This window comes from Nerophis lumbriciformis, linkage group LG28 (genome assembly GCF_033978685.3).
Source record: "Nerophis lumbriciformis linkage group LG28, RoL_Nlum_v2.1, whole genome shotgun sequence".
NCBI lineage: Eukaryota > Metazoa > Chordata > Actinopteri > Syngnathiformes > Syngnathidae > Nerophis > Nerophis lumbriciformis.
In genome coordinates, this window is record NC_084575.2 from 34,192,704 (window position 1) to 34,264,792 (window position 72,089).

General features: G+C 43.5%; 3 protein-coding genes across 10 annotated transcripts in view; 2 read left to right on the forward strand and 1 right to left on the reverse strand.

Moving 5' to 3' along the window:
• The first annotated feature begins 1,087 nt into the window (after positions 1 to 1,087).
• On the forward strand, positions 1,088 to 9,734 carry LOC133571067 (growth/differentiation factor 8-like). Of its 2 annotated transcripts, none has more exons than XM_061924076.1 (3): positions 1,088 to 1,418; positions 3,773 to 4,134; positions 8,965 to 9,734. In XM_061924076.1, the coding sequence occupies exons 1-3, from the start codon at positions 1,091 to 1,093 to the stop codon at positions 9,343 to 9,345; spliced, it is 1,071 nt and encodes a 356-aa protein (XP_061780060.1). In that variant the 5' UTR covers positions 1,088 to 1,090; the 3' UTR covers positions 9,346 to 9,734. The 2 variants fall into 2 exon arrangements, with proteins under 2 accessions (XP_061780060.1, XP_061780059.1); XM_061924075.1 differs by having other exon boundaries at positions 1,091 to 1,418; positions 3,776 to 4,134.
• A 19,709-nt stretch (positions 9,735 to 29,443) lies between these two features.
• On the reverse strand, positions 29,444 to 53,908 carry LOC133571068 (sodium/hydrogen exchanger 2-like). Its single transcript, XM_061924077.1, has 13 exons — positions 53,619 to 53,908; positions 51,331 to 51,656; positions 43,873 to 44,010; positions 43,273 to 43,523; positions 37,952 to 38,169; positions 37,684 to 37,883; positions 37,532 to 37,621; positions 37,395 to 37,465; positions 37,144 to 37,311; positions 34,173 to 34,278; positions 33,977 to 34,093; positions 33,798 to 33,891; positions 29,444 to 29,893 (listed from the first exon to the last, which is right to left on the reverse strand). Exons 1-13 carry the CDS (start codon positions 53,884 to 53,886, stop codon positions 29,559 to 29,561), a joined length of 2,382 nt encoding a protein of 793 aa, XP_061780061.1. The 5' UTR covers positions 53,887 to 53,908; the 3' UTR covers positions 29,444 to 29,558.
• Positions 53,909 to 61,824: 7,916 nt separating this feature from the next.
• The window catches only part of inpp4ab (inositol polyphosphate-4-phosphatase type I Ab), a 130,225-nt gene continuing 119,960 nt past the window's right edge, over positions 61,825 to 72,089 (forward strand). For all 7 annotated transcript variants that reach the window (XM_061924087.2, XM_061924088.1, XM_061924086.1 and 4 more), the window contains exons 1-2: positions 61,825 to 61,925; positions 65,430 to 65,489. The gene's annotated coding sequence lies outside the window, so the exon portion shown is untranslated. The remainder of the gene's footprint in view (positions 61,926 to 65,429; positions 65,490 to 72,089) is intronic.

A 72,089-nucleotide genomic window follows, 5' to 3' on the forward strand; every position in this document is an offset into this window, starting at 1 on the left:
TGTCATGGTGCACGTATTGGAGTGTTGTGTTGGGTTTCGTGAATGGTTGGTAGCTGTTATTTCTCAGGTTGAAAGTGACGTCAAGGAAGTTGACGGTTTGCTTGTTGGCTTCAATCGTGATCCGTAGGCCGTTCTCTTTGAAAATTTGGCATATGCGCTTCTTGGTATTCTCGCTGCTCCTTGGCGAGGCGCGACACACTGCCAGTCCGTCATCACGGTAAATACCAAGGTTCAGATTGAGGCTAGCGAGCTGGGAGAGGAGGAAACTCCCAACGAGTTCACACGTTTCTGCTCCGTCAAAACTTCCCATAGTGACGTCAAATGTTGCATTGTTCTTTTTTTGCCATGGTGTACTGTCGTGGATGAGAATGGAGTTTTTTGCGTGGATGATGATGTTTCTTTCGTTGCCTGTGTATATATATATATATATATATATATATATATATATATATATATATATATATATATATATATATATATATATATATATATATATATATATATATATATGTATATATATATATATACATATATATATATATGTATGTGTGGGAAAAAATTTATGTATGTGTGGGAAAAAATCACAAGACTACTTCATCTCTACAGGTCTGTTTCATGAGGGGTTACCTCAATCTCCTGATGATTGAGGGAACCCCTCATGAAACAGACCTGTAGAGATGAAGTAGTCTTGTGATTTTTTCCGACACATACATATATTGCGCTCTACCACGGTATCGAGCACTATTTTTTGGATAATCTTATTAAGACATACATATGTATATATATATATATATATATATATATATATATATATATATATATATATACATATATATATATATATATATATATATATATATATATATATATATATATATATATATATATATGTGTGTGTATATATATATATATTCAGTGCAATTCTGTTGTAAGCAAGATCTTTCAGGCAGCATGTTAAACATCACTACCTCTTTAAATCTGCCTTCTGTTTAAAAAGTGGACCCTCCTAGCAGCCAATCATAGAGTCCAGAGCGCAGAGCCACACTCACATGAGATAGTGCCGCCGCACCAAGCACTTTGTCTCTCCAAGATGCTCCTCTTGCTGGCTCTAGCCACCGTCCTCTCCGCAGGCTCCTCGAGGGAGCTAAACCGGACCTCCAAGCTGCCGGCAGACAGCACGGAGCAGTGCTCGGCGTGCGAGTTCAGGGAACACAGCAAGCAGATGAGACTCTACAGCATCAAGTCCCAGATCCTCAGCATCCTGCGGCTGGAGCAGGCGCCCAACATTAGCAGGGACATGATCCAGCAGCTGCTGCCTAAAGCGCCACCTCTGACGCAGCTCCTGGACCAGTACGATCCGCGGGTGGAGGAAGAGGACCACGCCACCACAGAAACAATCATTACCATGGCAACCAAGTGTAACTAACTATTGTTGTTCTGATGTATAAATCCTGGGTGTGTACCAAAGTATGTTATGACCTGGATATGCAAAAGTTTTCTACAAGATTTGCATTTCACTTTTCCTTCCGTCGGAGCTCCAGCAAAGCCACAAGGCATCTTATTTTAACGTCTACAACTATCGTAAACTGCAAGGCAACTTATGTGATTATTCCATATAGCGGGAATAAACTAGGGCTGCAGCTAACGATTATTTTTCTATCGATTAATCTATAGATTATTTTTTCGATTAATCGGTTAATCTATAGATTATTTTTTCGATTAATCTATAGATTATTTTTCCTTTTACCGATTTTTTTTTTATTTAAAATGAAGAGGAATAAATAAATGTAGGCCAGTTTTTTCAAAAGGCATGGCTTTTATTTACAAAAAAAAAAGTATGGCCACTCAGTCAACATTGACAACAACATGACAAAATATTCTGTAACAATGTAAACATTTAAAACTTTTAACATTTAACACAATTAAAAGTATCTTATTTGCTTTTTAATGTGCAAATATAAAAGTAAACATCCAGTGCAAATCTTAATATTCTGGAATAGTATAAGCATTTCAAAAGTAAAAGTATTGCTTATTTTGCTTTAAAATGTGCAAAAATAAAGATAAACATCCAATACAAAAAAGTGCAAAACGGAAATATTCTGTAACAAGTGTAAACATTTCAACAAAAGTAAAAGTATTGCTTATTTGCTAAAATGTGCAAAAATAAAGCTAAACATCCAATACAAAAAAGTGTACAGTGTAAACATTTCAACAAAAGTAAAAGTATTGCTTATTTGCTAAAATGTGCAAAAATAAAGCTAAACATCCAATACAAAAAAGTGTACAGTGTAAACATTTCAACAAAAGTAAAAGTATTGCTTATTTTGCTTAATAACACAACAATGATAGTATGATTAAAGTGAAAGTTAATTGTTGGTTTGTACATAGTATATGTAACTGTTAATGTTGTAAAAGGTATTTGCACAACTAATTAACGTTAGCGTTTGTGACACGTCTTGTGCCGTGGGGTTCTTTCAGGACCGACAGACTGAACGCCAGACGGCTTTGCCAGGTTTACAATCTTTTCATTTTACACAAAGTCTTTTCTCTTCCAACTGCGCGGATCGCGCACCTGGGCACGATTGCGGCGTCGCTCCCGGCACGCCCCGCCTCGCTCGCCGCCGCCGCCTCTCCACAGCGTTAAAGAGGAGCGCGTCTTTGTAAACACTGAACAGGCACGCCAAACGCGCCTCTCAGAGCGAAACGGTGCTTTAGTTTATGAATTTACAACGCAGATACAAATGACACATTCATGTTTTTGTGTAATAATGACAACGTATACGCACGCGGACGATTGACTTGTTGATGGTGATGGCAAGAACGCTGTCGGGGGTTTTCTTTTCAAATGTTCCTTCATAGCCGTTGTGCTGCTATGATAGGCCATTTCCGCTCGACACAGTGTGCATACAACAACATTATTAGGCCGTTTATTGAAATACTCCCACACTTTTGACGACTTTTGGCGTGCTTTTTTCCCCTCGCTCGCATCGTCTGCTTTGCGCTCCGCCATGACAGTAAAGTAGAGTGACGTAAATATGCGACGCGCCGACGCACAAAAACGGCGTCGACGTATTTACGTAACCGATGACGTCGATGACGTCGACTACGTCGACGCGTCGTTTCAGCCTTAGAATAAACACAATAGCATTATCCTTAAGACAGTGGTTCTTAACCTTGTTGGAGGTACCGAGCCCCACCAGTTTCATATCCGCATTCACGGAACTCGAACCGTAATCATAAAATGATGTTATTACATTAAAGAAATACTAATAAAGATATATTTTACAAACAGAAACTTACAGGAATGTACACATGATCCCATGTTTACATCTCATTGTGCAACATGTGAATGTTTTGGTGGGAACTAAATGCGATATCTGAAAGGGGTACACATTATTTCCAAAATAGGACCCCCACCCAGACATATAATACTAGTACACAGCTCATGAAAATACTAGTACACAGCTCATGAAAAAGGTCTGATGTCGCTCACATGTGTTCCACCGAATGCTCAAGGAGTTTTTGCGTTTGCTCACACATATGGAAAATTAGAGGGAACGTTGTTTGGGGGTATCCATAAGTACGTCGACAGGGAGAAGTTTGTGTTTGCATAATGAGTCGGGCGTGTCTTGACCTACGCGGCGGAGGCTCTGCCGAACCCCTAGGGTTCGATCGAACCCAGATTGAGAACCACTGCCTTAAGAGAATGTACTGCATGATGCCATGTATTGATATGTCATTGAACATTTGCCATCTGGATGATGTCTTTCAGCAGACGCGACGGGTATGTTGTCTTATTGCCTGTTCAGTCTCAGTCCGAAGATCCATCCTGAGAACATCCTGAGCGCTCAGCTGTGGGTTCACCTGCGGCCGGTCGACATGGTCACCACGGTCTTCCTGCAGATCTCACGCCTCAAACCCGACAAGGAGGGAAACAATACCCGGGTCAGAGTGCGCTCTTTGAAGGTCGACACTGACGCCGGCGCCGGTTCCTGGCAGAGCATCGACATTAAGTCTCTGCTTCAAGCGTGGCTGCGTCAACCGGAGAGCAACTACGGCATCGACATCAACGCTTTTAACCCCCAAGGAGAAGACCTGGCAGTCACGTCCGCAGAACCTGGAGAGGAAGGCCTGGTGAGTGCATGTTACTTACTGAGCTGAGGGTCTAGCCCAGGAACGTCAAACTGGTTAAGTGTTCATTAAAAACAAGGCAGAGGGGAGCATGCTTCACCAGTATCACACATCAAACACCACTTCACACAAGTTACAACATCACATGGTTGGGTTTGCACAATTGAACTTGAACAATATCAATGATTGTTCATTCATTTAGAGCAGGGATGTCAAACTGGTTTCCTTTGAGGGCCACATGGCAGTTATGGCTTCCATCTGAGGGTCGCTTGTAAATAGTAAATGGTAAACGGGTTATACTTGTAGAGCGCTTTTCTACCTTCAAAGTACTGTTGCGTTTTGGACCAGTTGTTCCTCCCAGGGAATTCAAGTCACAATTCGCTCCCAAGCTCTTTACGACACTTTAAAGCTGAGTTGAAAAACCACCAGAGACAGAATAGGTATTTTGTTGTATATTCTCAAAGCTTTGCCAATATACATTATGAGACCAGTCAAACCCTAGAACATTCTATTGCGCCTCCCAAAATGGTCTGTCTTCCCGATCCCACTACCCTCTCTCTCGTCCCATCTCTGTAGACAAAACAAATGCTAGTCAAAACACATTCCAAAGAACTCAAGGTTAACACACATAGTATACATGCTGACAGAGCATCAAGAGAAGAAATGGAAAACACGAGCTGTTTTCAAATATGACTAAGAAATGAAAGAAGTACAACTTAAATTCGGATATATGTAAATATCTGCCTCCGACAGTACTCAAAGCGCTTTGACACTATTTCCACATTCACCCATTCACACATGACTAGGTTGGTAGGAGCTGGTGATCGAACCAGGAACCCTCAGGTTGCTGGCACGGCCACTCTCCCAACCGCGCCATGCCGGTAACAGTGAATAATGTGTGAATTTGCCTCTGGATTTCATTATTAACAATATAAATTGTTTTAAGTACACTGTCGATTTTACATGAAAAATGTAACATTTACAAAATGTTTCTGTAAAATATAGTGGGGTTTTTTGTGGGTTTTTTAAAGCATTTTACGGTAAATGCAAAAACAGTACAACTGTTTTTAGGGGGGGTTTTACGGAAAAAAGCTGGCAGCTTAGTTGCCACAATATTTTAATCAAAAAACTAGAACGATATGGCATCAGAGGGTTAGTTTTAAACTGGATAAGAAGTTATCTAATGAACAGGAAACAATACGTGAAGGTAGGCGAACACACCTCTACAACGCTAAATATATCCTGTGGTGTACCTCAGGGATCAATACTAGGACCTAAATTATTCAATCTATATATAAATGACATTTGTAAAGTTACAAAAGATTTAAAGTTAGTATTATTTGCGGATGATACAACAGCGTTTTGTTCAGGAGAGAACACACAGAAGATACTACAAATAATAACAGAAGAAATGAACAAATTAAAAAGATGCTTTGACAAAAACAGACTATCGTTGAATATCAGTAAGACTAAAATAATGCTATTTGGTAACAGTAGAAGAGAAAGTCAAACACAAATACAAATAGACGGAATAGAAATTGAAAGAGTAAATGAAACCAAATTTCTTGGTATAATGATTGATGATAAATTGAACCGGAAATCTCACGTAAAAAATATACAACATAAAGTAGCAAGAAACACGTCAATAATGAATAAAGCAAAACATGTTCTAGACAAAAAAATCACTTCATATTCTCTACTGCTCACTAGTGTTACCATATCTGAGTTATTGTGCAGAAATATGGGGAAATAACTACAAAAGTACACTTCATTCATTAACGGTGTTACAAAAAAGATCAGTTATAATAATACATCATGTTGGATATAGAGAACACACAAATCCTTTATTTATTGAATCAAAGATACTGAAATTCTACGACATAGTGAATTTGCAAACAGCTAAAATTAGACACAAAGCAAACTATAACCTGCTACCCAAGAATATACAACAATTCTTCTCAAAAAAAGAGGAGAAATATAATCTTAGGGAGAAATGTAATTCAAAACATTTGTATGCACGTACAACACTTAAGACCTTCAGTATATCAGTATGTGGAATTAAATGATGGAATGGATTAAGCAAAGCAATCAAACAATGTACTAATATGATCCACTTCAAGAAACTCTTCAAACTTAAAGTGTTTACAAAGTACAAAGAAGAAGAACCATGATAAACATTCTGAATTTATTTAACTCATCCATTCTTTCATTCTTTCACTCACAAAATAATCTTACTTATCTCAACATATGAAATGTAACTTACTTCACCAATTATTATTTATTTACTTATTTTATTGTGATTACTTATGGAGTATATTGTGAATACATTGAGAACAGGAAGTGAACACAAGTTTTAGCAACTGTTATGTAAAAGAAAAGGGGTAGGATTAAATAAGCTCTGCTTCTTCCTACTCCTTTTCGAACATGTTGAATAGAGAAACAGGAGATTGTGATGTATCATGTTGTATGATTGCATGTTCGAAATAAACTCAAACTCAAACTCAAACTCAGAATGTTTGTGTTAGATTGACATTGGTTTTTACAACATTATATTGTTCATGGAAAAACAGTACTAGTAAGTTTTAGTTTTTTTTACTCTGGCAACTTAGCTGCCAGTTTTTCTATCGTAAAAACAAATGTACCGTCTTTCCATTTACAGTAATACACCGTTAAAAACAAAAACCGTAGATTTTACAGTCAAAAACTGTACAAAAACTACAGTAGTAGTTTTTTTCAACTGTAATTTGATGGGTAGTTTGCTGTAAAGTTAAGTATCTTTATTTATTTTTATTTAGACAAAAACATGTTTGCAAGTATGATAATATACTGTAATATATGTTGCAATATTGGATAATACACGTTTAAAAGGTATGCAATTTCAAGCAGTACATTTATTTTTTCTGTCAAAATGAAAAAAAACAATTACATTTAGTGAGGATATATCAAGTACTTTATTGACACGTATCATTTCCAGGTGTTTGCGGACCAAGGCTGCCCTTTGTCACCGATTCTGTTCATAACTTTTATGGACAGAATTTCTAGGCGCAGTCAAGGCGTTGAGGGGATCTGGTTTGGTGGCTGCAGGATTAGGTCACTGCTATTTGCAGATGATGTGGTCCTGATGGCTTCATCTGGCCAGGATCTTCAGGTCTCGCTGGATCGGTTCGCAGCCGAGTGTGAAGCGACTGGAATGAGAATCAGCACCTCCAAGTCCGAGTCCATGGTTCTCGCCCGGAAAAGGGTGGAGTGCCATCTCCGGGTTGGGGAGGAGATCTTTCCCCAAGTGGAGGAGTTCAAGTACCTCGGAGTCTTGTTCACGAGTGAGGGAAGAGTGGATCGTGAGATTGACAGGCGGATCGGTGCGGTGTCTTCAGTAATGCGGACGCTGTATCGATCCGTTGTGGTGAAGAAGGAGCTGAGCCGGAAGGCAAAGCTCTCAATTTACCGGTCGATCTACGTTCCCATCCTCACCTATGGTCATGAGCTTTGGGTTATGACCGAAAGGACAAGATCACGGGTACAAGCGGCCGAAATGAGTTTCCTCCGCCGGGTGGCGGGGCTCTCCCTTAGAGATAGGGTGAGAAGCTCTGTCATCCGGGGGGAGCTCAAAGTAAAGCCGCTGCTCCTCCACATCGAGAGGAGCCAGATGAGGTGGTTCGGGCATCTGGTCAGGATGCCACCCGAACGCCTCCCTAGGGAGGTGTTTAGGGCACGTCCGACCGGTAGGAGGCCGCGGGGAAGACCCAGGACATGTTGGGAAGACTATGTCTCTCGGCTGGCCTGGGAACGCCTCGGGGTCCCACAGGAAGAGCTGGACGAAGTGGCTGGGGAGAGGGAAGTCTGGGCTTCCCTGCTTAGGCTGCTGCCCCCGCGACCCGACCTCGGATAAGCGGAAGAAGATGGATGGATGGATGGATGCGGGCCAGATAAAATGATGTCGCAAGCCAGATCTGGAGTTTGACCTTGAGTTTGATGTACACAGATGCCTGGAGGGCGCCAACTTTCCAATGTACCGTATTTTTCGGTGTACCCCGCCTTCTGCCTGAATGCAGCTGAGATAGGCTCCAGCACCCCTCGCAACCCCAAAAGAGACAAGCGGTAGAAAATGGATGGATGAACAACCTGACCATGTAAGGAGATGTTAGTGTGTAAGTGACTGGGAAGACAACCGTAACTTGTAGGTTGACGTTAAGATGATAATAATAATAATAATAATAACTGGGATTTATATAGCGCTTTTCTAAGTACCCAAAGTCGCTTTACATGTAGAACCCATCAATCATTCACACCTGGTGATGGTAAGCTACTTTCATAGCCACAGCTGCCCTGGGGTAGACTGACGGAAGCGTGGCTGCAATTTGCGCCAACGGCCCCTCCGACCACCACCTATCATTCATCATTCAATTCACCGGTGTGAGTGGCACCGGGGGCAAAGGGTGAAGTGTCCCGCCCAAGGACACAACGGCAGCGATTTTTGGATGGTAAGAGGCGGGGAGCGAACCTGCAACCCTTAGGTTTCTGGCACGGTTGCTCTACCCACTACGCCATGCCGCCCCATATAACGTGGAGTCTCTCCTCCAGGATAGAGCTATAACTTTTGCGTTCCGAAGTCGGAATTTATTGCCTCTTCTCGTGAGAGAGCTAATTCCAGTCCACATACGAATGTCCGACTAAGGCGCCTTTATTTATTATGGGCTCAACCATTGTTTACTTAAACCTGGTGGTTGGCTTTCTCCAAGTTGAATGTAGAACATAATATGAGTTAATGAATTCACTTCAAAGGTTTTTGGACATGACAATCTGTAACAGAAACAATGATTCCTTTCTTCCCAGCAACCGTTCATCGAGATCAAGATCCTGGACAGTCCAAAGAGGTCCCGGCGCGACTCGGGCCTAAACTGCAACGAAGAGTCCGCTGAGACGCGCTGCTGTCGTTATCCGCTCACCGTGGACTTTGAGGAGTTCGGCTGGGACTGGATCATCGCACCGAAGCGCTATCGAGCCAACTACTGCTCGGGGGAGTGCGAGTTCCTGCACCTGCAGCAGTACCCGCACGCGCACCTGGTGAACAAGGCCAACCCGCGGGGCACGGCCGGGCCCTGCTGCACGCCCACCAAGATGTCGCCCATCAACATGCTCTACTTTAACCGCAAGGAGCAGATCATTTACGGAAAGATCCCCTCCATGGTGGTGGACCACTGCGGCTGCTCCTGATGTGCACACTCCATGCAACACTTAGCTTGTGGATTTGTAGGGTTTTAAAAAATCAAACTATATGCAAGGACACAGTATTTGTTTTAGTGCATTTTGGATTCACACGTTGACTGTGAGCTCCACGACGCCGTGACGGACCCCCCGCTGCTTCCGATCTCTTCTGATTTGAGCTTTGGCCAAAAGAAAGTCTGCATGATGTCCAACATGTGCTTTTATTTGAAAAACAACGAACTGAATGCCCTTTCATTCCCTGCGCATGTTTACAAACCCCTTGCTGGGAATCACACACCATTCATTTATCAGGACATCCAGCAGGTTGTGCACAATTTATAAGATGAGATCACTAAGGAAGCAATTTCCTCTGTACAATGACATTTTCTAACATTTCTTTGGGCTTCACAATAAATGACAAACACACAAAAGAAACAATATAAAAGATATAGGTTAGATGTTAATATAAACGGAATACAATGATTTGCAAATCATTTCCCAACTCATATGGAAACGGGGTTTGTATATAGAAATGGTAGTGCAGTACTATATGAGCTAAACCCGAAAACATATTCATTGAACTTTATGCAATAAAACAAACAATGCAGAAAGTAGAATAAACACGGCAAAAAAAGAGAAATGAAATATACAGTAGAATAAAGAATGTACAGTATATGTACAGTGGTGACACAAAGTATAAATTGAGTAATGTGCAGTTGCAGCTGTGACAATATAATCCCTCTGTTGCAGTTGGAGGTCAATCAAAGGCGGAAAAAAAAAATGCCTGTCAGCAGTTTCAATACAAACTAAAGTTGTTTATTTTCCCAAGACATCCGCCGGTAAGAAGTAAAGAGGAGTAGCGTCTACAATACAATTTTGATATTTATTTTTACAGGCCAAAACCAACCTAAGTGGACATTACTTACAGTGGCGATCAAAAGTGTACATACACTTGTAAAGAACATCATGTCATGGCTGTCTTGACTTTACAATCATTTCTTATTTTTTTGTGATGTAGTGATTGGAGCTAGGGCTGCAGCTAACGATTATTTTTCTATCGATTAATCTATAGATTATTTTTTCGATTAATCGGTTAATCTATAGATTTTTTTTTTCGATTAATCTATAGATTATTTTTCCTTTTACCGATTATTTTTTTTATTTAAAATGAAGAGGAAAAAATAAATGTAGGCCAGTTTTTTCAAAAGGCATGGCTTTTATTTACAAAAAAAAAGTATGGCCACTCAGTCAACATTGACAACAACATGACAAAATATTCTGTAACAATGTAAACATTTAAAACTTTTAACATTTAACAAAATTAAAAGTAGCTTATTTGCTTTTTAATGTGCAAATATAAAAGTAAACATCCAGTGCAAATCTTAATATTCTGGAATAGTATAAGCATTTAAAAAGTAAAAGTATTGCTTATTTTGCTTTAAAATGTGCAAAAATAAAGATAAACATCCAATACAAAAAAGTGCAAAACGGAAATATTCTGTAACAAGTGTAAACATTTCAACAAAAGTAAAAGTATTGCTTATTTGCTAAAATGTGCAAAAATAAAGCTAAACATCCAATACAAAAAAGTGTACAGTGTAAACATTTCAACAAAAGTAAAAGTATTGCTTATTTTGCTTAATAACACAACAATGATAGTATGATTAAAGTGAAAGTTAATTGTTGGTTTGTACATAGTATATGTAACTGTTAATGTTGTAAAAGGTATTTGCACAACTAATTAACGTTAGCGTTTGTGACACGTCTTGTGCCGTGGGGTTCTTTCAGGACCGACAGACTGAACGCCAGACGGCTTTGCCAGGTTTACAATCTTTTAATTTTAAACAAAGTCTTTTCTCTTCCAACTCTTTTCTCTTTCTTTCCTCGCTTTTCAGCTCCTCTTGCTCGCTCGCTCGTCGTCCCCTGTCTCCCGGCGCGCCCCGCCTCGCCGCTCGCTCGCCGCCGCCGCCGCCGCCTCTCCACAGCGTTAAAGAGGAGCGCGTCTTTGTAAACACTGAACAGGCACGCCAAACGCGCCTCTCAGAGCAAACGGTGCTTTAGTTTATGAATTTACAACGCAGATGCAAATGACACATTCATGTTTTTGTGTAATAATGACAACGTATACGCACGCGGACGATTGACTTGTTGATGGTAATGGCAAGAACGCTGTCGGGGGTTTTCTTTTCAAATGTTCCTTCATAGCCGTTGTGCTGCTATGATAGGCCATTTCCGCTCGACACAGTGTGCATACAACAACATTATTAGGCCGTTTATTGAAATACTCCCACACTTTTGACGACTTTTGGCGTGCTTTTTTCCCCTCGCTCGCATCGTCTGCTTTGCGCTCCGCCATGACAGTAGTGTGACGTAAATATGCGACGCGCCGACGCACAAAAACGGCGTCGACGTATTTACGTAACCGATGACGTCGACTACGTCGACGCGTCGTTTCAGCCTTAATTGGAGCACATACTTGTTGGTCACAAAAAACATTCATGAAGTTTGCTTCTTTTATGAATTTATTATGGCTCTACTGAAAATGTGAGGGTCAAAAGTATACATACAGCAATGTTAATATTTGCTTACATGTCCCTTGGCAAGTTTACCTGCAATAAGGCACTTTTGGTAGCCATCCACAAGCTTCTGCTTCAATTTTTGACCACTCCTCTTGACAAAATTAGTGCACTTCAACTAAATGTGTTGCTTTTCTGTCATTATTTCATCTGACCACAGAACTTTCCTCCAGAAGGTCTTATCTTTGTCCATGCGATGTCAGATGAAACAAAAATGGAGCTGTATGGCCTCAATACCCAGCAATATGTTTCGAGGAGAAAAAGGCAAGGCCTTTAATCCCAGGAACACCATTCCTAACATCAAGCATGGTGGTGGTAGTATTATGCTCTGGACCTGTTTCATACCTGCCAACTTTTGAAATCAGAAAACCCTAGTAGCCAGGGTCCAAGGGCCGCAGGCCCCGGTAGGTCCAGGACAAAGTCCTGGTGGGGGGTTCTTTCGCCCCTTGACGCAAAATGATTATTAGCATTCAGACAGGTTAAAATGTTGCTAAAACCATCACTTTTCTATCAGTCACAGTGACTTTTCAAAACAAAAATATTACAGCAAAAATCATATGGGTTGATTGACATGTTTATTCTGTAAGCTAACTTCAATAGTTTGAAATTATTTTGACAGTTAATGCCAGTTATCCTGTCAACCTTTCACAAGACTTCAATTTGTTCATTGAAAGTATAAACACTTTTTACAGTAAACAAATGGTAAAACAGTACTAAACAATTCCATTAAAAAAAAAATTGGTGTCATTATTAACTTTCTGTCCAAGCTTGTATAATCTACTGCCTTGTTCAATTGTAAAAAATATTCTGTGCCTAAAATTCACATTTCTATCACAATTATCATACTGTAAACATGGTAAGCTAACTTCATTAAAATTAATAGTCCTGTCAATAGCATGGAATTACAATTCAAATGTAGTTTTTTTGTAAGCCTTTCAAAAGAATTCAAAATATGAAAAATGAATGAAAATTAATTGAAGCCATCAGACACTTGAAAAGTGGCACATCACATCTCTAATGTAATCATTTGAACTTTTCAACAGAAATAGCACTGCAAAAATATTAAGGACATACTTCTGTATTTTGGTAGTTATGCTGTCAACATTTAACAAGATTTCTTCAACTTGGACTTGAAAGCATAAATAGTATAAACACTTTTAACAGTATAACAGTACTAAACAATTCCAATAGATAACATTGGTGTCATTACCTTTTTGTTTGCTCAATTATTGCCTCCGTAAATAAAACTTTGGCATTTATCACATCCAAAGAATCTGTTTGGGCGACGAAAAACGTTGACATTTTTCCACTTGTATCGCTAGCAACGGCATTAGACTTGTGTTTTTTTGTCCCAACGTGGTCTTTTACATCGCTAATTCCTCCGTGTCCGATCGAAAAATCTTGTCTGCACAAGGTGCAATTCGCGTAGTTTTCACCCTTTTTGGAACGGATAATTATTCCCGGATAGGCTTTTGAATATTCTTCACGGAATGACTGCAGTTTTCTTTTCGGTTTAAGACTCGTTTGCGATGTTTCTCCGGCTGATTCCATGATCGTTCGCTCGTTTGGAAACAATGGCCTCGTGCTTGGCAGCGGTGCTATAAATAGCCTCGCGCATGGCATTCGGAATGGCTCGATAGGAAGTTACGGGAAGCAGTGTCGATTGTCATTGTTGTTACGCGATTTCGTGAATAAAACTTTAAAAAAAAATTTTTTTTTTAATTAATGAAAAACCGTATTTTTTATCACTGCAACCGTAACCCGGAATAGGTTGATGAAAACCGTACTAATTACGGGAAAACCGGAGTAGTTGGCAGGTATGCTGTTTTGCTGCCAATGGAACTGCCGCTTTAAATGGGACAATGAAAAAGGAGGATTACCTCCAAATTCTTCAGGACAAGCTAAAATCATCAGCCCGGAGGTTGGGTCTTGGGCGCAGTTGGGTGTTCCAACAGGACGATGACCCCAAACACACCTCAAAAGTGGTAAAGGAATGGCTAAATCGGGCTAGAATGAAGGTTTTAGAAAGGCCTTCCCAAAGTCCTGACTTAATAAACGTGTGGACAATGCTGAAGAAACAAGTCCATGTCAGAAAACCGACAACTTTAGCTGAACTGCACCAATTTTGTGGTCAAAATTTCAAGCAGAAGCTTGTGGATGGCTACCAAAAGTGCCTTATTGCAGTGAAACTTGCCAAGGAACATGTAAGCAAATATTAACATTGCTGTATGTAGGGTTAGGGTTAGGGTTAGGGTTTTTTTTCATAGTTTGGCCGGGGGGTGCGACTTATACTCAGGAGCGACTTATGTGTGAAATGATGAACACATTACCGTAAAAAATATCAAATAATATTATTGATCTCATTCACGTAAGAGACTAGACGTATAAGATTTCATGGGATTTAGCCATTAGGAGTGACAGATTGTTTGGTAAACGTATAGCATGTTCTATATGTTATAGTTATTTGAATGACTCTTACCATAATATGTTACGTTAACATACCAGTTGGTTATTTATGCCTCATATAACGTACACTTATTCAGCCTGTTGTTCACTATTCTTCATTTATTTTAAATTGCCTTTCAAATGTCTATTCTTGGTGTTGGCTTTTATCAAATACATTTCCCCAAAAAATGCGACTTATACTCCAGTGCGACTTATATATATTTTTTTCCTTCTTTGTTATGCACTTTCGGCAGGTGCGACTTATACTCCGGAGCGACTTATACTCCGAAAAATACGGTGTATATGGACATAAACTGAGAAGTTGGTACACTTTGACTGCAAACTGAGACCCGGAACTGGCGAAAAAGACCCGAAAAGAGTGACTGATTCTTCATTTAAACATGGAATATATCAGCATCCCAACAGTTGGCATCTCAGTGAGAGCAGACATTGTACAGTGAGTGATGTTTTGTTATGTTTGTTTGACCGAAGTCTGCAGTAATCAGTGATGTTGTCGAAGGAAAAAGCGGACGTAGTAATGCGTCTGTGAAATTAAAGCGCCACAGTATGCTTGAATTGAGCAATATACGTAAATATTAAATGTTATTATACATGTGCATGTTACTACATTACGTATATACTTGCGTCATGTATATATAACACCTCAATGGTGTTTCTTTATTATGCATTTTCGGCCGGTGCGACTTATACTCCGGAGCGACTTATACTCCGAAAAATACGGTACTTTTGACCCAGCACATTTGCTCACATTTTCAGTAGAGCCATAATAAATTCATAAAAGAAGCAAACTTCATGAATGTTTTTTGTGACCAACAAGTATGTGCTCCAATCACTACATCACAAAAAAATAGAAATTATTGTAAAGTCAAGACAGCCATGACATGATGTTCTTTACAAGTCTATGTACACTTTTGATCACCACTGTATGTTAACATGTTACACAGCCTGTATGCATTCTTCAGCTTCCGACAGGAAACAATTCCAGGTGTAACAATTGATCGATATATCGATTTATAGTCCTAAATTCATACTTGCCAACCTTGAGACCTCCGATTTCGGGAGGTGGGGGGCGTGGTCAGGGGTGGGGCGGGGCGTGGTTAAGAGGGGAGGAGTATATTGACAGCTAGAATTCACCAAGTCAAGTATTTCATACATACATACATACATATATATATATATATATATATATATATATATTAGAGATGCGCGGATAGGCAATTATTTCATCCGCAACCGCATCAGAAAGTCGTCAACCATCCGCAATCCACCCGATCTAACATTTGATCAGAACCGCATCCGCCCGCCATCCGCCCGCACCCGCCCGTTGTTATATATCTAATATAGACGATGCAAGGCATTAGTGAGGTTATAAAGCTTTTGCCTGTTTAAGAAAGGAGACTGATCCAATGCAGCACAGACATTCGCGTGCCACGCTGTCACAACCCAGACGCACACCAATGCGCAATCATATGGGAGCCGCGCTGAGCGCACCTCCAAGCGCGTCTCGCTGCCGGCGACGGCCGGGTATATGGGCCCGACGCTCCAGCGCCATCCATTTTCAGGGCTAGTTGATTCGGCAGGTGGGTTGTTACACACTCCTTAGCGGGTTCCGGCTTCCATGGCCACCGTCCTGCTGTCTATATCAACCAGGGTGAGCCCCACCCCTTTCGGGAGCGCACTGCGCGCGGAGTGACCCCTGTTACGCGCCCCCGGCAACAGGGGTGGCGGGCAGGTAAGCTGCGCGGGCGGAGCGCGCGGAGTGACCCCTGTTACGAGCCCCCGGCCACGGGGGTGGCGGGCAGGTAAGCTGCTTACCTGCTGCGCGTGACGCCGGCCGCGGCGAAGGTTGACGAGGCGGGGTGTCGGTGCGGTGGGCGCGGTGGTGACCCTGGACGTGCGTCGGGCCCTTCTCGCGGATCGCCTCAGCTACGGCTCCCGGTGGGGCCCTCTCGGGGGAAGGGGCCTCGGTCCCGGACCCCGGCGAGGCGTCCCTTCTCCGCTCCGTAAAAGTGTCCATCTCTTTTTCTTTTTTTTCTTCTGTTGTGGCATATGCTGCAGGTGCCTGCTCGTTTTTCGTATGTGGGTAACAACATTTAACTATGTATATATATTTCCCAATTGGTTTAACTGCCACCCGCCTGAATCTATTTAAAATCTAATTTTTTTTAATTTCAACCGCCCGACCCGACCCGACCCGACCCGACCCGACCCGACCCGCGGATAAAATCTAATTTTTTAAAATTTCATCCGCCCGATCCGCGGATAATCCGCGGACTCCGCGGTTGTGCCCGCAAACCGCGCATCTCTAATATATATATATATATATATATTATATATATATATATATCCTGAAAATATGCAAACAAAACTGTGTTTAGGTAATTGATACTTCAAACTTGCATAAATAAATCTTAAGGAATATAACATAACTTGGCTTCTGAGAGCTTCAAAATGTAATGAATAAAATGCTAAAGTTGTTGATAAACAAGCAATTATTTTAATAATTAAATATGGTCATTTTAAATGAATTATGATCATTTAAAATTAATTATTTCAAATATGTTTATTTTAATGTATAATTCTATGGCTGGATGTAATAAGGAGTCAGAAAAAATACAAATAAAAATACAATTAATTTTGATGTTTTTAGAAAAATATAGTAAAAATGTATTTCGTTTTTTTTTTTTTTTTTAATTAATAAATATATCTATTTTTAGGTAAGATAAAGATAATAATACAATTTATCTCTAGTCTGGATGATTTAGTTCTTGTCACCCTGTTGTCCTCCCGTCTGAAAAAAGGCTGTCCTCACTCAGGTCCGCATGGAGCTGGAGGGGGCGTGGCCTCCAGCTCCGGCTGAAAATCGGGAGATTTTCGGGAGAATATTTGTCCCGGGAGGTTTTTGGGAGAGGCGCTGAATTTCGGGAGTCTCCCGGAAAATTCGGGAGGGTTGGCAAGTATGCCTAAATTACAAGTATAAGTCGGTCCGGAGTATAAGTCGCACCGGCCGAAAATGCACAATAAAGAAGGAAAAAAACATATATAAGTCGCACTGGAGTATAAGTCGCATTTTTGGGGGAAATGTATTTGATAAAAGCCAACAGCAAGAATAGACATTTGAAAGGCAATTTAAAATAAATAAAGAATAGTGAACAACAGGCTGAATAAGTGTACGTTATATGAGGCATAAATAACCAACTGGTATGTTAACGTAACATATTATGGTACTACTACTGTAGTTTTTGTACAGTTTTTGACTGTAAAATCTACGGTTTTTGTTTTTAACGGTGTATTACTGTAAATGGAAAGACGGTACATTTGTTTTTACGATAGAAAAACTGGCAGCTAAGTTGCCAAAATAAAAAATAAAAACTTACTAGTTCTGTTTTTCCATGAACAATATAATGTAGTAAAAACCAATGTCAATCTAACACAAACATTCTGGCAACTAAGCTGCCAGCTTTTTCCGTAAAACCACCCCAAAAAAACAGTGGTACTGTTTTTGCATTTACCTAAAATGTTTAAAAAACAACACAAAAACAAAAAAACACTATATTTTACAGTAACATTTTGTAAACGTTAAATTTTTTTCATGTAAAATCGACAGTGTACTTAAAACAATTTATATTGTTAATAATGAAATCCAGAGGCAAATTGTGGTTGTCATTTCCTCCTTCTCTTTGCCTTCAAACATGGCACCCATCACTTCAGTCAAGCATTATTTAATTATTTCTGCATCAGAGAATGGCTTCTTGTGTTTACCCAAAACCCATGCCACTCTGAGTGAGCGCTCTGTTGCTATTTGTTGTTGTGTCATAGATTTAACAACAATCTTGCTTGATGTTTCATATGACTTTTTCAGCCTTGTGATTTCTTTTTTTCTTAGCTCTGAATCATGAAGAAATGTCTCTTCAAATTCGCAGTGCTCTTTCAGATAGTGACGTTTCAGATTTTCACATTTCACCAGAGCAACAGTACAGTTGCATATTAGACACATTGGTCTGGTACTTGCAGTAGGTAGGATGAAAACATATTGCTCTGTCCATTCTTCCTTGAAACGTCGGTTTTCCCTGTCCACCTTTCTTTTACCAGCCTGAGCCAACTTGGAGCATGCCATTGTGATTTGATTCACATTCAGTGACTGATGAGCAGTGTTGGGACTGTAACGCCGTTACTATCGGCAGTAACTAGTAATCTAACGCGTTATTTTTTTATATTCAGTAACTCCGTTACCGTTACTACATGACAGAGGTGGGACCAAGTCATTGCTTTGCAAGTCACAAGTAAGTCTCAAGTCTTTGCCCTCAAGTCCGAGTCAAGTCCCGAGTCAAGACAGGGCAAGTCCGAGTCAAGTCCAAAGTCAAGACTGGAAAGTCTCAAGTCAAGTCCCAAGTCCTGCATTTTGAGTTTCGAGTCCTTTCAAGTCGTTTAACCACAGACTAATATATTTACACAGATTGTGTATGCTTTTAAAACGCTGTATTTATTTATTAAAACAAGTGCATTTGAAATTGCAGGGAAAAAAATAGTGCTGACATTGCACTTCAAAATAGCACTATTAACCAGTCATTTTAAACATGTAACTCATTCCTTTACAGAATAAACACATTTGAAAAAAACAAGTGCAACTGTACTTATTTGCACAAAAGTGTTAACATTGTATTTTAATGGCATATTGCATTGTAACTAGTTCCACAGCAGTTTCTATCCTTTTTCTTACCTTATCTCATTGATCTAATCTCATACTGTATGTGTGTTTATGTTAAAGTAAAGTTAAAGTAAAGTTAAAGTACCAATGATTGTCACACACACACTAGGTGTGGTGAAATTTGTCCTCTGCATTTGACCCATCCCCTTTGATCACCCCCTGGGAGGTGAGGGGAGCAGTGGGCAGCAGCAGTGCCGCGCCTGGGAATCATTTTTGGTGATTTAACCCCCAATTCCAACCCTTGATGCTGAGTGCCAAGCAGGGAGGTAATGGATCCCATTTTTATAGTCTTTGGTATGACTCGGCCGGGGTTTGAACTCACAACCTACCGATCTCAGGACGGACACTCTAACCACTAGGCCACTGAGTAGGTGTAGTATGTGTGCGTACACATGAAAAACATAACAAATATATGAACATAACAATGAACAGAGTTGTACTTTTTAGATGTCAGGACCCTATGCAATATGTACACATATTCTTAATATAGTATACATTTTAACTGACCTTTATTTGACTATGTTTGTCTTTTTGTAGGTGGCTAAAATACGCGGTGCTGCTGACTGCCGTCTAACGTTACGTTACTGTGTGTGATACATTGACTAATGTTACGTTACTGTGTGTGATACATTGACTAACGTAATGTTACTGTGTGTGATACATTGACTAACGTAATGTTACTGTGTGTGATACATTGACTAACGTAATGTTACTGTGTGTGATACATTGACTAACGTTACGTTACTGTGTGTGATACATTGTCTAACGTAACGTTATGTGTAGGTACCTCATGCAACCCTGCTTAAAAAAAAATCACTTGACAAAAAGTATGAATAAGGTAGCAAACTGCAGTGGACGCAACAGATTGCCGTGTTTGCAATGACGTTGTAACCATAGACATCTTATAAGTAGACGCAGCATTGGTTGCTGTGACGTGAGCAATTTGGCCGCCATCTTGAAGTGGTGATGAGGAGCCGGCGAGCAGCCTAAACTGACAGTTGACAGGTAGAAAACAAAGATGCCGGGCTGGTGTTCAGCGTTTTCCTGCTCAAATGAGCGGACTGTTGAAAATAGGAATCGGGGGATTACTTTTCACAAGTAAGATTTAACATTAACGTACTATTGGTTGTATCTTATGAAAATAATATTACCACAGAGTTGAGAAGGATCAAAGATCTTCAATATTTGTATGTGAAAATCACAAAGAAATCTTCTGGGGGAGGATGACGCCCCTACAGGGGTTTGGTTTACAAATTTTCAGCCCCACCTAAAACAAAATTCACCAGCCGCCACTGATTATGATGCATTCTCATTTTAGGCAAAGTATAAGACAATATTTTCTTAACAGTATAATTGTAACCAGGAATAAGTCTTCAAGTAACAATATTCAAATACTAACATTGTTGGGTTAAACAGAATTTGGTTTTATTCTGAATCCAGTGAAACAGATTGGTGGTTTTAGCTGACATGAAGACTTTCAGGTGTTTATATATGTTTAAGTATTTGGCAGACGCTTTTATCCAAAGCGACTTACATAAAATAATACATATAAAACAATCACTGCAAACATTATCATTTAAGGGAAGAATGTAATAGAAAATATCAATACAAAGTGTCAAGACAGAATAAACTCTCTGCTGCTGCAGCAACAGAGATACAGTCTTTAGGTCCCTAAGATATATAGATATCTAATGTATTCATACATTGTTTATGTAGGATATACGCATGTATTTTTAACCTACGGTAATCATATTGTTTCTTCAACTTAAAAATAGTTTACCGTTTTTTTCCCCCCTTCTCTGGGATTATATTCGCAGTTTTGATCTCGGACGTCTGGTCACTTATAGCGTATAAGAATATTATATTACTGATAAGCAAACTATGAATAATAAAACACGCCAAAACATGTGTCTGTTTTCATAGCTACACGTATGACAAAAAAGGGGGGTGAAAATCAGTGGTATTCAGTGAGGTAAGATGAATTAAATGCGCTGACAGTTCATTGCTCCTGCCAAATGAATTGCACTGAGTGGAGCGGCTCACCACTCCAAGATGGCGGCCACGCGCCTCGTCTGCGCCAGTAGGCAGTAGCGCTCCATGCTTCGTCTACTTATAAGATGTCTATGGTTATAACGTTAGCAGTGAGTTTGCAGCCTCACTGATTTAACTACACAGCAAATAAAAGTCACGTTACTTAGCCAATAAACGTTATCTTACATTCAAAACTTACCCTTCTTTGTGCAACTTCAAATGTCGAACGAAGTTGGAATTAAGTTGTTGCGTCTCCGTCTGTAATATTCGAACTGCGTGATTTGCATTCGGCAATTCTTTTTTTGTTGACCAAGTCGTAGGTTTTATACCCGAACGAAACCAACTTTGGCATAATTGTTTCTCACTGGCATGTTGTTGGACAACTCATTGGTTGTCCTGCAATTTGATTGGATGAATGCTGCGTGATGAAAACAACGTAGATCTAATTTGATTGGCTGTTGTACTGAGAGCACACACGCTGACAGGAACAACACGCTGATAGACAGACGGAGAAAATGAAAAATACGGAGCGCTCCCAAATAACTTTTTAAGCTTTGGATTTTGGGGAAAGTGGCAAGTCGTGGCAAGTCATGTCAAGTCAAAAGGATCAAGTCCAAGTGAAGTCACAAGTCATTGATGTTAAAGTCTAAGTCGAGTTGCAAGTCTCTTTACATTTTGTCAAATCGAGTCTAAAGTCATCAAATTCATGACTCGAGTCTGACTCGAGTCCAAGTCATGTGACTCGAGTCCACACCTCTGCTACATGATGCGTTACTGCGTTATTTTGCGTTATTTTTTATGTAGTATCGGCTAGAAACTGAGAAGATCTGAGTGTTGCAGCGCTGCTGAAGAGGCGACAAAAAAGAGGCGCGCCGCGCGCTGTTTGTGTGTACGTGTGTGTGTTTGTGTGAGTGTGTGTGTGTGGGAGGGGGCGTGTCTGTGTCTACTATCAAGACGTCATGGCGAACCCCGAAGCCGAGTTTCTTAAAATGGAGATATTTTCAGTACGTTTCTTTTATCGACCACAAAGAAAAGAACATTTTAGCTGAATGTAAGTTTCAAATATGCTGAAACAGCTACAAAAACAACATGCTTCGACGAAGCTAGTAAAGAGACACACACTTCACCTCCACCTCCAACAGCGGCTGGATTTTAATGAGGCACTGCACACTGAAGGTACACACACTCTGTCAATTCTCTTATATACTCTTTCATTTTAGACTTTTAGAGTGTTTGATTATCACATCACTCTAAATGTTTAGACTATAAAGTTCACAAACCTAAAGAGGGATACTAGTGGGCCAGGCTAATATTTCCTTTTCTCTAAACTAAGTGGGGAAATGTGTAGAGTGTTCTGGGCTTCAGACATGATTTTATTTCAGAATTCCTTGAGATAAAAAAAACGCCTGGTTAGGCTTTATGTATGTAGTGTGTGCCTTTCTTGTTTTACAGCTATGTTGTTATTATGCTGTTTGTTACTTATGTATGTTAAGTTGCAGCAATTTAAAATAGTTTTGTCAATTTGTTCTGGTCTGAAACAAATTGGCCCTTTGAAACATATCTTTGTCTTTGTGTGTTGTATGTAGAGCACATTGCTTAGCAGAGTTCAGTGATGCAAATGCATGTCAAGTTGATCAACACATTGTATTATTCTCCAGTGCAATAACAGTACTAAAATGAAGGCTAAAAGGCCATTAAATGGGGCCTTAAAAAAAATATATATATATACAGAGGTGGGTAGAGTAGCCAGAAATTGTACTCAAGTAAGAGTACTGTTACTTTAGAGATTTATTACTCAAGTAAAAGTAAGGAGTAGTCACCCAAATATTTACTTGAGTAAAAGTAAAAAGTATGTTGTGAAAAAACTACTCAAGTACTGAGTAACTGATGAGTAACATACACACTCATATCATATATATATATATATATATATATATATATATATATATACATACATACATACATATACATTGATATATACAGTATATAATTCATATGTATTTATTTTGCTGTTTTTGTTTACAAGTTAAAGGTGTTTTAATGAATATACATGCATGTTTAACATATAGATTCCTTTCTTTCATGAAGACAAGAATATAAGTTGGTGTATTACCTGATTCTGATGACTTGCATTGATTGGAATCAGACAGTAGTGATGATAACGTCCACGTTTTCAAATGGAGGAGAAGAAAAGTTCCTCCTTTCTGTCTAATACCACATGAAAGTGGTGGGTTTTTGGCATCTTATTTGTCCAGCTTCCATATTCGTTTTTATACACTTTACAAGAAATATATTGGCGTCAAACTCCGTAGCTTGCTAGCTTGTTTGCGCTGGCTTTCGGAGACTCTTGTTTTGAAAGCGCAGGCGCGATGGAGCGGCACTTTTATTGTGAAGACAGGAACGTCCTCGTGCGGTTGAAATAAAAAAGTATCTTTTTTCCTTCACACTTTTGATTGATTGATTGGAACTTTTATTATTAGATTGCGCAGTACAGTACACATTCCGTACAATTGACCACTAAATGGTAACACCCGAATAAGTTTTTCAACTTGTTTAAGTCAGGTCATGTGACCACCTGGCTCTGTTTGATTGGTCCAACGTCACCAGTGACTGCATCTGATTGGTGGAACGAAGTGAAACGTCACCAGTAAGGCAGGCACTATGAAGGTCTGTCTGACAGACCAAAACAAACAAAGCGTGCATTAACAGATCGATAAAAATTAGTAGCGAGTAGCGAGCTGAATGTAGATAAAAGTAGCGGAGTAAAAGTAGCGTTCCTTCTCTATAAATATACTCAAGTAAAAGTAAAAGTATGTTGCATTAAAACTACTCTTAGAAGTACAATTTATCCCAAAAGTTACTCAAGTAGATGTAACGCGTTACTACCCACCTCTGTATATATATATATAACTAACTAAATAGTTACTTTTCACAGTAACGCATTACTTTTTGGTTTAAGTAACTGAGTTAGTAACTGAGTTACTTTTGAAATAAAGTAACTAGTAACTGTAACTAGTTACTGGTTTTCAGTAACTAACCCAACACTGCTGACGAGTGAACAGTTAGTGAAGTAGCGATACGAGACAACTGTGTGCCTGCAGCGAAAGGTTCCATGCACTGTGCACATGTGTATGACCCAGGTGGTAACAGCCTATCAGCGCGTCGTTGTGATAGAGATGACAACCCATACCCCGGAATCAGCCAATCAGAGTGGCGTTCTCTCGCTCTTACGCCGTCTCTCTCTCTTTCTTTCTCTGAGAGAGAGAGAGAGAGAGAGAGAGAGAGAGAGAGAGAGAGCCGGAGAAGTGTAAACGAAACGTGGAGATATTTGACTAAAAACAACAAAGAACGTTGACTTGTGCTAGCGATAACTCAAAGATAAATACAATTATTATATTTCTTTATAATAATTATAATAATAAAAAATTATTTTATTTTATTTTTTTATTTTTTTTAACTATAATTCGTGCTAGGTCCGGACAGACACGTCGCTGGGTCCGGACATGGACCGCGGTCCGCCTGTTGAGGATCACTGGTCTAGTCTCTTACGTGAATGAGATCAATAATATTATTTGATATTTTACAGTAATGTGTTCATCATTTCACACATAAGTCGCTCCTGAGTATAAGTCGCACCCCCGGCCAAACTAAGAAAAAAAACTGCGACTTATAGTCCGAAAAATACGTAATCTTTTCGGTTGTATTGTCCATCCATCCATCCATCTTCTTCCGCTTATCCGAGGTCGGGTCGCGGGGGCAGCAGCCTAAGCAGGGAAGCCCAGACTTCCCTCTCCCCAGCCACTTCGTCCAGCTCTTCCTGTGGGACCCCGAGGCGTTCCCAGGCCAGCCGGGAGACATAGTCTTCCCAACGTGTCCTGGGTCTTCCCCGCGGCCTCCTACCGGTCGGACGTGCCCTAAACACCTCCCTAGGGAGGCGTTCGGGTGGCATCCTGACCAGATGCCCGAACCACCTCATGTGGCTCCTCTCGATGTGGAGGAGCAGCGGCTTTACTTTGAGCTCCCCCCGGATGACAGAGCTTCTCACCCTATCTCTAAGGGAGAGCCCCGCCACCCGGCGGAGGAAACTCATTTCGGCCGCTTGTACCCGTGATCTTGTCCTTTCGGTCATAACCCAAAGCTCATGACCATAGGTGAGGATGGGAACGTAGATTGACCGGAAAATTGAGAGCTTTGCCTTCCGGCTCAGCTCCTTCTTCACCACAACGGATCGATACAGCGTCCGCATTACTGAAGACGCCGCACCGATCCGCCTGTCGATCTCACGATCCACTCTTCCCTCACTCGTGAACAAGACTCCGAGGTACTTGAACTCCTCCACTTGGGGCAAGATCTCCTCCCCAACCCGGAGATGGCACTCCACCCTTTTCCGGGCGAGAACCATGGACTCGGACTTGGAGGTGCTGATTCTCATCCCAGTCGCTTCACACTCAGCTGCGAACCGATCCAGTGAGAGCTGAAGATCCTGGCCAGATGAAGCCATCAGGACCACATCATCTGCAAAAAGCAGAGACCTAATCCTGCAGCCACCAAACCAGATCCCCTCAACGCCTTGACTGCGCCTAGAAATTCTGTCCATAAAAGTTATGAACAGAATCGGTGACAAAGGGCAGCCTTGGCGGAGTCCAACCCTCACTGGAAACGTGTCCGACTTACTACCGGCAATGCGGACCAAGCTCTGGCACTGATCATACAGGGAGCGGACTGCCACAATCAGACAGTCCGATACCCCGTACTCTCTGAGCACTCCCCACAGGACTTCCCAAGGGACACGGTCGAATGCCTTCTCCAAGGCCACAAAACACATGTAGACTGGTTGGGCAAACTCCCATGCACCCTCAAGGACCCTGCCCAGAGTATAGAGCTGGTCCACAGTTCCACGACCAGGACGAAAACCACACTGTTCCTCCTGAATCCGAGGTTCGACTATCCGGCGTAGCCTCCTCTCCAGTACACCTGAATAGACCTTACCGGGAAGGCTGAGGAGTGTGATCCCACGATAGTTAGAACACACCCTCCGGTTCCCCTTCTTAAAGAGAGGAACCACCACCCCGGTCTGCCAATCCAGTGGTACCGCCCCCGATGTCCACGCGATGCTGCAGAGTCTTGTCAACCAAGACAGCCCACAGCATCCAGAGCCTTAAGGAACTCCGGGCGGATCTCATCTACCCCCGGGGCCTTGCCACCGAGGAGCTTTTTAACTACCTCAGCAACCTCAGCCCCAGAAATAGGGGAGCCCACCACAGACTCCCCAGGCACTGCTTCCTCATAGGAAGACGTGTTGGTGGGGTTGAGGAGGTCTTCGAAGTATTCCCTTCACCGATCCACAACATCCGCAGTCGAGGTCAGCAGAACACCATCCTCACCATACACGGTGTTGATAGTGCACTGCTTTCCCTTCCTGAGTCGGCGGATGGTGGTCCAGAATTGCTTCGAAGCCGTCCGGAAGTCGTTTTCCATGGCCTCACCGAACTCCTCCCATGTCCGAGTTTTTGCCTCTGCGACCGCTGAAGCCGCACACCGCTTGGCCTGTCGGTCTATTGTTCTAAAAAAAAAAGAAAACTATCGTCCCTGAATTGTATCAGCAACCACAAATTCTGAATCGAATCAAATTGTTGATAAAAAGTGTTATCATACATGTAATTTATTTCTGTTTTTTTCTCCATTTTTCTTGTCAATTGGATTTTCACAATAAACCTGCACACCGTGGGCTGCAAATACCCGGGCCGCACTTTGGACACCCCCTGCTCTGTAGTGCCAAGTAAACAAACCGCTTATTCTGTTAGCGAGTTTTTAAAATGGGACAGGACCCGTGTGTGAGTAGCTTATTCGTCTGGTGGTTATTGCATGACAAGTAGGTGGAATTGTGAGAAGGTTTGGTAGGTTTGAGGTCAGGCTTTGAATTGTGAGAAGGTTTGGTAGGTTTGAGGTCAGACCCGGAGCCTGAGAGAAGTAAACGGAGTGTGGCGGAGGGGGATCTCAGGGGGAGGTTTGTCTTGATTTGACGCTGCATGCAGATGTCCTGGCTGTTGATGTGCTTCATGGGGATTTCTGACCTATATTGTTGGAACACACTGTCCACCATTACTGTCCTGAACTTGAGTTCACATTTTGTCATGTCTCCAAAGAAGTCACTGCCCTCAACTAACTCTACTCAGCAAGTCACCGAGCAGATGGAAGAGGGACGCTTTCTGATCTTCTGGCTGTTTGTAACATTTTTGTTTCAACAGCATTTCCCTGCAAGTCACAGCACATAAAAGTCTTGTCAAAATAGCGACATAACTTGTGTTTTCTGTTTTATTTCATTAATAAAGCTATGAGTGCATGTTTAATTATAACAACCATGTCTTGGCTTAGGCCAGGGCAATTATTTTGACTCTCGGGGTCAAATTTAGAGAAAAAAATGTGTCTGGGGGCCGGTATATCTGATTGTTAGGAACACTAATACAAAACCTCACAATAATGTCTGATTGAATGCTGAAGTTAAAGTTAAAGTTAAAGTAGCAATGATTGTCAAACACACACTAGGTGTGGCAAAATTATTCTCTGCATTTGACCCATCACCCTTGATCACCCCCTGGGAGGTGAGGGGAGCAGTGAGCAGCAGCGGTGGCCTCGCCCATGAATCATTTTTGGCGATTTCACATAATAGTGAGAGTCCAGTCCATAGTGGATCTAACATAATAGTGTGAGTCCAGTCCATAGTGGATCTAACATAATAGTGTGAGAGTCCAGTCCATAGTGGATCTAACATAATAGTGAGAGTCCAGTCCATAGTGGATCTAACATAATAGTGAGAGTCCAGTCCATAGTGGATCTAACATAATAGTGAGAGTCCAGTCCATAGTGGATCTAACATAATAGTGAGAGAGTCCAGTCCATAGTGGATCTAACATAATAGTGAGAGTCCAGTCCATAGTGGATCTAGCATAATTGTGAGAGTCCAGTCCATAGTGGATCGAACATAATAGTGTGAGAGTCCAGTCCATAGTGGATCTAACATAATAGTGTGAGAGTCCAGTCCATAGTGGATCTAACATAATAGTGAGAGAGTCCAGTCCATAGTGGATCTAACATAATAGTGAGAGTCCAGTCCATAGTGGATCTAACATAATAGTGAGAGTCCAGTCCATAGTGGATCTAACATAATAGAGAGAGTCCAGTCCATAGTGGATCTAACATAATAGTGAGAGTCCAGTCCATAGTGGATCAAACATAATAGAGAGAGTCCAGTCCATAGTGGATCAAACATAATAGAGAGAGTCCAGTCCATAGTGGATCTAAAATAATAGTGTGAGAGTCCAGTCCATAGTGGATCTAACATAATAGTGAGAGTCCAGTCCATAGTGGATCTAACATAATAGTAAGAGTCCAGTCCATAGTGGATCTAACATAATAGTGAGAGTCCAGTCCATAGTGGATCTAACATAATAGTGAGAGTCCAGTCCATAGTGGATCTAACATAATAGTGAGAGTCCTGTCCATAGTGGATCTAACATAATAGTGTGAGAGTCCAGTCCATAGTGGATCTAACATAATAGTGTGAGAGTCCAGTCCATACTGGATCTAACATAATAGTGAGAGTCCAGTCCATAGTGGATCTAACATAATAGTGAGAGAGTCCAGTCCATAGTGGATCTAACATAATAGTGTGAGAGTCTAGTCCATAGTGGATCTAGAGAATAATTTCGCCACACCTAGTGTGTGTGTGACTATCATTGGTACTTTAACTTAACTTAACTAACTATGCAAAGCCAAAGCCATTTATCAACAACACCCAGTAAAGCCGCCGGCTTCGTTGGGCCCGAGCTCATCTAAGATGGACTGATGGAAAGTGGAAAAGTGTTCTGTGGTCTGATGAGTGTACATTTCAAATTGTTTTTGGAAACTGTCCAATACAAAGAAGAAAAGAACCATCCGGACTGGTCTAGGGTCAAAGAGTAAAAGGCAGCATGTGTGATGGTATGGGGGTGTATTAGTGCCCAAGACATGGGTAACTTACACATCTGTGTTGGCACCATTAATGCTGAAAGGTACATACAGGTTTTGGAGCGACATATGTTGCCATCCAAGCAACGTTATCATGGACACCCCTGCTTATTTCAGTAAGACAATGCCAAGCCACGTGTTACATCAACGTGGCTTCATAGTAAAAGAGTGCGGGTACTAGACTGGCCTGCCTGTAGTCCAGACATTGAACATGTGTGAAGGCTAAAATATGAGAAGGGAGACTGTTGAACAACTTAAGCTGTACATCAAGCAAGAATGAGAAATAATTCCACCTGAAAAGCTTCAAAAAATGTGTCTCCTCAGTTCCCAAACCTTTACTGAGTGTTGTTAAAAGTCAAGGCCCGAATCACTGTCATTAACATGTTTCTGACAGCCCTTTTAACATGTCCTCGCTCAAACTTTTTCTCGACATTTCACGTCCCAGAGCCTCGCGAGCCATGTGACAACGTCCCAAGTAGCGGGTCTCCAGCTCCATTCTTCCGGACATTCTGGTTGTCAGGCATCCAGCCAGGAGGCGCAGGTAACGGAGGAGGAGCTACAGATTCCTCCCCATCTTCTGGATCCCTTGGGGTCCCCTCGAAGGTGCGCCTCCGCGGGGCTGCAGCCGGTGTCTTTTTCTCAGGATAGGGGCGTCGCTCGTCCACTACAACCACCTCAGGTGAGGCGGCAGGACGACCTGCTTCTGTGACGGTCTTCAGCCTCCTCACTGAGGTCAACCAGCGGGATGAGGAGCTTGGCGACACCCCACCTGACACAAGAGGTACATTAACTAGGTGAGTAAAGAACAATTACACAGTGATGCCAGATCGTTGTTAGGAACTTGCATGGCTGCTGTTTTTGTGACCCCAAGATGCAAGAACCAGGAGGACGATGAGCAGGTAAGATGATTTTAATTATCATCAACAGAGGAGAAAGCAGTCTTGCATGAAACAGTTCCAACATAAAGTGATCTTCGAGCACTGAGGAGTGCTCGAGACAAAGCATAAGTAGGATACATGTTGATTGGCCGCAGGTGTGGACCAGCTGCCAATCAACGGCAGGTGAGTGAACAAACTGCTCAAAATAAGAGCACTGATAGGAAGTGTGGAGAATGCATATATATGTTTAACAGTTGTTTCTTTATTCATAGTCATGTTTGAAACAGCTAGTGTTTTTCCATTTGTACTCTTTCTATGTTTTCATTTTATGTCCGTATGTAAACTGTGTGTTACCTTGAAGACTTGGAATGTAGGCGTTGGAGTACTCCATACTTGCCAACCTTGAGACCTCCGATTTCGGGAGGTGGGGGGAGGGGGGTGGGGGTGGGCGTGGTCGGGGTGGGAGGGGGGCGTGGTTAAAAAGGGAGGAGTATATTTACAGCTAGAATTCACCAAGTTAAGTATTTCATATATATATATATATATATATATATATATATATATATATATATATATATATATATATATATATATATATATATATATATATATATATATATATGTATGTGTGGGGAAAAAAAATCACAAGACTATTTCATCTCTACAGGCCTGTTTCATGAGGGGGGTACCCTCAATCGTCAGGAGATTGAAAAATCTCCTGCCAATCACCACGCCCCTAGGCCAGCCTGTACCCACCCACTCTGTGCCCTATATAAACCATGGTATGCGAATGCTCCCATTAAAATCTCCTGATGATTGAGGGTACCCCCCCTCATGAAACAGGCCTGTAGAGATGAAATAGTCTTGTGATTTTTTTTCCCCACACATACATATATTGCGCTCTACTACGTATCGAGCACTATTTTTTGGATAACCTTATTAAGACACATATATATATATATATATATATATATATATATATATATATATATCTATATATATATATATATATATATATATATATATATATATATATATATATATATATATATATATATATATATATATATATCTATCTATATATATATATATATATATATATATATATATATATATATATATATATATATATATATATATATATATATAAAATACTTGACGTTCAGTGAATTCTAGCTATATACAGGTAAAAGCCAGTAAATTAGAATATTTTGAAAAACTTGATTTATTTCAGTAATTGCATTCAAAAGGTGTAACTTGTACATTATATTTATTCATTGCACACAGACTGATGCATTCAAATGTTTATTTCATTTAATTTTGATGATTTGAAGTGGCAACAAATGAAAATCCAAAATTCCGTGTGTCACAAAATTAGAATATTACTTAAGGCTAATACAAAAAAGGGATTTTTAGAAATGTTGGCCAACTGAAAAGTATGAACATGAAAAATATGAGCATGTACAATACTCAATACTTGGTTGGAGCTCCTTTTGCCTCAATTACTGCGTTAATGCGGCGTGGCATGGAGTCGATGAGTTTCTGGCACTGCTCAGGTGTTATGAGAGCCCAGGTTGCTCTGATAGTGGCCTTCAACTCTTCTGCGTTTTTGGGTCTGGCATTCTGCATCTTCCTTTTCACAATACCCCACAGATTTTCTATGGGGCTAAGGTCAGGGGAGTTGGCGGGCCAATTTAGAACAGAAATACCATGGTCCGTAAACCAGGCACGGGTAGATTTTGCGCTGTGTGCAGGCGCCAAGTCCTGTTGGAACTTGAAATCTCCATCTCCATAGAGCAGGTCAGCAGCAGGAAGCATGAAGTGCTCTAAAACTTGCTGGTAGACGGCTGCGTTGACCCTGGATCTCAGGAAACAGAGTGGACCGACACCAGCAGATGACATGGCACCCCAAACCATCACTGATGGTGGAAACTTTACACTAGACTTCAGGCAACGTGGATCCTGTGCCTCTCCTGTCTTCCTCCAGACTCTGGGACCTCGATTTCCAAAGGAAATGCAAAATTTGCATGGTTGGGTGATGGTTTGGGGTGCCATGTCATCTGCTGGTGTCGGTCCACTCTGTTTCCTGAGATCCAGGGTCAACGCAGCCGTCTACCAGCAAGTTTTAGAGCACTTCATGCTTCCTGCTGCTGACCTGCTCTATGGAGATGGAGATTTCAAGTTCCAACAGGACTTGGCGCCTGCACACAGCGCAAAATCTACCCGTGCCTGGTTTACGGACCATGGTATTTCTGTTCTAAATTGGCCCGCCAACTCCCCTGACCTTAGCCCCATAGAAAATCTGTGGGGTATTGTGAAAAGGAAGATGCAGAATGCCAGACCCAAAAACGCAGAAGAGTTGAAGGCCACTATCAGAGCAACCTGGGCTCTCATAACACCTGAGCAGTGCCAGAAACTCATCGACTCCATGCCACGCCGCATTAACGCAGTAATTGAGGCAAAAGGAGCTCCAACCAAGTATTGAGTATTGTACATGCTCATATTTTTCATTTTCATACTTTTCAGTTGGCCAACATTTCTAAAAATCCCTTTTTTGTATTAGCCTTACGTAATATTCTAATTTTGTGACACACGGAATTTTGGATTTTCATTTGTTGCCACTTCAAATCATCAAAATTAAATGAAATAAACATTTGAATGCATCAGTCTGTGTGCAATGAATAAATATAATGTACAAGTTACACCTTTTGAATGCAATTACTGAAATAAATCAAGTTTTTCAAAATATTCTAATTTACTGGCTTTTACCTGTATGTATATATATATATATATATATATATATATATATATATATATATATATATATATATATATATATATATATATATATACATATATATATATATATAAATAAATACTTGAATTTCAGTGTTCATTTATTTACACATATATACACACACATACCACTCATCTACTCATTGTTGAGTTAAGGGTTGAATTGTCCATCCTTGTTCTATTCTCTGTCACTATTTTTCTAACCATGCTGAACACCCTCTCTGATGATGCATTGCTGTGTGGCGCACACAAAAGTGCTTTCATCAAATGCACTAGATGGCAGTATTGTCCTGTTTAAGAGTGTCACAACGTTGCTGTTTACGGCAGACGAACTGCTTTACGGTATATAAAAGCGTGACTGCTGTTTTGTGTTGTTGCGGCGCTGGGAGGACGTTAATGAAACTGCCTAACAATAAACCCACATAAGAAACCAAGAACTCGCCCTCCATCATTCTACAGTTATAACGTCATTGGGCAGGTATGCTGGTTATATTGTGGGTTAGCGGACTCAGGTCCTCATGGACCTGAGTCCGCCTGAATTTCGGGAGTTTTTCGGGAGAAAATTTGTCCCGGGAGGTTTTCGGGAGAGGCGCTGAATTTCGGGAGTCTCCCGGAAAATCCGGGAGGGTTGGCAAGTATGGAGTACTCCCTTATATCTTATCTGTAATAGACCAATGATCCTTTATTCCTTTCTGGAGAGGGTGGGGGCTGTTTGCGGATTCAAGAAGTAGCCTCTTTCCGTTTGAATGCCAGATCAACTAAAGCAGCCGATACGAATGTATTAATTAAGTAGGTCTCCCAAAGCTTTGGAATAAACTAGAAAATATTCGAATTCTGTTTTGATGGTCCTTCTTACTCAGCATATATGTCATCAAAAGAATTTGGGATTGACCAGTAACTTAGATTCCTTTGGAGGAAGAACTGGTCCGACGCAACAGAAGTAAATACAAAAACAAGGAAAACAAACAGAAATGAAATGACAGATCGTCACAATCGTACCATGACTTCGTCTTCTGAGAGGAAAAGCAACCTCTGGGTCGACTCCGGGCTGCAGAGAAAAGTACTTCTGGGATTTGGACACACTTTGAGCGGCCTGTGTGAGAAAGAATAAGGGCGGTTTCAAGCAGGACTGTTTTCTTCTGTTTGTGGGAAAGGTAAACTGTAGAAAACCAACCCACCATTTCACGTAAACTCTCAGATCGCAGGCTGCGTCTGATGCTCGCATGTCGGCGAATTAAAATCTCCCTGGCTCGGCTATTTTCAGGCAAGTTGGATTTGTTGGTGTAAGCCATCGTCTGCGCATCAAGCAGGTGTGCTGGTACGTCATTAATATGTTTGTGGGACGTTCCCGTCACTGGAGAAAACTTCTCTTACCTTCTCTCTGATTCTGTACATGTTCTTGGCCAGGATGTCATGCATCCTACTGACGTCTGCAGCCAGGAACTTCTTCTTAGGTCGAGACGTTCCCTTCTTCTCGTCGCTGGACGGGACAATGAACAGCCACTGAGTTACTCATTGTTAAAGTTCATACATCCATTTTCTACCGCTTGTCCCTTTCGGGGTGGCGGGGGGTGCTGGAGCCTATCTCAGCTGTATTCGGGCGGAAGGTGGTGTACACCCTGGACAAGTTGCCACCTCATCACAGGGCCAACACAGATAGACAACATTCACACACTATGGACCATTTACTGTTGCCAATCAACCTATCGCCAGGTGCATGTCTTTGGAGGTGGGAGGGGCCTATCCCCAGGTGCATGTCTTTGGAGGTGGGAGGAAGCCGGAATAGAACCCACGCAGTCACGGGGAGAACATGCAAACTCCACACAGAAAGATCCCAAGCCCGGGATTGAACTCAGGACTACTCAGGACCTTCGTATTGTGAGGCACATGCACTAACCCGAACACTCATATATTATTGAAAACTGTTATTAAGCCCGTATCAGCGCCTCCAGGGTTTTGTTGGATTTTTGGGGGGATTGTTGCGATCTCTGATTGGCAGCTTTTTTCAGAAAGTTGTGGCAAAGGTTGCAGCGTTTAAAGCAGGACTGCTTTTCAATTGACCAAGACGAAGGGATCTACCTCATTCATATATATCATTTATATTGATTTATTTATGAAAGAGAGGTTAACAAGTGAAAGGTGTTTAATGATAATACAAGCATGGTTATTTCATGAAGACAAGAATATAAGTTGGTGATTGTGATGACTTGCATTGATTGGAATCAGATGTTAAACCCAGATTCCGATCTAACAAAGGTCTTAACTCATTCTCCTTCTATGCCACATCAATATGGAATGCACTCCCAACAGGTGTAAAAGAAAGGGCATCTCTATCCTCTTTCAAAACCGCACTAAAAGAACACCTCCAGGCAACTTCAACCCTTGACTAACACCCTCCCTCCACCACATCCCACCTCCCCGGATTGTAAATAATCAAATGTAAATAATCAAATGTATATACTTATTCTTATGCTTTCTGATCTCTCTCTATGTGCACTACTTGCTGTACATATCCTACCAAGTCACACCTACACTGTTTCAATGTCCATTTCTCAGATGATGCAATTGTTGATGACCGAAGTGCTGATATCAACCAAACCCTCCTCATCTCACCCCCCGGATTGTAAATAATGTAAAAAAAAAAACGCAAGCTCCAGGTATCTTTTCTTTGAACTGTTTTGTGACTGAGTGCAACAGCCTTTTACAACCCCTCTCCCCTTAGAAACAGCTGTTGCTATGTAATCAGGGAAAGTCCAAATAAAAGAGGATGCGTGCAACCATTTCGTCAGAGCGTGGTGGAAGACTGTACAAGAGTACAGCCCAGACGTTTCTCCTCATGACCCAAATTAAATCCTGTCTCTGTTTAATTCCGTGCTTCTTGTCTGTTTAATAGATGTCATCTGTGTTTGAACCTGACAGTCCTACCATATTTTATTTATGAGCCTCCAATCTATTTGTGGCAGGGCAGGAAATACAGATGATGAATAATTAATGGGAAAGGTATTTAAATAGTATTATAAACATCCATCCATCCATCCATCTTCTTCCGCTTATCCGAGGTCGGGTCGCGGGGGCAGCAGCCTAAAGCAAGGAAGCCCAGACTTCCCTCTCCCCAGCCACTTCGTCCAGCTCCTCCCGGGGGATCCCGAGGCGTTCCCAGGCCAGCCGGGAGACATAGTCTTCCCAGCATGTCCTGGGTCTTCCCCGTGGCCTCCTACCGGTCGGACGTGCCCTAAACACCTCCCGAGGGAGGCGATTGGGTGGCATCCTGACCAGATGCCCGAACCACATCATCTGGCTCCTCTCGATGTGGAGGAGCAGCGGCTTTACTTTAAGCTCCCCCCGGATGACAGAGCTTCTCACCCTATCTCTAAGGGAGAGCCCTGCCACCCGGCGGAAGAAACTCATTTCGGCCGAATGTACCCGTGATCTTGTCCTTTCGGTCATAACCCAAAGCTCATGACCATAGGTGAGGATGGGAACGTAGATCGACCGCTAAATTGAGAGCTTTGCCTTCCGGCTCAGCTCCTTCTTCACCACAACGGAGCGATACAGCGTCCGCATTACTGAAGATGCCGCACCGATCCGCCTGTCGATCTCACGATCCACTCTTCCCTCACTCGTGAACAAGACTCCGAGGTACTTGAACTCCTCCACTTGGGGCAGGGTCTCCTCCCCAACCTGAAGATGGCATTCCACCCTTTTCCGGGCGAGAACCATGGACTCGGACTTGGAGGTGCTGATTCTCATCCCAGTCGCTTCACACTCGGCTGCGAACCGATCCAGCGAGAGCTGAAGATCCTGGCTAGATGAAGCCATCAGGACCACATCATCTGCAAAAAGCAGAGACCTAATCCTGCAGCCACCAAACCAGATCCCCTCAACGCCTTGACTGCGCCTAGAAATTCTGTCCATAAAAGTTATGAACAGAATCGGTGACAAAGGGCAGCCTTGGCGGAGTCCAACCCTCACTGGAAACGTGTCCGACTTACTGCCGGCAATGCGGACCAAGCTCTGACACTGATCATACAGGGAGCGGACCGCCAAAATCAGACAGTCCGATACCCCATACTCTCTGAGCACTCCCCACAGGACTTCCCGAGGGACACGGTCGAATGCCTTCTCCAAGTCCACAAAACACATGTAGACTGGTTGGGCAAACTCCCATGCACCCTCAAGGGCCCTGCCCAGAGTATAGAGCTGGTCCACAGTTCCACGACCAGGACGAAAACCACACTGTTCCTCCTGTATAATAATAATATTATAAACATGAAATAGTCAAATGTTTCATCTGGACCTGATAACACGAGACTGAGTTTGTGCATTGACACTAGCATCTACTTACTACAGGGAAACGATGGACGGTGCCGCACTCAAGTCGCCCACTGGTGTGTCCAGCAAATCAATGGCTGTCTGCAGCTCCAGTTTTTTGTAGAGAGACACAATACTGGACTCTGCCCTGTTGTCTCGAAGCAGGATGCGCCTCAGAAAGCGATCGTTGAACTTTTTAAACCTGAGTCACGGACAAAAGCACAAGGAATCAATTCCATTTTTTATGACTGAAAAGATTGCAATCATGTATTCCTGCAGCCCTACTTGTCTTTCCAGTAGTAATGGCTCCATTGCCCACACAGGTCCTCAATGCCACAAACAATGTGCTCCATCACCTTAGCCAAATCACTGTCAGTATCAGAGCAATCAGGATAGATGATCAACTGCCAGCATGTTCTTACTCTGTTGTGTATTTCTACATTGATGGTGCTTGAGTCTTTGTTGGTCCGTCTGATATTCATATATTCTATGATGGGACGGATGCTGATCCCCTGCCAATTAGAAAAACATGTACATGATGTAATTGTAGGGTCAAGGTACAAGACGACCGCACCTGTATGAACACGGTGAATATGATGACGGCGATGGAAGCGGTGACAAACAAGTTCTTCCTGTTGATGCTGTCGGGCATGGTGAAGACCAGAGCAAAGCAGATGGCCCCGCGCACGCCTCCGTAGGCCAGACCGAACTGGTCCTTGAAGGTGAATTGGATAGTCCGGAGTGGGTTGACGATCTGAGACAGAACCAGAATTCCTGCGGGACAGAAGATGCTCAAATCCAAGTCTGATGTGCCTGCGCTGGCGTTTCCGCCCCGCACTCACCGATTCCTCTCCAGAGCAGGGCGAACAGGAGGGTGAACAGGATGTAGGCCCAGTTCCACTCATGTTCCGTCGTAATGGTCACGACGCCCAGGAAGAAGAAGATAAGAGTTTCTGAGATGGTGGCCAACATCTTGACCACGTGGCGGATAGTAGTGCAGGACCTCTGGGAGACGTTCTCCTCTACATAGTACTTCATGGTTATAGCACATGTAATAATCCTGAAAGTAGGATATAAAGTAGGACATACGTGACTCACAGTAGCAAATACTCACAATTATCTGTACTAATATTCATGTCTTTACAAAGAGAAAAGCTATGCCTATTCTAAGGCTTCGTTTTGTCATGGACTTCATCCCATTAAGCATCCTGGTTCTGGCTGCAGTTTCCTGTCCTCTGCTCTGTTTGTCACCGATTCTGTTCATAACTTTTATGGACAGAATTTCTAGGCGCAGTCAAGGCGTTGAGGGGATCCGGTTTGGTGGCTGCAGGATTAGGTCTCTGCTTTTTGCGGATGATGTGGTCCTGATGGCTTCATCTGGCCAGGATCTTCAGCTCTCACTGGATCGGTTCGCAGCTGAGTGTAAAGCGACTGGGATGAGAATCAGCACCTCCAAGTCCGAGTCCATGGTTCTCTCCCGGAAAAGGGTGGAGTGCCATCTCCGGGTTGGGGAGGAGACCCTGCCCCAAGTGGAGGAGTTCAAGTACCTAGGAGTCTTGTTCACGAGTGGGGGAAGAGTGGATCGTGAGATCGACAGGCGGATCGGTGCGGCATCTTCAGTAATGCGGATGCTGTATCGATCCGTTGTGGTGAAGAAGGAGCTGAGCCGGAAGGCAAAGCTCTCAATTTACCGGTCGATCTACGTTCCCATCCTCACCTATGGTCATGAGTTTTGGGTTATGATCGAAAGGACAAGATCACGGGTACAAGCGGCCGAAATGAGTTTCCTCCGCCCGGTGGCGGGGCTCTCCCTTAGAGATAGGGTGAGAAGCTCTGCCATCCGGGGGGAGCTCAAAGTAAAGCTGCTGCTCCTCCACATCGAGAGGAGCCAGATGAGGTGGTTCGGGCATCTTGTCAGGATGCCACCCGAACGCCTCCTTAGGGAGGTGTTTAGGGCACGTCCGACCGGTAGGAGGCCACGGGGAAGACCCAGGACACTTTGGGAAGTCTATGTCTCCCGGCTGGCCTGGGAACGCCTCGGGATCCCCCGGGAAGAGCTGGACGAAGTGGCTGGGGAGAGGAAAGTCTGGGCTTCCCTGCTTAGGCTGCTGCCCCCGCGACCCGACCTCGGATAAGCGGAAGAAGATGGATGGATGGATGCTCTGTTTGCAGGCAGGTTGGTCTGGTGAAGTGAATTATATTTATATAGTGCTTTTCTCTACCAACCGAGCTATACTGCCCCTGGTGGTCGGGGGTGGAGCAATGAGACTCAACCGGTTGACACCCTTCGGACTGGCTTCCTTACTACATAAGCGATTGTCGACATAATCGAAGTTCTAACAGAAACTAGCCATTGCTTCCCTCGTCACTTTGGCCAGAGACGTAGCAGAACGGTTGGTGATAATGGAATTGAAGTGAATTATATTTATATAGCGCTTTTGTTAGAATAATTGTTTCTAAACCTACTCAGTGGTTCTAGTGGTCAGAGTGTCCGCCCTGAAATGGGTAGGTTGTGAGTTCAAACCCCGGCCGAGTCATACCAAAGACTATACAAATGGGACCCATTACCTCCCTGCTTGGCACTTAGCATCAAGGGTTGGAATTGGGGGTTAAATCACCAAAAATGATTCCCGGGCGCGCCACCGCTGCTGCCCACTGCTCCCCTCACCTGAACAAGGGGATGGGTCAAATGCAGAGGACAAATTTCACCAAACCTAGTGTGTGTGTGACTATCATTGGTACTTTAACTTTAACTTTAAATTATCACAAAAACGTTGTGTTACATTGAGGGTCTGGTGAGAAGACAAAAGCTGTCTTTGAAACCTACCAAGAGTAAGGCTCGTAAAACTCCACTGTGTAGGGGGGGAAGCTAGATGAAGGTGTTCCTGTGTTCTTTCATGTATGGTAATCAACAGAAAGATATTGTTCTAACCCAATAACTTCAAAGTGGACAGAAGAATGGATCTGCCCAATTTCCAGACGACCTCTTTTTGAACCTCCTTTTTCAGCTGGTTTACGAACGTCTTTTTTAACTATTTTATGGACCTCTTTTGGAACTATTTTACGAACTCTTTTTGAACTGACCTTTTCTGTGAATTGTTTACGACCTTTTCTGTGAACTTTTTGCGACCTTTGTCCTTTGGACACAGCGGTGGACATGTGGTCGGGGAGGGTCCAAAATAAAAGAAGGAGGCGTGCAATCTTTTGGCAGAGCATGCTAAGATACTGTTCAAGGGTACAGTGTACAGACAACTCTCCTCAATATTGAGTCCAAATTGAATTCTGTCTCTGTTTAATTGTTTGCCTCTTGTCTTGTTTAATAGATGTCATCAGTGTTTGAACCTGACAGCTTTTCTCCAGTGACTCAAAGCACTTTATTATCTAAGTTACATTTAAATCAGTGTGGGTGGCACTGGGAGAAGGTGGGCAAAGTGTCTTGCCCAAGGACACAACGGCAGTGACGAGGATGGGTAACAACAGTCAATATTTTTTTTTTTTTTTTTTTTTTTTTTTAGGGGGGTTATTTATTTATTTATTTATTTATTTATTAGGTTATTAGGTTATTATTTATTTACAAGTACCGACAGGCCAAGCGGTGTGCGGCTTCAGCGGTCGCAGAGGCAAAAACTCGGACATGGGAGGAGTTCGGTGAGGCCATGGAAAACGACTTCCAGACGGCTTCGAAGCAATTCTGGACCACCATCCGCCGCCTCAGGAAGGGGAAGCAGTGCACTATCAACACCGTGTATGGCGAGGATGGTGTTCTGCTGACCTCGACTGCGGATGTTGTGGATTGGTGGAGGGAATACTTCGAAGACCTCCTCAATCCCACCAACACGTCTTCCTATGAGGAAGCAGTGCCTGGGGAGTCTGTGGTGGGCTCTCCTATTTCTGGGGCTGAGGTTGCTGAGGTAGTTAAAAAGCTCCTCGGTGGCAAGGCCCCGGGGGTAGATGAGATCCGCCCGGAGTTCCTTAAGGCTCTGGATGCTGTGGGGCTGTCTTGGTTGACAAGACTCTGCAGCATCGCGTGGACATCGGGGGCGGTACCACTGGATTGGCAGACCGGGGTGGTGGTTCCTCTCTTTAAGAAGGGGAACCGGAGGGTGTGTTCTAACTATCGTGGGATCACACTCCTCAGCCTTCCCGGTAAGGTCTATTCAGGTGTACTGGAGAGGAGGCTACGCCGGATAGTCGAACCTCGGATTCAGGAGGGACAGTGTGGTTTTCGTCCTGGTCGTGGAACTGTGGACCAGCTCTATACTCTCGGCAGGGTCCTTGAGGGTGCATGGGAGTTTGCCAAACCAGTCTACATGTGTTTTGTGGACTTGGAGAAGGCATTCGACCGTGTCCCTCGGGAAGTCCTGTGGGGAGTGCTCAGAGAGTACGGGGTATCGGACTGTCTGATTGGGGCAGTCCGCTCCCTGTATGATCAGTGCCAGAGCTTGGTCCGCATTGCCGGTAGTAAGTCGGACACGTTTCCAGTGAGGGTTGGACTCCGCCAAGGCTGCCCTTTGTCACCGATTCTGTTCATAACTTTTATGGACAGAATTTCTAGGCGCAGTCAAGACGTTGAGGGGATCTGGTTTGGTGGCTGCAGGATTAGGTCTCTGCTTTTTGCAGATGATGTGGTCCTAATGGCTTCATCTGGCCAGGATCTTCAGCTCTCACTGGATCGGTTCGCAGCTGAGTGTGAAGCGACTGGGATGAGAATCAGCACCTCCAAGTCCGAGTCCATGGTTCTCGTCCGGAAAAGGGTGGAGTGCCATCTCCGGGTTGGGGAGGAGATCTTGCCCCAAGTGGAGGAGTTCAAGTACCTCGGAGTCTTGTTCACGAGTGAGGGAAGAGTGGATGGTGAGATCGACAGGCGGATCGGTGCGGCGTCTTTAGTAATGCGGACGCTGTATCGATCCGTTGTGGGGAAGAAGGAGCTGAGCCGGAAGGCAAAGCTCTCAATTTACCGGTCGATCTACGTTCCCATCCTCACCTATGGTCATGAGCTTTGGGTTATGACCGAAAGGACAAGATCACGGGTACAAGCGGCCAAAATGAGTTTCCTCCGCCGGGTGGCGGGTCTCTCCCTTAGAGATAGGGTGGGAAGCTCTGCCATCCGGGAGGAGCTCAAAGTAAAGCCGCTGCTCCTCCACATTGAGAGGAGCCAGATGAGGTGGTTCGGGCATCTGGTCAGGATGCCACCCGAACGCCTCCCTATGGAGGTGTTTAGGGCACGTCCGACCGGTAGGAGGCCGCGGGGAAGACCCAGGACACGTTGGGAAGACTATGTCTCCCGGCTGGCCTGGGAACGCCTCGGGATCCCCTGGGAGGAGCTGGACGAAGTGGCTGGGGAGAGGGAAGTCTGGGCTTCCCTGCTTAGGCTGCTGCCCCCGCGACCCGACCTCAGATAAGCGGAAGAAGATGGATGGATGGATGGATGGGTTATTTATTTGATTTTATTTTTTTCTTATAAAATAAAAGTGAGCTTTTGTTGAGCCAAATATTGTGTTTTTTTCCATATACAACAACCTATCTGGATTCGATAAGAGAATCGATAAGGAATCGGTTCGATAAGAGGATTCGATAATGGGCTCGAACTTGATAATTTCTTATCAAACATCATCCCTAGGTATAACATATGTGGGGGTTTATTGGCCGGTTTGTCGCGTATTAAGCGTAAGAGAAAAGTGCGGAACTATAATAAAAGTTGAGCAATAATTGCAAACGCCCGTTCATGGGGCATTGCAGCAGGCCCATAATAAATACACAAACAACGATATGATCAGGATTTTGGATGGAGAAATTTGTGTTTTTTGCAAGTGTACCCAATAAAGCGGCCAGTGAGTGTATGCAGTGCAATACAAGTTCATGACAGGATGTTAGACTGTTTTTAAACAAGGGGATGTTGTTCTGTTTCATCAACACTTTGAACTTTCTCTTCCTTGAAAAGTGCGTAGCGAGTTTGACATGTTGCGTCAGGCCTCAAGAATGTAGATTTCATACCTTGTTGTTTCTGACTTTTTTATGTTCTGTAGCAAACTCAATGTGACTATATGAGAAACATAAGTTGTAGGCAACATCCTAATTGAGGATGCTTGATGTCCAATCTGTTTTCAAGTAATATTGGATGTCTACAACAGGTATATGAGTACGGCGTGCTTGTTCCACTTACGCGAGAACACTGGAAATGGCGAAGAGCTCTGCTATCAGGTATGCCAAGTAGCTGAACATGAAGACAAAGAGCGGCTCGATCTGGCGGGCGTTGTGGGTGAAACGTGTGGTGAAGGCTGCAGCGAAGCCAAACACGAGACCGAAAAGGAAACCCCCGGCCCCTACCACGAAGAACCGGGCCCCGCCCAGAAGCACGTCGGTGGATTCCACGGCGGACATGTCCGCCACAAAGGAAAACATGCTATAGAGTACCTGCAAGAAGAACAAGATGAATCAGCAGTTGCGTTGAAACCGCATGAGTTTACACAAACAGTTCACAGATGAGCCGTCAAGCAAGTTTTGCAAGTCAAAAAGTGCCAAGAATCTGCTGTGACATGATTAGCTGTGAGAGACAAGATTAGATGTGAGAGACAAGATTAGATGTGAGAGACAAGATTAGATGTGAGAGACATGGACGACAATCTGCAATAGTTAGTGGGAAGCTTTTTTGAGTGAAACTCGGCGAGAGCCAAAACTGGAACTGGTAAGACCGGAAAGAGGACAGGAAGTATGCGTGGTGACCGTCTCTGTCCGTGACAATAAAAGTATCACTTGCGCTCACCACGGTGACGGCGTCGTTGAACAGCCCCTCGCCAAAGATGACGATGTGAGTCTGCTCGTTCACGCCGACGTCGTCAAACACGTTGAGCACCGCCACGGGATCCACGGCCGAGATGATCGACGCAAACAACAAGTTCTCCTGGAACGAGTAAAAGAACATCACACCAGGACACTTGCACATGTCCGAAAAGTAGTAATGGTAAATGGGTTATACTTGTATAGCGCTTTTCTACCTTCAAGGTACTCAAAGCGCTTTGACACTATTTCCACATTCACCCATTCATCAGTGATCACTCAATCAATCAATCAATCAATGTTTATTAATATAGCCCTAAATCACAAGTGTCTCAAAGGGCTGCACAAGCCACAACGACATCCTCGGTACAAAGCCCACATAAGGGCAAGGAAAAACTCACCCCAGTGGGACGTCGATGTGAATGACTATGAGAAACCTTGGAGAGGACCGCATATGTGGGTAACACCCTCCCCCCCTCTAGGGAGACCGAATGCAATGGATGTCGAGTGGGTCTGACATAATATTGTGAGAGAACAGTCCATAGTGGATCCAGCATAACAGTAAGAGTCCAGTCCACAGTGGGGTCAGCAGGTGAGCCAGTATAGGCGTAATATGATCAAACTTTCTTGTTCTTGTCAAAAGTCTAGCAGCCGCATTTTGTACCAATTGTAGAGTCCAGTCCACAGTGGGGTCAGCAGGAAACCATCCCGAGCGGAGACGGGTCAGCAGCGCAGAGATGTTCCCAACCGATTCACAGGCGAGCGGTCCACTCCGGGTCCCGACCCCGGACAGCCAGCACCCCATCCATGGCCACCGGACCTGAGTGTCTCCCCCTCCACAAGGGATAGGGGGGAGCAGAGGAGAGAAGAAAAGAAACGGCAGATCAACTGGTCTAAAAAGGGGGTCTATTCAAAGGCTAGAGTATACAAATGAGTTTTAAGATGGGACTTAAATGCTTCTACTGAGGTAGCATCTCTAACAGTTACCGGGAGGGCATTCCATAGTACTGGAGCCCCAATAGAAAACGCTCTATAGCCCGCAGACTTTTTTTGGGCTCTGGGAATCACTAATAAGCCAGAGTTCTTTGAAGGCAGATTTCTTGCCGGGACATATGGTACAATACAATCAGCAAGATAGGATGGAGCTAGACCGTGTAGTATTTTATACGTAAGTAGTAAAACCTTAAAGTCACATCTTAAGTGCACAGGAAGCCAGTGCAGGTGGGTAACCCCCCGCCCCTCTAGGGAGACCGAATGCAATGGATGTCGAGTGGGTCTAACATAATATTGTGAGAGAACAGTCCATAGTGGATCCAGCATAACAGTAAGTGTCCAGTCCACAGTGGGGTCAGCAGGTGAGCCAGTATAGGCGTAATATGATCAAACTTTCTTGTTCTTGTCAAAAGTCTAGCAGCCGCATTTTGTACCAATTGTAATCTTTTAATGCTAGACATAGGGAGACCCCAAAATAATACGTTACAGTAGTCGAGACGAGACGTAACGAACGCATGAATAATGATCTCAGCGTCGCTAGTGGACAAAATGGAACGAATTTTAGCGATATTACGGAGATGAAAGAAGGCTGTTTTAGTAACACTCTTAATGTGTGACTCAAACGAGAGAATTGGGTCGAAACGAGTATGATTGTCCTCCTGTTGGTGGGTCCTTCAGGAGAACGCCTGTGCGTGGAATCTTTTAAAGAGGCGAGACTGGTGCACAGACAGCCATCACACTGTCCTTGGCAAAGAGAAGGCCAGGGTCCAATGGCACGGAGACCAAGACAATTGGGGGCCCATCTTTGCTGCAGCCTTCTTCCGCCTTTGTGACCATTGTGGAGCTTCTCTGCAACCATCATCCGCCCACTCCACCGTTAAGGTCTTTTTCGACGAGGGAGACACGCAGATTCCAACGTCACTTCTTGGCTGTGGGGAGCTGTATCCGATGGCAAAGGAAACCCAGGACGACCGGCACATCCTCATAGCTGCAGGAGGCTGCCGGAAAGCCGGTCTGTCAGAGGACCGCCTATGGTGCACCTACCAGCACTTGCTTTTCTCTCAGGGTGTGCACCCCTAGCCTTTTGTCTTCCCAGACTAACCCACAAGGCAGCGGGGCATTCACCCATTCATTCACACACTGATGGCGGGAGCTGCCATGCAAGGCCCTAACCACCACCCATCAGGAGCAAGGGTGAAGTGTCATGCTCAAGGACACAACGGACGTGACGAGGTTGGTAGAAGGTGTGGATTGAACCAGGAACCCTCAGGTTGCCAGCACGGCCACTCTCCCAACCGCGCCATGCCGTCCCCACACCGTATTTTTAACATGTTGACACTCACAGTAATGTATGTGTGTGTATTAGAGATGCGCGGTTTGCGGACACAACCGCGGAGTCCGCGGATTATCCGCGGTTCGGGCGGTTGAAATAAAAAAAAATTAGATTTTATCCGCGGGTCGGGTCGGGCGGTTGAAATAAAAAAAAAATGAGATTTTAAATAGATTCAGGCGGGTGGCTGTTAAACCAATTCGGAAATATATATACATAGTTAAATGTTGTTACCCACATACGAAAAACGAGCAGGCACCTGCAGCATATGCCACAACAGAAGAAGAAAAAAAAAAAGAGATGGACACTTTTACGGAGCGGAGAAGGGACGCCTCGCCGGGGTCCGGGACCGAGGCCCCTTTCCCCGAGAGGGCCCCACCGGGAGCTGTAGCTGAGGGGATCCGCGAGAAGGGCCCGACGCAAGTCCAGGGTCATCACCGCGCCCATCGCACAACACCCCGCCTCGTCCGCCTTCGCCGCGGCCGGCGTCACGCGCAGCAGGTAAGCAGCTTACCTGCCCGCCACCCCCGTGGCCGGGGGCTCGTAACAGGGGTCACTCCGCGCGCTCCGCCCGCGCAGCTTACCTGCCCGCGCAGCTTACCTGCCCGCCACCCCCGTTGCCGGGGGCGCGTAACAGGGGTCACTCCGCGCGCAGTGCGCTCACGAAAGGGGTGGGGCAAGCAGAACTGGCGCTGCGGGATGAACCGAACGCCGGGTTAAGGCTCCCGATGCCGACGCTCATCAGACCCCAGAAAAGGTGTTGGTTGATATAGACAGCAGGACGGTGGCCATGGAAGTCGGAACCCGCTAAGGAGTGTGTAACAACCCACCTGCCGAATCAACTAGCCCTGAAAATGGATGGCACTGAAGCCTCGGGCGCGAGCCCGGGTGCGAGGGACATCGCACCTCCACGCGCTTGGAGGTGCGCTCAGCGCAGCTCCCAGATGATTGCTGCATTGGATCAGTCTCCTTTCTTTAACAGGCAAAAGCTTTATAACCTCACTAATGCCTTGCATCGTCTATATTAGATATATAACAACGGGCGGGTGCGGGCGGGTGCGGGCGGGTGCGGTGTTGATTAAATGTTAATTCGGGTGGATGCGGATGGTTGACGACTTTTGTCATGCGGTTGCGGATGAAATAATTGCCTATCCGCGCATCTCTAGTGTGTATTCTGTTTGTTTACTTCCTGTGTTCAGGTGTCACCGCTTTCTAATTAGTAAAGAAAACAATAAAGAATGCAGATCAAAAAAATGAACGCAAATTAAAACTGCTCCCTTGCCCACTTTACTTTCTTGCACAAACCCGAAGTTAACTTTTTCATCATTTCCTGTTGCAACTTTTGCTAATTCAGATAGTGACATCAGTATGCAGAGCCTCAGGGTGTCATCGTCACACACAAATTATGATGAAGACTAGATGATCAACGTTTACATTTTTGTGGCAAATCATCGGAGTAGCCATCAAAGTCTGTCGCCATGCGCTGCCCGCATCATATGGTGTAAGCTAAAATTGTTTTTCTGGTTTTCATGGTCCGTCTGTCTACTATCCGTGATTTTGATTTGGGTCTCATTTGGTTAAAGTTCCTTAAAGGAGTTTGTCAGACTCATTTGCCAAAAATGGTTGGCCCAGACAAAAATGACCAATTTCCTGGTTGTTTGCAAACATGGGTTCTTGGGACTTTTCTGTACGTTCTGTCATTACAGACGCCTTCACCAAATTTGGTGGCAATCTGTGAAACTGGTTGCAGGGTCCTTTTTTTAATCGTAATTTACTCAAGGGTTGTTTGGTAGTTTGTGTCCGTGACCCTTGTGTCATGTCTGTGTAATCATGTTTTGTTTTAAGTCATGTTTTGTTTAGTTATAGGACTCTTTAGTTTCTGTCTTTTCACTCCCTTGTCTTGTTTCCATGATTACCCCATTAGTTTCACCTGTTCCACGTTTGGACTCATTGTGCACTCTTGATTGTCACCATAGCAACCCATTAGTTTTCACCTGTCACGTCACGCACCTGTTTCACGTCTTGAGTCACGCACCTGTTTTCGTTAATCATGTCTGTAGTATTTAAGTTCAGTGTTTTTCAGTTTGTCTTTCTGACGACCTCACCACACTTATGCTCTGTCCATTCTTTCCATGTCCATTCTTCATGCAACTATTTTTGTCCAAGCCAAATAAGTTTTTGTTCCATGTTTATAGTCTTTTTGTTTTATATAGTTTGTTCTCCGCCATTGTGCGTGCTTTTCATTTGTACTTTTTTGCCATAGTCTTTTGGTTTCATAGTTTATTCTCCGCCACTGTGCGCGCTTTTCGTTTGTACTTTTTTTTGATAATAATAAATAAATCATGTACCTTAATTCCCGTCTCGCCCGTGCCAACTTTCTGTTGCATCCCGGAAAAGCAAACACCCAAGACCAAGTCTTGACACCTTGAAATGCATCAGTTTTTCATTTACGTCCATTCATTCAAGCTAAGGTGCCCAAAAATGCATGGAAAATATTAGATTAATAAAAAAAAACATTCTTGTACAAATAGTGCCTCAGCTCTGCTATCTCTCGGTTCCAAAATATATTGTATATTGTGCAATGGGGCGGTATAGCTCGGTTGGTAGAGTGACCGTGCCAGCAACTTGAGGGTTCCAGGTTTGATCCGAGCTTCCGCCATCCTAGTCACTGCCGTTGTGTCCTTGGGCAAGACACTTTACCCACCTGCTCCCAGTGCCACCCACACTGGTTTAAATGTAACTTAGATATTGGTTTCACTATGAAAAGCGCTTTGAGTCACTAGAGAAAAAGCGCTATATAAATATAATTCACTTCACATCACTTCAATGATAAAGGAAATTAAAAACATCCATCCATCCATCCATCTTCTTCCGCTTATCCGAGGTCGGGTCGCGGGGGCAGCAGCTTAAGCAGGGAAGCCCAGACTTCCCTCTCCCCAGCCACTTCGTCCAGCTCCTCCCGGGGGATCCCGAGGCGTTCCCAGGCCAGCCGGGAGACATAGTCTTCCCAACGTGTCCTGGGTCTTCCCCGTGGCCTCCTACCGGTCGGACGTGCCCGAAACACCTTCCTAGGGAGGCGTTCGGGTGGCATCCTGACCAGATGCCCGAACCACCTCATCTGGCTCCTCTCGATGTGGAGGAGCAGCGGCCTTACTTTGAGCTCCCCCCGAATGACAGAGCTTCTCACCCTATCTCTAAGGGAGAGCCCCGCCACTCGGCGGAGGAAACTCATTTCGGCCGCTTGTACCCGTGATCTTGTCCTTTCGGTCATGACCCAAAGCTCATGACCATAGGTGAGGATGGGAACGTAGATCAACCGGTAAATCGAGAGCTTTGCCTTCCGGCTCAGCTCCTTCTTCACCACAACGGATCGATACAGCGTCCGCATTACTGAAGACGCCGCACCGATCCGCCTGTCGATCTCACGATCCACTCTTCCCCCACTCGTGAACAAGACTCCGAGGTACTTGAACTCCTCCACTTGAGGCAAGATCTCCTCCCCAACCCGGAGATGGCACTCCACCCTTTTCCGGGAGAGAACCATGGACTCGGACTTGGAGGTGCTGATTCCCATCCCAGTCACTTCACACTCGGCTGCGAACCGATCCAGTGAGAGCTGAAGATCTTGGCCGGAGGAAGCCATCAGGACCACATCATCTGCAAATAGCAGTGACCTAATCCTGCAGCCACCAAACCAGATCCCCTCAACGCCCTGACTGCGCCTAGAAATTCTGTCCATAAAGGTTATGAACAGAATGGGTGACAAAGGGCAGCCTTGGCGGAGTCCAACCCTCACTGGAAACGTGTCCGACTTACTGCCGGCAATGCGGACCAAGCTCTGACACTGATTATACAGGGAGCGAACTGCCACAATAAGACAGTCCGTTACCCCATACTCTCTGAGCACTCCCCACAGGACTTCCCGGGGTACACGGTCGAATGCCTTCTCCAAGTCCACAAACCACATGTAGACTGGTTGGGCAAACTCCCAGGCACCCTCAAGGACCCTGCCGAGAGTATAGAGCTGGTCCACAGTTCCACGACCAGGACGAAAACCACACTGTTCCTCCTGAATCCGAGGTTCGACTATCCGGCGTAGCCTCCTCTCCAGTACACCTGAATAGACCTTACCGGGAAGGCTGAGGAGTGTGATCCCACGATAGTTGGAACACACCCTCCGGTTCCCCTTCTTAAAGAGAGGAACCACCACCCCGGTCTGCCAATCCAGAGGTACCGCCCCCAATGTCCACGCAATGTTGCAGAGTGGTTAAAAACAATGGGAAAAAAAGTGTTGAAGAAATAACACTATATAAGTTAAATAATTAAAATTGTGGGATCTGAGCCAAGGATGTCGTTGTGGCTTGTGCAGCCCTTTGATGATGATGATAAAAAGCAACAATTAAATAGGAAAGGTCTGAATTACAATTTTTCCCGGATGGTACAAAACCGTAAACCACACAAACACCATAAAACATATGTAACAGGAAAATGCAGATTATAAATGCCACAATTACAAAAAACTTTGCAGAATTAAAATCAAATGCCAAAAAAACCCTAAAAATACAAGCCCCAAAAACACATGCAAAACAGAACTTCTGCTACTTCATGTAGCAAAATGGGTGTTGGTCAGTCGACCAGGGGGCCACAGACCTCAGAGATCCCCCTTTTTGTAAAGACTTAAGAAGTAATATTTGACAGCATTATCGAGCAACAGTCAAACAGGGACAAAATGTGGATTTTAGAAGTGGGGGAGACACAACTTTGCCTACAGAGGTTGTGGTTTGAATGGATTAAATACATGTTTTGGACTTATATCAATGGCAAATTGTTCAATCGTTTATTTTTAGTATGAAAAAAAATTAAATTTACTTCTTCAAAATTGCATTATTAGTTTTGTGTTTACTTGGTAAGTCTTTATTTTGTTAATGTTTTTTCACACACAAAAAGTATTTGTTTCCAGTTCAAATTACCCCCAAAACATGCATCTAATCCATTCAAACCACCTAATGTTGTAACCTAATGTTGTCCCTGGAAATAGGCAATGAGAGGCTAGAAAAACGATACACTCTGTAACCATATCAAAACTGTATTCACTTGCTCTTTCCTGTCCTGGTCACTAACCTGCAGGTTGATATCTTGGACACCAAAGACCTCAATTTGACAAATGGCGTAGAGTGAGAGCCCGATTCCAATGCTGTTCCACAGAGTCCCCACCACTGCGTACCACAGCACCGTGCCGACGTTCTCAAAAAAGGGCCTGGTGGGCATGAAGTAGCCATTTTCCAGGACGATGAGCGGGAGCATGTAGAGAAAGAAGACATCGGAAGTCAGCACGGCTGGCGGTTCCTCTTTCACGGAGTGCATGATGGCGCCGACGATGAGGCCAATGGAAATCAGCAAACAAGATTCTGGGATCCAGATCGTGATATTTTTGTAAACGTGAAAACCTGGAAAATGGCGGGATGAAACAGTAAACAAACAACAAACTTGAAAAGTCTAACAGATGACTCTCCATTCACAATTGAAGTTAAAAAGTGGCTATGGAACAATCAAAGCTGCTCACACGGTCAATAAGGTGGCCACTATGTTTGACACTTCAACTTAATTTGTATTATATTTATCCATGAGAGCATTTTTGTTGTAAATCGTGAGGTGTGTCTGTTAAAATCATGGTTGTTTTTACAAATGATGACAGATGTGAACAAGAGCATGTATTGTCTTCCATCCATCCATCCATCTTCTTCCGCTTATCCGAGGTCGGGTCGCGGGGGCAGCAGCCTAAGCAGGGAAGCCCAGACTTCCCTCTCCCCAGCCACTTCATCCAGCTCCTCCCGGGGGATCCCGAGGCGTTCCCAGGCCAGCCGGGAGACATAGTCTTCCCAACGTGTCCTGGGTCTTCCCCGTGGCCTCCTACCGGTCGGGCGTGCCCTAAACACCTCCCGAGGGAGGCGATCGGGTGGCATCCTGACCAGATGCCCGAACCACCTCATCTGGCTCCTCTCCATGTGGAGGAGTAGCGGCTTTACTTTGAGCTCCCCCCGGATGACAGAGCTTCTCACCCTATCTCTAAGGGAGAGCCCTGCCACCCGGCGGAGGAAACTCATTTCGGCCGCTTGTACCCGTGATCTTGTCCTTTCGGTCATAACCCAAAGCTAATGACCATAGGTGAGGATGGGAACGTAGATCGACCGGTAAATTGAGAGCTTTGCCTTCCGGCTCAGCTCCTTCTTCACCACAACGAATCGATACAGCGTCCGCATTACTGAAGACGCCGCACCGATCCGCCTGTTGATCTCACGATCCACTCTTCCCTCACTCGTGAACAAGATTCCGAGGTACTTGAACTCCTCCACTTGGGGTAGGGTCTCCTCCCCAACCTGGAGATGGCACTCCACCCTTTTCCGGGCGAGAACCATGGACTCGGACTTGGAGGTGCTGATTCTCCTCCCAGTCGCTTCACACTCAGCTGCGAACCGATCCAGCGAGAGCTGAAGATCCTGGCCAGATGAAGCCATCAGGACCACATCATCTGCAAAAAGCAGAGACCTAATCCTGCAGCCACCAAACCGGATCCCCTCAACGCCTTGACTGCACCTAGAATCTCTGTCCATAAATGTTATGAACAGAATGGGTGACAAAGGGCAGCCTTGGCGGAGTCCAACCCTCACTGGAAACGTGTCCGACTTACTGCCGGCAATGCGGACCAAGCTCTGACACTGATCATACAGGGAGCGGACCGCCAAAATCAGACAGTCCGATACCCCATACTCTCTGAGCACTCCCCACAGGACTTCCCGAGGGACACAGTCGAATGCCTTCTCCAAGTCCACAAAGCACATGTAGACTGGTTGGGCAAACTCCCATGCACCCTCAAGGACCCTGCCGAGAGTATAGAGCTGGTCCACAGTTCCACGACCAGGACGAAAACCACTGTTCCTCCTGAATCCGAGGTTCGACTATCCGGCAGAGCCTCCTCTCCAGTACACCTGAATAGACCTTACCGGGAAGGCTGAGGAGTGTGATCCCACGATAGTTAGAACACACCCTCCGGTTCCCCTTCTTAAAGAGAGGAACCACCACCCCGGTCTGTCTTTGTGTGATGATGTAAATGAGATGTGGTTGTGTTGAATATTAAGTATGTGTCAATGAAAGGGCATTTTAAGACTTTTCTTAATTTGATTACATGCTATAGTATGATTTTATTGTCATCATTTTATTGCATGATTTTTGTATCTCTTTAATTTAGGTAGCCAGGGACTGCAGATGGAAATGAGCTATGTAGCTATAATCTGGTACAGAACATATCTGTCTTTGAGCTTAATGTTTCTGTGCATTGTCCCTTCAAATAAAGACTAAACTAAAGTATGAAGGTTGATGTAGTAAAGCTGATGGTTTGGTATAAGACGTACCAATTTTGGCAAAGGAAGCCAGCAGCACCCACAATGTGAACTCAATGGGGACTTGTACCCGAGGATAGTCCATTGTAAACACAGGAAGTCTGGCCCGCTCCTCATCAGGGAAGGCCTGGGGTTCATCGATGTCATGGTGAAAAGGTTTGATGTCGGTTGTTGCCGAAGGTTCTGACTGTTGAATTTCACATTTCCCTCCAATGCAGCAGAGTGACAAAAGCAGCAGCGCGCACACCCAAAGTCTGACGGACAGAACCGAGGCACACATTCTCACAGCTCCACGCCGATCACACACCACAAGCCTCCGACCTCTGCCAGGAGTGTAGACATCAAAATGTTCCGATACTTCCAATCTCTTGGTGTGGCGGTTGCATTCTCAGTGAGCGTCTGGTCTTGTTCAACCTGCTTGTCACGTGTGCCTTGCCCAATGGGTGGGGCAAAGGTAAAAGACATGACATTGTTAGCGTGCAGTGGCTGGAATGTTCAAGCACGTCTTAAATTGGGAAAAACAGAGAAAATCATTTTTGAAAGGAAAAAAAAGATGGAAACACGGTGTTGTAGCATTAGTATCAGAATTAGAAAAATAAATGTACATCAAATATTAGCATAAATATATGAGACATATATAAAATATACGCCGGATAGTCGAACCTCGGATTCAGGAGGAACAGTGTGGTTTTCGTCCTGGTCGTGGAACTGTGGACCAGCTCTATACTCTCGGCAGGGTCCTTGAGGGTGCATGGGAGTTTGCCCAACCAGTCTACATGTGTTTTGTGGACTTGGAGAAGGCATTCGACCGTGTCCCTCGGGGAGTCCTGTGGGGAGTGCTCGGAGAGTATGGGGTATCGAACTGTCTGATTGTGGCAGTCCGCTCCCTGTATGCTCAGTGCCAGAGCTTGGTCCGCATTGCCGGCAGTAAGTCGGACACGTTTCCAGTGAGGGTTGGACTCCGCCAAGGCTGCCCTTTGTCACCCATTCTGTTCATAACTTTTATGGACAGAATTTCTAGGCGCAGTCAAGGCGTTGAGGGGATCTGGTTTGGTGGCTGCAGGATTAGGTCTCTGCTTTTTGCAGATGATGTGGTCCTGATGGCTTCATCTGGCCAGGATCTTCAGCTCTCACTGGATCGGTTCGCAGCCGAGTGTGAAGCGACTGGGATGAGAATCAGCACCTCCAAGTCCGAGTCCATGGTTCTCTCCCGGAAAAGGGTGGAGTGCCATCTCCGGGTTGGGGAGGAGACCCTACCCCAAGTGGAGGAGTTCAAGTACCTCGGAATCTTGTTCACGAGTGGGGGAAGAGTGGATCGTGAGATCGACAGGCGGATCGGTGCGGCATCTTCAGTAATGCGGACGCTGTATCGATCCGTTGTGGTGAAGAAGGAGCTGAGCCGGAAGGCAAAGCTCTCAATTTACCGGTCGATCTACGTTCCCATCCTCACCTATGGTCATGAGCTTTGGGTTATGACCGAAAGGACAAGATCACGGGTACAAGCGGCCGAAATGAGTTCCCTCCGCCGGGTGGCGGGGCTCTCCCTTAGAGATAGGGTGAGAAGCTCTACCATCCGGGGGGAGCTCAAAGTAAAGCCGCTGCTCCTCCACATGGAGAGGAGCCAGATGAGGTGGTTCGGGCATCTGGTCAGGATGCCACCCGAACGCCTCCCTAGGGAGGTGTTTAGGGCACGTCCGACCGGTAGGAGGCCGCGGGGAAGACCCAGGACACGTTGGGAAGACTATGTCTCCCGGCTGGCCTGGGAACGCCTCGGGATCCCCCGGGAGGAGCTGGACCAAGTGGCTGGGGAGAGGAAAGCCTGGGCTTCCCTGCTTAAGCTGCTGCCCCCGCGACCCGATCTCGGATAAGCGGAAGAAGATGGATGGATGGATGGATGGACAAATTGTTTTTTTGTTTTGTTTTTAATCTGTCCTGTCCAGCCACATGGGCAACCATTTTTGTTCATCAAAATTACCATCCATCCATCCATTTTTTACCGCTTGTCCCTTTTGAACTTCATCAAATGGCGCGATGATTCGTACCTGGAGCTTAATGGCGATAAAACGAAGGAGATGTACATTGACTTTCGCCGTGATCCCCCTGCCAAAGCACCCGTTCTCATTAATGGCTCTGCTGTTGAGATAGTCCGTGAATACAAGTATCTAGGCACAATTTTAGACAATAAATTGACCTTTGATGCCAACACTGACCGTATTTGCAAGAAGGCCAATCAGAGGCTGATTTTCTTGAGGAGACTGATGGACTTTCAGGTTGACAGGACACTGCAGCAGGTATATGAGTACGAACCCTAACCCAATCTCAGGGCGGACATGCTGTGCAGTAGTGATGGGTTGATGAGGCGTCATGAAGCGTTTCGACACATTGCAAAACTGTATTGATACTGTGTCGATACTGTGTCACTAAATACTGACATCTGCTGGACATTAAAAATCCCTACAGGCAACCTATGGACCGACTCAACTGACACTGATTTGATGCCCTAGTACAGGGGTCACCAACCTTTTTGAAACCAAAAACTACTTCTTGGGTACTGATTAATGCGAAGGGCTACCAGTTTGATACACACTTAAATAAATAAATATATTGTCATTTGTAAGTTACACGTAAGTGTGATTTAAACAAGAATAGCTAAATAAATACATGTATATATATATAAAAAAAATGGGTATTTCTGTCTGTCATTCCGTCATACATTTTTTTTTCCTTTTACGGAAGGTTTTTTGTAGAGAATAAATGATGAAAAAAACACTTAATTGAACGGTTTAAAAGAGGAGAAAACACGAAAAAAATAAAAATAAAATTTTGAAACAAATTTTATCTTCAATTTCGACTCTTTAAAATTCAAAATTCAACCGACAAAAAGAAGAGAAAAACTAGCTAATTTGAATCTTTTTGAAAAAATAAAAAAAAGAATTTATGGAACATCATTAGTAATTTTTCCTGATTAAGATACATTTTAGAATTTTGATGACATGTTTTAAATTGGTTAAAATCCAATCTGCACTTTGTTAGAATATTTAACAAATTGGACCAAGCTATATTTCTAACAAAGACAAATCAGTATTTCTTCTAGATTTTCCAGAACAAAAATTTTAAAAGAAATTCAAAATACTTTGAAATAAGATTTAAATTTGATTCTACAGATTTTCTAGATTTGCCAGAATCATTTTTTGGAATTTTAATCATAGTAAGTTTGAAGAAATATTTCACAAATATTCTTCGTTGAAAAACCAGAAGCTATAATATTTATTATTCTTTACAATTAAAAAAAAAAATTACTTGAACATTGATTTAAATTGTCAGGAAAGATAAGGAAGAAATTTAAAAGGTAAAAAGGTATATTTGTTTAGAAATCCTAAAATCATTTTTAAGGTTGTATTTTTTCTCTAAAATTGTATTTCTAAAAGTAATAAGAAGCAAAGTAAAATATATATGAATTTATTTAAACAAGTGAAGACCCATCCATCCATCCATTTTCTACCGCTTATTCCAAGTAAAGACCAAGTCTTTAAAATATTTTCTTGGATTTTCAAATTCTATTTGAGTTTTGTCTCTTTTAGAATTAAAAATGTCGAGCAAAGCGAGACCAGCTTGCTAGTAAATAAATAACATTTAAAAAATAGAGGCAGCTCACTGGTAAGTGCTGCTCTTTGAGCTATTTTTAGAACAGGCCAGCGGGCGACTGATCTGGTCCTTACGGGCTACCTGGTGACCGCGGGCACAGCGTTGGTGACCCCTGCCCTAGTATATACAATAATATAAACCAAGTCATTGTATTTCATTTAGGATTATTTCATATCTTCATTTAAATAAAAATATATTTTTATCTTTTTTAGATACAGTCAATAAATAATGTGAACATGTATCATAACATGGAAATCTAAGAGTACGTGTTGTGGATGATTGTGGACTGGGAATTAAAAAAAAAAATTTTTTTTACACATTTTTATAAAAAGAAAAAAAGAAAAAAGTTTTTCCGACGTATTACATTTTAGACGATTTCTCTTCTTCGTTATTATTTCTCGGGCTGTAGAAAAGAGCCGCTCACAGGGCACAGAGGAGGCGTCAGTGCGACACAGTTGGCGTATCGGTCACGTGACCAAAACAGCTCATGATCGGTCACGTGACTTTCTAAAAGCGGTACGCGCACCGACACAGGGTTTTGCTCTATGAGCTCGACGCATGCGCCGATGCATCGGTGTTGCCGGACCCATCACTACTGTGCAGACTTACTTTACTTACTTTCTGTCTTGCCTCTGGTGAGGGTGGTCACATTTTTTTTCCGCTCCCTCTTCTCCCAGCTTGCTCTCTTTGTTTTTGTCTTGTCTGAACTTTTTTGAAGCCTCTTTCTTTGCGCTGTCCTCAAATCTAAACATCAGACATGGAAATGATCAGCTAAACTATCGACGCAATTGACAAAATCTTTTCGACGAGGAAAAGAGGTTTGGGGGAGCCTGGCTGCCCTGATGGAACCATTGCTGCGGGGTACGTGAGAGATTCCTGGGATAAATGGAGAATCATGTGACTCTCAGTCCTTTCCATCGAGGACGTGGAAGACATCTACCATGCCATGGGAGGAGGGACTGGAAGCTGCCTACGAGAGAAAGAAGGCAAAGTATGCAGACCTGGTCGCGGAGTGCAGAGAAAGTGGATGGAGGGTGAGACTGTATCCGGTGGAGGTGGGAGCCAGAGGCTTTGTGGGCAGATCAACACCACGTCTGCTCAAGGACCTGGGACTACGTGGAGCCACCCTGAGCAGATCCACCAAGGAGCTCTCAGAAGTAGCAGAGAAAGCTAGCCACTGGCTCTGGCTCAAACGACGCGACAAGGCTTGGGGAGCAACATCCAAGTAGGTTTTGCTGCAGGGGGTGTCAGGGAGACGTCCATGTTCACTGCCCTGCCACCGGGAGATGTTCTGGGCTAAGGGGCGAAACATCAATGAGAGGTGGTCCCCAGCTGAAGACCCTGCAGCAAAACCTTTTCTGGTATGCGGTCAGGTTTAGGCCTGCCTCAGGGAAGAGGACGTCCCTGCCATGCACAGTCCACCACAGGCACCGGTGGAGGTGCGACAGGCCTAAGGCCCAGCGGCAAGACCACCTTGCTGTAATTAAAATACCTATTTGGAACCGTGATCGCGGGGCACCTGCTGATTGGGCTGGGCATTGCTCTGGTGTATCGTTAAATTTGTAAGATGATGGCAGCCACTCAAGGAGCCCAAAGGCTGTTCGTCGCACTGGATGGTTTGGGCAGGGCTGTGGGAACACAGACTGTGGCGATTTCTGAACTGAATCGCAAGGTGGATCACATCATGGAGAAGCTTGCTGAAAAGGAAAATGTTGTTGAATTTGAGAGCACACAGCATGGACGAATCGAACAGACAAGTCATTGTTTTGTCTGCTCGCGGAAAACAAACATCCTAATCTATGATTTGACTCCTTTGAATGGCCTTGACGCTGTGGAAACAGGACCAGGCTGTTCTGAAAAACACCCCCGAGGACACCTCAATGATGGACGCTTTTGACCTCCCTCCCTCCTCAACGACACCTGGAGTCGAACTTTTGTAGATCGGCCTCAGTATATAAAAAACATTACATCATCACACCTGTTCTGTAACCCTGTACACTGTTTGTTTGTCTCATCTTGAACGGGTTTGTGGTGAAAACAAAGTTTCGTTGTACTTGTGCAATGACAATAAAGACCTATCTGATCTGATCTGACCTGAGAAGCGTTGGATACGTCTCTTGTTGAATTGTTTGTGTTTCATTCTGTTGAATGTTTGGGCAATTTTAGTGTTTGGTGCAACCGGACCAAATCAGGAGGGAATAGAAAAAAGACAAAAGAAGACAGAGAGAGACAACAACAAAAAGACAACAACAACACAGCTGTACCGTATCAGCAGATACAGACAGTATCTACAAATATTGTACAGGTATTCATAAAAACAAATCAGTGAAGTATAAAGTAATAATACAGTACTTATTAAACAAGAATGATCATTATGTTAATAGTAATAACAATATTAACAAGAAATATTAATATTTACCTCCATTCGAACCCTGGCCGAGTCATACCAAATACTTCAAAAATGGGACCCATTACCTCCCTGCTTGGCACTCAGCATCAAGGGTTGGAATTGGAGGTTAAATCACCAAAAATGATTCTTGGGCGCGGCCACAGCTGCTGCTCACTGCTCCCCTCACCTCCCAGGGGGTGATCAAGGTGATGGGTCAAATGCAGAGATTCATTTCGCCACACCGAGTGAGTGTGTGACTATCATTGGTACTTTAAGTTTAATGCCATTACTACCAACACAAATGTAGCTCTAATAATATCAACAAAGAAAAATACAGGTAAAAGCCAGTAAATTAGAATATTTTGAAAAACTTGATTTATTTCAGTAATTGCATTCAAAAGGTGTAACTTGTACATTATATTTATTCATTGCACACAGACTGATGCATTCAAATGTTTATTTCATTTAATTTTGATGATTTGAAGTGGCAACAATACCCCACAGATTTTCTATGGGGCTAAGGTCAGGGGAGTTGGCGGGCCAATTTAGAACAGAAATACCATGGTCCGTAAACCAGGCACGGGTAGATTTTGCGCTGTGTGCAGGCGCCAAGTCCTGTTGGAACTTGAAATCTCCATCTCCATAGAGCAGGTCAGCAGCAGGAAGCATGAAGTGCTCTAAAACTTGCTGGTAGACGGCTGCGTTGACCCTGGATCTCAGGAAACAGAGTGGACCGACACCAGCAGATGACATGGCACCCCAAACCATCACTGATGGTGGAAACTTTACACTAGACTTCAGGCAACGTGGATCCTGTGCCTCTCCTGTCTTCCTCCAGACTCTGGGACCTCGATTTCCAAAGGAAATGCAAAATTTGCTTTCGTCAGAAAACATGACTTTGGACCACTCAGCAGCAGTCCAGCTAGTGTCGGTCCACTCTGTTTCCTGAGATCCAGGGTCAACGCAGCCGTCTACCAGCAAGTTTTAGAGCACTTCATGCTTCCTGCTGCTGACCTGCTCTATGGAGATGGAGATTTCAAGTTCCAACAGGACTTGGCGCCTGCACACAGCGCAAAATCTACCCGTGCCTGGTTTACGGACCATGGTATTTCTGTTCTAAATTGGCCCGCCAACTCCCCTGACCTTAGCCCCATAGAAAATCTGTGGGGTATTGTGAAAAGGAAGATGCAGAATGCCAGACCCAAAAACGCAGAAGAGTTGAAGGCCACTATCAGAGCAACCTGGGCTCTCATAACACCTGAGCAGTGCCAGAAACTCATCGACTCCATGCCACGCCGCATTAACGCAGTAATTGAGGCAAAAGGAGCTCCAACCAAGTATTGAGTATTGTACATGCTCATATTTTTCATTTTCATACTTTTCAGTTGGCCAACATTTCTAAAAATCCCTTTTTTGTATTAGCCTTAAGTAATATTCTAATTTTGTGACACACGGAATTTTGGATTTTCATTTGTTGCCACTTCAAATCATCAAAATTAAATGAAATAAACATTTGAATGCATCAGTCTGTGTGCAATGAATAAATATAATGTACAAGTTACACCTTTTGAATGCAATTACTGAAATAAATCAAGTTTTTCAAAATATTCTAATTTACTGGCTTTTACCTGTATATATCTATGAATGAAATACTTGACTTGGTGAATTCTAGCTGTCAATATACTCCTCCCCTCTTAACCACGCCCCCCCCCCCCCCCCCCCCCCCCATCTCCCGAAATCTGAGGTCTCAAGGTTGGCAAGTATGTGTGTTGCCATCATTATAACACTTATATACAGTAAATCTTTTCATTTTCTTTGCGGCTCCAGACAGATTACTTTTTTGTAATTTTGGTCCAATATGGCTCTTTCAACATTTTGGGTTGCCGACCCCTGAACTAGATCATTAACACTTATAAATGTTATCCACTAGATGACGCTAGAGAGTGAATTGTATTCTGGAAGAAAACAATCCGTTTATAGTTTGGTAAAAAAAATGTATACTTAAATTATTCTTAATTTTATCTATTTATTTATTTTGACTGGAATTATTGTACGCACATCATTTTATAATATTTTTTTTAAGGAACTCATTTTATTTTTGTTTTTGAAAGCAAAAAGCCCGCGCGGTGAAGGAGCACGTGATGACGTCATGGTGACGTCACACAGGAGGCGGAACTAGCCGGCCTGTCACTTCTGGTGCTGCAGTCTGAGACGTTGTGGCGACCTCAGGCTCTCCTTTTTCACTTAAATAACGGATTTAACTCTTGAATGCTGAAGAGGAGCATGTAAGTAATACATTTCCGGCACACCTAACGACTCAAGCGAGTGTCTTAACTGTGTTAAAGTTGTTGTTTTTTAACGACGGTTCTGTAGTGTTTACATTACAGCTTAAGAAAAGACTAGCTTTTCCCGAAAAAGTTGAGTTTTGACCTTGTGGCTTGAACATTGTCCTTAAACTGGAGGGAATCTGAGGGATATCAAATAATTTGATAGTGGGAAAAAAGGAGCAAGCTTCATCAGAGGATGGACATTAATGTTGTTTTGGGAGAATCTCTGACCGGAAGTGACTCGTGCAATTCGTCTTCGTCCCGTCAGCGTGTTACAATCTGAAATATCACAGCTATAATATATAACATTTTGTTAGAAACCCTGTTTTATTATCTTCATGCACACTGCGTGGTGTGTTTGCGGATTGTACGTAAGGTGTGGAAAATGTATGTTACCTCTCTTATTTTGAAAGGGTCCTACTTCTACAAACCCCGTTTCCATATGAGTTGGGAAATTGTGTTCGATGTAAATATAAACGGAATACAATGATTTGCAAATCCTTTTCAACCCATATTCAATTGAATGCACTACAAAGACAACATATTTCATGTTCAAACTTTTTTTTTGCAAATACTAATTGACTTAGAATTTCATGGCTGCAACACGTGCCAAAGTAGTTGGGAAAGGGCATGTTCACCACTGTGTTACATGGCCTTTCCTTTTAACAACACTCAGTAAACGTTTGGGAACTGAGGAGACACATTTTTTAAGCTTCTCAGGTGGAATTCTTTCCCATTCTTGCTTGATGTACAGATTAAGTTGTTCAACAGTCCGGGGGTCTCCGTTGTGCTATTTTAGGGTTCATAATGCGCCACACATTTTCAATGGGAGACAGGTCTGGACTACAGGCAGGCCAGTCTAGTACCCGCACTCTTTTACTATGAAGCCACGTTGATGTAACACGTGGCTTGGCATTGTCTTGCTGAAATAAGCAGGGGCGTCCATGGTAACGTTGCTTGGATGGCAACATATGTTGTTCCAAAACCTGTATGTACCTTTCAGCATTAATGGCGCCTTCACAGATGTGTAAGTTACCCATGTCTTGGGCACTAATACACCCCAATACCATCACACATGCTGCCTTTTACACTTTGCGCCTATAACAATCCGGATGGTTCCTTTGCCTCTTTGGTCCGGAGGACACGACGTCCACAGTTTCCAAAAACAATTTGAAATGTGGACTCGTCAGACCACAGAACACTTTTTGAAGTGCTCTAAAACTTGCTGGTAGACGGCTGCGTTGACCCTGGATCTCAGGAAACAGAGTGGACCGACACCAGCAGATGACATGGCACCCCAAACCATCACCCAACCATGCAAATTTTGCATTTCCTTTGGAAATCGAGGTCCCAGAGTCTGGAGGAAGACAGGAGAGGCACAGGATCCATGTTGCCTGAAGTCTAGTGTAAAGTTTCCACCATCAGTGATGGTTTGGGGTGCCATGTCATCTGCTGGTGTCGGTCCACTCTGTTTCCTGAGATCCAGGGTCAACGCAGCCGTCTACCAGCAAGTTTTAGAGCACTTCATGCTTCCTGCTGCTGACCTGCTCTATGGAGATGGAGATTTCAAGTTCCAACAGGACTTGGCGCCTGCACACAGCGCAAAATCTACCCGTGCCTGGTTTACGGACCATGGTATTTCTGTTCTAAATTGGCCTGCCAACTCCCCTGACCTTAGCCCCATAGAAAATCTGTGGGGTATTGTGAAAAGGAAGATGCAGAATGCCAGACCCAAAAACGCAGAGTTGAAGGCCACTATCAGAGCAACCTGGGCTCTCATAACACCTGAGCAGTGCCAGAAACTCATCGACTCCATGCCACGCCGCATTAACGCAGTAATTGAGGCAAAAGGAGCTCCAACCAAGTATTGAGTATTGTACATGCTCATATTTTTCATTTTCATACTTTTCAGTTGGCCAACATTTCTAAAAATCCCTTTTTTGTATTAGCCTTAAGTAATATTCTAATTTTGTGACACACGGAATTTTGGATTTTCATTTGTTGCCACTTCAAATCATCAAAATTAAATGAAATAAACATTTGAATGCATCAGTCTGTGTGCAATGAATAAATATAATGTACAAGTTACACCTTTTGAATGCAATTACTGAAATAAATCAAGTTTTTCAAAATATTCTAATTTACTGGCTTTTACCTGTATATATATGTGTGTGTGTATGTTACTCATCAGTTACTCAGTACTTGAGTAGTTTTTTCACAACATACTTTTTACTTTTACTCAAGTAAATATTTGGGTGACTACTCCTTACTTTTACTTGAGTAATAAATCTCTAAAGTAACAGTACTCTTACTTGAGTACAATTTCTGGCTACTCTACCCACCTCTGCTGTTCAGTCTCTAGTGTGTGTATGCTAAAGATAGCAGCATCCCCTGACATGTGTAAAGAAACAAGATTGATCTCCATATTGCTTGTAAATATAAATGATGTGGTTTCTATTAATATGATAGTGTTGCTGCGATCCAAAGAGGGAAGCACATGACTGTAAGAACGGCAGCAGTAACCACAGGATGGCTGCAGCCGGAGTGGTGGAGCTGTTTGTGCTGCAAAGTGTTAAATGGCTGGAGTGATAGGGGAAGACGAGAGGGGCAAGAAGATGCAGCTGCGTTATTTTTTTTTTTTGCCTCGTGATGATGCCGTCAGCAACGTGACTTTGTTTACATCCTGCCCGGTCGTGGAAGCGGGCATCCTCGGGTATGTGTGTGTGGTGCAGCTGCCGTGTAACACTGAATAACACTTGATTGTGTCTTGACTGTGCAAGTCTGAGCTGCGTTTTGGATATGTTGTTGTTGTTGAAAGTGCACAATCATGCTGCTAGCAGCTGGAGGCAAGTGCACGCAGTCATATTTGTTTACCGTGTTTACCACACAACCAGCGTGGTTATTATCCGAATATAAGTGTATGTGTCTGTGGGTATTTTGATTCAAAGATAAATAGATTTCACCATGCATTGACCTGAAAAAAATGCATCCTAGTAATACTTTTCTATCTTTTTTTTTTGGTGAGAAATGCATACATCTGGTCCAAGTCAAGTCCTGAAGTGTTTTTTACTGACATTGTAGCCATGGAGTGTGTCGGTATCTTTTAACTTCCCTTGTGCAACATCCAAAGGAAGTGCTGGTAACTTGAGCAATACAGAACATTTGTGGATGTCAGGAACCTTGAGAATTGTTCATTTACTGCAGTGCGTCAGAATAAAACCAGGACTGTTTTTTTTTAGAGGTGTGTGCTGGAGGATGGAGTTTAAAGGTGTTGCTCATTATCATGTGAAAGGCCAACAGCTGCTCGGTCCACTGAAAGACATTATTAATGCGTTATTCTAATGGACTCAGGTGGCACACACACACACACACACACACACTTCTAATATTAGTGTAATTAACCTGCATGGGGAAAACACACTTTTAGCAGCACTCTAATCTGAATCATTGTTTTCTTCTCAGGTTGTGACCTCCTGTTTCTCTACCTCATCAATAGTCCTCCTCACCTTCCTGGAGAAGACTGTGAGTCCATTGAAAGGGACACAAGCTGTGGAATATCGTATGGCAAGATACAGATTTTTCCTCATCTTGTGCTAATTAACAAACGTTATACAAACCCCGTTTCCATATGAGTTGGGAAATTGTGTTAGATGTAAATATAAACGGAATACAATGATTTGCAAATCCTTTTCAACCCATATTCAGTTGAATGCACTACAAAGACAACATATTTGATGTTCAAACTCATAAACTTTTTTTTTTTTTTTGCAAATAATAATTAACTTAGAATTTCATGGCTGCAACATGTGCCAAAGTAGTTGGGAAAGGGCATGTTCACCACTGTATTACATGGCCTTTTCTTTTAACAACACTCAGTAAGCGATTGGGAACTGAGGAAATTAATTGTTGAAGCTTTGAAAGTGGAATTCTTTCCCATTCTTGTTTTATGTAGAGCTTCAGTCGTTCAACTGTCGTATTTTACGCTTCATAATGCGCCACACATTTTCGATGGGAGACAGGTCTGGGCTGCAGGCGGGCCAGGAAAGTACCCGCAGTCTTTTTTTACGAAGCCACGCTGTTGTAACACGTGCTGAATGTGGCTTGGCATTTTCTTGCTGAAATAAGCAGGGGTGTCCATGAAAAAGACGGCGCTTAGATGGCAGCATATGTTGTTCCAAAACCTGGATGTACCTTTCAGCATTAATGGTGCCTTCACATATGTGTAAGTTACCCATGCCTTGGGCACTAATGCACCCCCATACCATCACACATGCTGGCTTTTCAACTTTGCGTCGATAACAGTCTGGATGGTTCGCTTCCCCTTTGGTCCGGATGACACGATGTCGAATATTTCCAAAAACTATTTGAAATGTGGACTCGTCAGACCACAGAACACTTTTCCACTTTGCATGAGTCCATCTTAGATGATCTCGGGCCCAGAGAAGCCGGCGGCGTTTCTGGATGTTGTTGATAAATGGCTTTGGCTTTGCATAGTAGAGCTTTAACTTGCACTTACAGATGTAGCGACCAACTGTATTTAGTGACAGTGGTTTTCTGAAGTGTTCCTGAGCCCATGTGGTGATATCCTTTAGAGATTGATGTCGGTTTTTGATACAGTGCCGTCTGAGGGATGGAAGGTCACTGTTGGTTTCCGGCCATGCCGCTTACGTGGAGTGATTTCTCCAGATTCTCTGAACCTTTTGATGATATTATGGACCGTAGATGTTGAAATCCCTAAATGTCTTGCAATTGCACTTTGAGAAACGTTGTTCTTAAACTGTTTGACTATTTGCTCACGCAGTTGTGGACAAAGGGGTGTACCTCGCCCCATCCTTTCTTGTGAAAGACTGAGCATTTTTTGGGATACCCAATCATGGCACCCACCTGTTCCCAATTAGCCTGCACACCTGTGGGATGTTCCAAATAAGTGTTTGATGAGCATTCCTCAACTTTATCAGTATTTATTGCCACCTTTCCCAACTTCTTTGTCACGTGTTGCCGCCATCAAATTCTAAAGTTAATGATTATTTGCAAAAAAATAAAAAATTTATCAGTTTGAACATCAAATATGTTGTCTTTGTAGCATATTCAATTGAATATGGGTTGAGAAGGATTTGCAAATCATTGTATTCCGTTTATATTTACATCCAACACAATTTCCCAACTCATATGGAAACGGGGTTTGTATGTCAATGGCAGATCTGAGCTAATCAATTTGTGCACTTGGAGAAGATTGGGTAGACCCAGTTCTTGTTCATAATGAGTCTTTGCACACACCACCGACCAGTACAAAATGGCTTTTTGCCATATTTGGTCAACTGGCCGAGCTCCAGATACACGGACGCGCTCACTTCCATACACGAACAAGATGAGCTCCATATTCTCAAACAAGGCTAACGAGTGAAGTAAATTATACTCAAGGGTTAAAAGAAAGTCAAACTACATAAACTATAAACAAAGACTAACTTTTTTTTCCATCATGTCACAGCTAAATCCACTCTGAGCTCTCGCACAACTTTCCCATCAACTATAAATCATGTGCACGTGCTCAATTTCACGAATGCTGTTATTTGTAGGTCTCTTCTATGGCCTCTTCAGTTCCCTCTAAGCCAGGGGTGCTCACACTTTTTCTGCAGGCGAGCTACTTTTCAATTGATCAAGTCGTGGGGATCTACCTCATTCATATATATAATTTATATTTACTTATTTATGAAACATATGTTTTTGTTAACAAGTTAAAGATGTTTAATGACAATACAAGCATGTTTAACACATGTAGTTAATATTGTTAATAAATTAAAGGTTTTTAATGATAATACAAGTATGTTTAATACATATAGTTAATATTGTTAACAAGTTAAAGGTGTTTAATGATAATACAAGCATGTTTAACACATATAGTTACTATTGTTAATAAGTTAAAGGTGTTTAAAGATAATGCAAGCATGTTTAACACATATAGTTAATATTGTTAATAAGTTAAAGGTGTTTAATGATAATGGAAGCATGTTTAATACATATAGTTAATATTGTTAACAAGTTAAAGGTGTTTAATGATAATACAAGCATGTTTAACACATATAGTTAATATTGTTAATAAATTAAAGATGTTTAATGATAATGCAAGCATGTTTAACACATATAGTTAATATTGTTAATAAATGAAAGATGTTTAATGATAATACAAGAATGTTTAACACATAGTTAATATTGTTAACAACTTAAAGGTGTTTAAAGATAATACAAGCATGTTTAACACTTATAGTTAATATTGGTAATAAGTTAAAGGTGTTTAAAGATAATACAAGCATGGTTAACACATAATTAATATTGTTAACAAGTTAAAGGTGTTTAATGATAATACAAGTATGTTTAACACATATAGTTAATATTGTTAACAAGTTATAGGTGTTTAATGATAATACAAGCATGTTTAACACATATAGTTAATATTGTTAACAAGTTAAAGGTGTTTAAAGATAATACAAGCATGTTTAACACATAGTTAATATTGTTAATAAGTTAAAGGTGTTTAATGATAATACAAGCATGTTTAATGCATATAGATTCCTTTCTTTCATGAAGACAAGAATATAAGTTGGTGTATTACCTGATTGTGATGACTTGCATTGATTGGAATCAGACAGTGGTGATGATAATGTCCGCATTTTCGAATGGAGGAGAAAAAAAGTCCTCCTTTCTGTCCAATACCACATGAAAGTGGTTGGTTTTTGGCATCTTATTTGTCCAGCTTCCGTACTCCTTTGTATACACTTTACAAGAAATACATTGTCGGCAAACTCCGTAGCTTGCTAGCTTGTGCACGCCAGCTTTCTGAGACTCTTATTTTGGTAGCGCAGGCAGGATGAAGCAGCACTTTTATTGTGCAACTGTGCAGTCGGTCTTTAGAGTTTTGACGACAGGTACGGCGCCAGAGTCTGTTGAAATAAAGTGTTTCTCGCCTTCCAGTCGGTAATTTTAATGAGCTGGCAGCAGCCAGCGTCATCTCAGAAGACCCTCGGGTGCCGTGAATGTCAATCAAGTGACGAAAGTGACGTCATAGTGAAGATTTATGATCGCTCATTTTTAGGACTATTTTTTTAATGCCTGGCTGGTGATCGACTGACACACCCTCCGAGATCGACCGGTAGCTCGCGATCGACGTAATGAGCACCCCTGCTCTAAGCCATGTATTTTTCATTCAAGTCACGCAGTCAAAACTTTCTAAAATTAGTTTCCCTTATTCCCTACTGTGGAACCTCTCTATGTCATCATTCTTCAGACACGCTGACGGACGTTGACATACAGTAAATAGTTATCAGCATAACTGAAATTTAAAACTTAAAAAAAACAATTGCAAACACATTTATTGGTTAAAGACTCAGGATGCAACAATATCAATCTCATGGTGTGATATTATTGTGGTATTGTCCAAAAGAAAAAAAAACTTGGTAAAAATGCCAAAGTGTGTAAAATAAAGTGTCAGGAACGTTTAGGATAAACACACTTATTGTAATTGAACACAAACGTGCTCAAATGTCCATCCATCCATCCATCTTCTTCCGCTTATCCAAGGTCGGGTCGCGGGGGCAGCAGCCTAAGCAGGGAAGCCCAGACTTCCCTCTCCCCAGCCACTTCGTCCAGCTCTTCCTGTGGGACCCCGAGGCGTTCCCAGGCCAGCCGGGAGATATAGTGTTCCCAATGTGTCCTGGGTCTCCCTAGGGAGGCGTTCGGGTGGCATCCTGACCAGATGCCCGAACCACCTCATCTGGCTCCTCTCGATGTGGAGGAGCAGCGGCTTTACTTTGAGCTCCTCCCGGATGGCAGAGCTTCTCACCCTATCTCTAAGGGAGAGCCCCGCCACCCGGCGGAGGAAACTCATTTGGGCCGCTTGTACCCGTGATCTTGTCCTTTCGGTCATAACCCAAAGCTCATGACCATAGGTGAGGATGGGAACGTAGATCGACCGGTAAATTGAGAGCTTTGCCTTCCGGCTCAGCTCCTTCTTCACCACAACGGATCGATACAGCGTCCGCATTACTGAAGACGCCGCGCCGATCCGCCTGTCGATCTCACGATCCACTCTTCCCTCACTCGTGAACAAGACTCCGAAGTACTTGAACTCCTCCACTTGGGGCAGGGTCTCCTCCCCAACCCGGAGATGGCACTCCACCCTTTTCCGGGCGAGAACCATGGACTCGGACTTGGAGGTGCTGATTCTCATCCCAGTCGCTTCACACTCAGCTGCGAACCGATCCAGTGAGAGCTGAAGATCCTGGCCAGATGAAGCCATCAGGACCACATCATCTGCAAAAAGCAGAGACCTAATCCTGCAGCCACCAAACCAGATCCCCTCAACGCCTTGACTGTGCCTAGAAATTCTGTCCATAAAAGTTATGAACAGAATCGGTGACAAAGGGCAGCCTTAGCGGAGTCCAACCCTCACTGGAAACGTGTCCGACTTACTACCGGCAATGCGGACCAAGCTCTGGCACTGATCATACAGGGAGCGGACTGCCACAATCAGACAGTCCGATACCCCATACTCTCTGAGCACTCCCCACAGGACTTCCCGAGGGACACGGTCGAATGCCTTCTCCAAGTCCACAAAGCACATGTAGACTGGTTGGGCAAACTCCCATGCACCCTCAAGGACCCTGCCGAGAGTATAGAGCTGGTCCACAGTTCCACGACCAGGACAAAAACCACACTGTTCCTCCTGAATCCGAGGTTCGACTATCCGGCGTAGCCTCCTCTCCAGTACACTTGAATAGACCTTACCGGGAAGGCTGAGGAGTGTGATCCCACGATAGTTAGAACACACCCTCCGGTTCCCCTTCTTAAAGAGAGGAACCACCACCCCGGTCTGCCAATCCAGTGGTACCGCCCCCGATGTCCACGCGATGCTGCAGAGTATTGTCAACCAAGACAGCCCCACAGCATCCAGAGCCTTAAGGAACTCCGGGCGGATCTCATCTACCCATGGGGCCTTGCCACCGAGGAGCTTTTTAACTACCTCAGCAACCTCAGCCCCAGAAATAGGAGATACGTTAACATACAGTATAATTTAAAACAAAAGTAAAAAATATACATTTAGGAATAAAAAGATCACATAAAAAATTAAAAATAAATAAATTAATCAAATAAAAGGCAGTTCAAATAAAAACAAAACGCTACAATAACAATTGGTCCTTCTGTCCCATTGAAGCAAAAGGACTCCCTTTGGGAGTTCTTCTGCAATGGGCCAGGCGGGCCCTAATTATTCCAAGTCTCATGCTGGGTTAAAAGCTAGTGAATAAAAAGTAAATTGTACATTTCTCCAGGGCTCTGATTGTCTAAACTCTGTATAACTGCTGTGGAGTTTGGTCGCAAATGTAGAAAGAAGGTAGGTGCTGCTACAGTCGGTCCAGTCGCCACGACAGATGTAGGGCTCGTAAATCAAACTGGGGCAAATCAGGCACCGCTGAGAGATCAGTGTGGACCAGTTATCTTAAAGTAGGCCAGCAACTATTAACCTAGAATCATAGTTTTAATTGAATCCTTCTCAAATTGAGGATGCTTATGCAGTATTTCATTTCATTGAACCTGTTACCATGCGACTACAATCCTCAGGTCACTATTATGCCAAATTATTTATTTATTAATCGCTCCTGTGGGTGCGAGCTACACTCTATATCGGGGATGTCAAACATGCGGCCTAAGGGCCGGATCAGGCCCGCCAACAGGTTCAGTCCAGCCCACAAGATGAGTTTGCTAAGTGTAAAATTGAGATGCATTTTTAAACTGCTGTTCTAAATGTGTCCACTGGATGTCGCAATAGTAATTGTTAGGCAAGCGAATAGTTTATACCGGGGGCATACTTGCCAACCCTCCCGAATTTTCCGGGAGACTCCCGAATTTCAGTGCCTCTCCCGAAAATCTCCCGGGACAACCATTCTCTTGAATTTCTCCCGATTTCCAACTTTTTGGTTGGCCAACGGTTTACGTTGTATTGCCCACCCTGACGGCAAGTGTGGGAGTCGGTTCTGAAGTATGACGTAAAGAGACGTAACTTTGTCACCTCGCCTGGTTATTGACTCAAACCCAGAATATTACACTGCCCATACCTATGCTCCTTCAAAG

Coding starts and splice junctions, on each gene's coding strand:
- LOC133571068 (XM_061924077.1), bottom strand. CDS start 53,886: ATGTGTGCCTCGGTTCTGTCCGTCAGACTTTGGGTGTGCGCGCTGCTG. Junction 44,011..51,330: donor TCCAAGATATCAACCTGCAG/GTTAGTGACCAG, acceptor TACTCGTTCCAG/GAGAACTTGTTGTTTGCGTC. Junction 34,094..34,172: donor TGTACAGAATCAGAGAGAAG/GTAAGAGAAGTT, acceptor CTTGATGCGCAG/ACGATGGCTTACACCAACAA.
- LOC133571067 (XM_061924076.1), top strand. CDS start 1,091: ATGCTCCTCTTGCTGGCTCTAGCCACCGTCCTCTCCGCAGGCTCCTCG. Junction 1,419..3,772: donor CATTACCATGGCAACCAAGT/GTAACTAACTAT, acceptor GATGTCTTTCAG/CAGACGCGACGGGTATGTTG. Junction 4,135..8,964: donor AACCTGGAGAGGAAGGCCTG/GTGAGTGCATGT, acceptor CTTTCTTCCCAG/CAACCGTTCATCGAGATCAA.